The sequence below is a fragment of the Thamnophis elegans genome, chromosome Z, assembly GCF_009769535.1.
Source record: "Thamnophis elegans isolate rThaEle1 chromosome Z, rThaEle1.pri, whole genome shotgun sequence".
Taxonomy (NCBI): domain Eukaryota; kingdom Metazoa; phylum Chordata; class Lepidosauria; order Squamata; family Colubridae; genus Thamnophis; species Thamnophis elegans.
The window spans coordinates 115,223,879-115,295,514 of record NC_045558.1 but is presented as its reverse complement, the minus strand read 5'-3'; the positions used below and the strand labels follow the sequence as shown (position 1 = coordinate 115,295,514).

General features: G+C 42.3%; 3 protein-coding genes across 4 annotated transcripts; all 3 read right to left on the bottom strand.

Moving 5' to 3' along the window:
- Positions 1-16,234: 16,234 nt before the first annotated feature.
- Positions 16,235-26,256, bottom strand: ELOB (elongin B). 2 transcript variants are annotated; one of them, XM_032237014.1, is made up of 4 exons: positions 26,091-26,256; positions 21,710-21,844; positions 19,877-19,985; positions 16,235-16,585 (listed from the first exon to the last, which is right to left on the bottom strand). In XM_032237014.1, the coding sequence occupies exons 1-4, from the start codon at positions 26,244-26,246 to the stop codon at positions 16,476-16,478; spliced, it is 510 nt and encodes a 169-aa protein (XP_032092905.1). In that variant the 5' UTR covers positions 26,247-26,256; the 3' UTR covers positions 16,235-16,475. The 2 variants fall into 2 exon arrangements, with proteins under 2 accessions (XP_032092905.1, XP_032092904.1); XM_032237013.1 differs by having other exon boundaries at positions 16,235-16,588; positions 26,091-26,247.
- A 3,270-nt stretch (positions 26,257-29,526) lies between these two features.
- Positions 29,527-54,459, bottom strand: LOC116521591 (serine protease 27-like). The gene is made up of 6 exons (XM_032236248.1): positions 54,432-54,459; positions 42,297-42,317; positions 41,168-41,327; positions 38,651-38,916; positions 34,380-34,549; positions 29,527-29,754 (listed from the first exon to the last, which is right to left on the bottom strand). Exons 1-6 carry the CDS (start codon positions 54,457-54,459, stop codon positions 29,527-29,529), a joined length of 873 nt encoding a protein of 290 aa, XP_032092139.1.
- A 5,536-nt stretch (positions 54,460-59,995) lies between these two features.
- LOC116520547 (mucin-5AC-like) lies at positions 59,996-71,080 on the bottom strand. The gene is made up of 3 exons (XM_032234789.1): positions 71,043-71,080; positions 67,485-67,657; positions 59,996-62,914 (listed from the first exon to the last, which is right to left on the bottom strand). Exons 2-3 carry the CDS (start codon positions 67,527-67,529, stop codon positions 60,329-60,331), a joined length of 2,631 nt encoding a protein of 876 aa, XP_032090680.1. The 5' UTR covers positions 67,530-67,657; positions 71,043-71,080; the 3' UTR covers positions 59,996-60,328.
- Between the last annotated feature and the right edge of the window lie 556 nt (positions 71,081-71,636).

Here is a 71,636-nt window from a genome sequence, read left to right as displayed (position 1 = left end):
ACTGGAGAGACCAGTGGTCTGATTCAAAAAAATCTGTTGTTTATACGGCATTACTGAATCACCTTGTTCTGCTCTTATTTTTCTTCTTCTTTCATTTCCTTGGCTAGGAATATTCAGTTCAGTATTTGCAGCCAAGAAAAGGGGAGGAGGGGGGGAAACTACTGAGACCCGGCAAAGAAGATGAGGCAACCACATCCTGCCCAGAGCCTGAGAGCAAACTTGAAAGCCCTCATGAGTTTGTCTGCGTTTAGTTTGTTACTCCCTCCCTCCCTCTGGTTTGCAGCCTCCCTTGCTCAATTGGCCTCCCGCGCCCTTACTGCAAGAGCCAGAGGGGTGATGGTGGGGGAAACAGAAACAAAAAAAAGAGACATTGCTAGGAAGCTGGTAGACAAAGCAACAAGAATGTTCTAGAGAAGGCATTGTACCATACCCTTCCCCTCTGTGAATATGTGCCTCAAATTTGTGTTGATTCTTAGTGGCCATCTAGATACAATAGTGCTTGGCAACTCTTTTGAATTTCCAATATCTCTGCTGATCTGTTGTCCACACAGTCCTATAATCAAATAAAGACAACCCAATTAAACAAATGAGTAAAAAAAAATTAAACTTGTTCATTTATTTATTCAGGGAAAGGATCCAAGTTTACATATTTATATATGGCAAAAGGATATGAACCTTTAGGAGTATCAATTCATTTGAAGGGGAGATTAGAATTGGGTGTTTTAATCAATGGAATGATAATGCAATATGAGCCTCTGGGGGAGGTGGGTCCTGCCTTATTTAAAGAATACAATTCTGGGTATTCACCATCAAAGTCTGATCTTTATAACATAAGGGCGTGGAAGTGTGTCATGGCTGAAACAAAGGAGATTTCTGAGGACCTGTGAAAAAGAGTTGTTGACACTCACCAGGCTGGGAAGTATTACAAAACTATTTCCAAAGAGTTTACACTAATGCACAGTTAGGCAGATGGAGGCAATTCAGCACATTGTTACCCTCCTCAAAATGTTTGACCAATCATATCAAGAACAGGATGTGTAAGATTTCGGAAGATCTCAAAGAAGACCACAGTAATGTCTAAGGAACTAAAGACCCCTTCTGCTTTGACAATGCCAGTGTTCATGAGGCTACCACAAGGAGAACACTGAACAACAATGATGTGCATGGCAGGCTTATAAAAAGAAAAAGACCACTACTTTCCTTTGCTGCTCACCTACAGTTTGCAAAAGACCACATGGATAGGCCGGAAGGCTATCAAAAGAATGTTCTGTGGACTGATGAGTCCCAAATAGAACTTTTTGGCTTGAATGGAAAGCAATGCTTGGTGAGCGCCAAGCACTACATTCCACCTGAAGAACCTTATCCCATCTGTGAAACATGATGTCATAATTTGGACCAAGTTTGACTGCTTGCCATCATTGATGGAACTATGCAGGGATGGGCTTCAAAAATTTCAGCAATGGGCTCTCTGCCTGGTTGCTGATTGGCCGTGGCCATGGTGGGTATGGCCTAGTTGGCCTCCTGCACCACAGCATGCAGGCAATTTTCACCCTCCCCAGGCTACAGAGGCTTTTCTCAAGCCTCTGGGAGAGCGAAGACTGCCTTCCCCGGGCTCAGGAGCTTCTCCAGAGGCCAGAAACATTTCTGGGAGGCCCATTTCCCCCCTCCCTAAGCCTCTGTGTGGGCCCTGCACTTACCTCACATCCAAAATGGGCTGCGTGGAGACTCCTGGTTAGGGTGGGGTGGGCCAGTATGGGAAGGGTGGGTGGGGTGGGGTGGGGTGGGGCCAGCCTGGGGTGGGATTTGGAGGTTCTTCAAACCGGCCATAACATTAGTTATGGGTTCTCCCAAACCTGGGCGAACCTGTAGCAACCCATCCCTGGAACTAGGAATCCTGAATTGTATCAGAAAATCCCACAGTAAAATGTTAGTGTGTCTGTGCATGAACTGAAGAAATCGATTATGCAGTGACCCCAAAGCACACAAGTTATACAACCAAAGAATGGTAAAAGGAAAAGAAAGACAATATTTTGTAAAGGCCAAATCAAAGTCTCGGTCTTCATTCGATAGAAATGTTGTGGAAGGACTTAAAGCAGACAGTTTATGCAAGGAAGCCTACCAACATTCCTGAGCTGAACCTCATATGTAAAGGAGGAATGGGCTAAACCTTTTTCCAAACAGATGTGTAGGGCTGATCAACAATTATCAAATACATTTAGTTGCAGTTATTATGCTTAAGCGGTGCATACCAGTTACTGAAAGCAAAGGTTCACATGTTTTTACCACACACAAATGCATAGTTTTGGATCATTGTCCTCAATGAATAAATGAACAAGTAAAATGTTTTTCACTCATTTATTTAACAGGATTATCTTTATTTGGCTTTGGGAATTGTATGGAGATCAGATCATGTCTTGGCTCATATTTATGCAGCAATATTGACCATTCAAAAGGATTCACAAATCTTTTAAGCACCACTGTAGATTTCCTCCATGGCGCTCTGTTCCTTACCTGGTCTTTCAGGTCTTCTGATGGTGCACATGTATCACCATTGTAAATGAGTCCATCCAACTTGTTGCTGGTTGTGCTCTTTCCTTTCCTTCTACCTTTCTCAGAGTTATAGCATTGTTCAGAGAACTTTATATGTGTTTGCATATTCTGTCCAAAGTACTGTGAGATAATTTGAGCATGGCCATTTATGCCTCTAGTGAGAATTTTGGATTAATTTGTTCAATGATTTACTGAACAAGGAAAGGACCTTGGACAAATAAAAGAGCTCCAAGGTCCCTTCCAACTCTATTATTCTACTGTATGTTCTACTATTGTTTTCTTGGCTCTCTGTGGTATTCTCAGGATTCTTCTCAAACAGCTATATTCACCAGTGGCAATACTCTTCCTATCATATTTCTTTCACAGTTCAAATTTTGCATGGATAGAGTGTCAGGGAGAATACCATAACTTGAATGCCTATGGAGATTCCCAGTATCCAGGTCATGGTTGTCCCACAGGTGTTTTTTTCTTTTTCAAAAGGCAACTGGAGTTTTTGGTTTTTCTTTGAAGATGTTTCACTTCTTGGATGAGAAGAAAAACCAGACAGTCCAGTTGCCTTTTGAAAAACCCCCTTTGGGACATAACGTGCATGATTCTGCAGTTTAGATATAGACTTTCATAGCACCCAAATATCTCTCCCAGCCCTTCCTTTCTAATTCATAGTGTTTTAACAGGAGGGGACCTAAGTCCTTGAATGCAAAGGACTTCTGCTAATGGTGGGGTTGTTCCAAGCCAAATTAGATGTAATAACTCATTAGTCTTGCTGGCCTATTTGTGCTGTTGCCAAATCAGTCCACCAGAATCCACCAGAATGCATGGGTAGGAAATCTTTGGCCTCAGAATCTATTTTTTACCGAGACTCATTAATGCTACTCCTATTCAAATATACAATTGCCAACATTGCAGTTTCTACCTTGAAAAGGAAAGCATGAAAACAGTAATATAGATCCTAAAGTAGATTTTAACATACTAATTTTCTAAATTCCCCAAAGAACTAACTGACTAAATATTTAATATATATAAGTATGTATTTCAGAAATCATAGTTCTGTCTATTGCAGTTCCCAATAAGCCTTTAAAAGTAGCATCTCCTGCCAAAGGTTTTGCCAATCTGTTCAGGAAGACCATCTGAGGCCTCTTTGTTCAGAAATTCCTCATCTTTGAGACCAACCTCTTGTTTATTGTATGTCTGATCACTGAGCACACCCAATAAAATAATAAGTGTGCAAAGTGTGCCAGCCATGATTCCAGAAATGCAGGCACTTAACATTCAGTTTTCAACATTCAAAGTCTAAAATGTCTGTTAGAACAAAGGTATATTAGCCTGAAACTGGAAAATATCATATAAATGCAAGGTCCTGCAATTATGATCACATTTTCTCTTATAGCTATCTTAATTTACTCATTAACGGTATTTTCTCTTTATTTAGAAGACTGAAATTTTGGGGGGCTTTTTACATGAAAGTAAAATAAGCCTAATGATATTCACAAAGGTATTTTTCAAGAGGCAACTGGCCCTTTTGGTTTTTCTTTGAAGACATTTCACTTCTCATTCAAGAAGCTTGGATTCTTGGATGAGAAGAGAAATGTCTTCAGAGAAAAACCAAGAAAGCACCAGTTGCCTCTTGGAAAAAACACCTTTGGGATAACTGTCACCTGGATGACTGAGAACCTCCATAGACTTTAAGCCTAATGATCCTTTGTGACAAGCTACTATGAGTCTGTCATGGCTTAAGGTAGGGCAATTTCCTTTATTTGAAGAGGATTAGATGCATGCTCCATGGACAAATAGCTGGTTGCCTTGATCATTTTTTCTTCTAATGTAGAGGAGTGAATGCAATCCTAAATTGCATCAATAGAGGGATACAATCAAGATCAAGTAAGGTACTAATACCACTATAAAATCCTAGTAAGGCCACACCTAGAGTATTGCATCCAGTTTTGGTCACCACACTATAAAAAGATGTTGAGACTCTAGAAAAAGTGCAGAGAAAAGCAACCAGGATGATTAGTCTCCAGTCCCCTAAAACATATACAGAACAGTTACAGGAACTGGGCATGGCTAGTCTAGAAAACAATAGGACCAGGGGAGACATGATAGCAGTGTTCCAATACTTGAGGGGCTGTCACAGACGGGGGGGGGGGTCAAGTTATTTTCCAAACCACCTGAAGGCCAGACAAGGAATAATGGATGGAAACTGACAAAGAAGAGATTCAATCTAGAAGTAAGGAGGAACTTTCTAACCGTGGGAACAATCAACCAATTGAACAGAAGTTGCCTTCGGAAGCTGTGGGGGCCTCATCACTTGAGACTTTCAAGAAGAGATTGGACTGCCATTTGACAGAAATGGTGTAGGGTCTCCTGTTTGAGCAAAGGGTTGGACTAGGTGACCTATAAGGTCCCTTCTAACTCTGTTAATCTGAGTATCGCAATTTTGTTACTCTTGATACTCTAGAGGAATATCTCAACTTTGGCAACTTCAAGATGCATGGACTTCACTCCCAGAATTCCCCAAGCAGCATGTTCTAGCCAGTTCTTGACTGGAAAATTGTATTTCTCAAAAGGTTGGATTTGCTCTGGAGCAGTGACAGACCGGCAATTTCTCATCTCTGCTCTTTCTTCTTTTCAAGTGATGTTGTATAGGACTCTCTTCCAGGTAGTCCTCGTGGTACGACCACAATTGAACCCAACATTTCTTCTGCTAAGACAGATCTTTATTAAGTGAATTTTGCCCCAATTTACAACCTTTCATGCTACAGTTGTTAAGTGCATTATTGCAACTGTTAAGTTAGTAACACGGTTGTTAAGTGAGTCACAAAACATTACTCTAGAACATCATAAATACAAGTCAGTTGACAAGCACCTGAAGTTTGATCACATGGGGGTTGCCCATGGGGTTGGTCGTAAGTGTGAAAAACGGTGGCATCACTTTTTTCAGTGGTGGTGTAACTTTGAATGGTCACTAAGCAAACTGTTGTAAGTCGAGAATTATCTGTAGTCCCTTTAAATGCAGTGGGCCCCAGCATTATTTTCTTCTGGCTGTCACTTCCTTAGCATCTTGTCATCGTTCTTCCCTTAAAATAATGTCTATTTTTGTATCCACCACAAAACTCACAGAAATCACATGCCCCTTGTTACTCCCCTCTGCCATAGTATGAATCTCCCAGATGAATTTTCTCATTCCTTTTGTGTATTACGGTTTCTCTGGGACATGACTGGGAGATGCTCTTTCAGTTGGCCAGATACGTCCATCTTCTTTATGACTTCGGCTTCAAGCAAGAACTTACAGGTAGCCCAAGGAAGCACTAATGTGAGATCTGGAACTGTTGAATACAAAATAGAATTACAAGCTAAGTTTGAACAGCATGTTAGTGCTTTGTCTGCGGGCAGGCTCATCAATTTGTATATTTCCCCCATGGATTTTGACCTGTTCATGTACCCTTAAAGCATAGCACAGAATTTTACAGGTGAACATTTTCTTTACCTATATATGAAATGGTAGAAAAAGGTATCTCTGACTAACATGTAAGTTTGGGGAAAGAAATTGGCAATTATGGCCAGGGCTTTTGATCAGCTGTGGCAAACCTGTTTTAAACCTGCAATACTGGCTCAGATTGAGGCCATCTGGTTTTAAAAGTTGAACTGACATAGGAATTTCTACAGTACCCTTTTCCCCAAATAAATTGAAGCTGCCGTGTGATTAAACGAATGGGCCAAACTCATATTGATTTAATGGATTGAATTTGGGTAAGTTGGCATATGAATTAAACTCCCCCCCCCCACCCCCGAACACCGTGTACTTTGTGTGTGTGTACAGAGGAAATTATGTAGCTTATTATTGCAAGCGTTTCCTCTGTGGTGGTGAAGAGGAAGAAGTTGTTTGATAGGGATTTTTTATACAAATAATTAAGATTAAAACCAATCTTGTTACCAAAAATAATCGGGGCATTTAAAAAAATGATTAAAGGGCTGCACTGAAAGATACTAAATGGTTCGTTAGGGGCCTCCATACTTATGGGTTCAACACACAAACAACCAGGTGGAAGATACCATGTGTGTCTAAACCTCAGACTTTTAATTTCTACTTTTACTGATTGGGCTAAAAAAAGAACTAGTTAGTAGCTTCCCTTTCCCTCACCCAACAGCCCACCTGCTTCCTCTCCAATTATACTGTTCTCCTCACTTCCCCATTCTGGATGCATGTGTAATTATGGGGGAGAACAGAAATGGGTTTAAAACCTGTAAAACCTGTAAAAGTTAAGTCAACATTATTGGAAAGACCCTTATTCATTGTCCCCGTACAATTTATTCCTTGGCTCCTCACCAAGAGCTCATCTGCATTTCATGATTTTTCAGTGATATAGCATTTGGAGAAAAAAAAGAAAAGGAAAAAATTAAGGCCTTTTTTTAAATCTAGGTAATTTTTGAGACTGGAATGATGCAGGAAGGTACCATGTACAATGTTAATGAATATCGATCAACAGAGAACAGCATCTGGATTTAATTATCCATAGTGTAGGAGGTTGTTTAAAACCATTTGTATTTAGGTAAGAAAGGATTTGTTTGAGAGCCAATTGCTCTTAAGGATGAATCAATTACATTAATTTGAACATTTCTGCCTAACTCTGGAGTAAAACATCCAGGTTTCTTCTCTGCTATGGATACACGTGGTAGTATCGACCAGTCATTCTCAAGATTCACGTGTTGCACTAAACCATGATGTATAGACTGAACCTGTGAACTAGTTCCTGCTTATTCCTAAGCCATAAACTATGTTTTCTATATCTCCGTGGCTGGAGTTGCACATGAGTTAAGTGGAATCTAACAGAATTCATTAGTTAAGTATCCGATGTCAATATAGCTTCTGAAGCTTTAAGTAGCATAATTTTAAACAATCCCTATCTGTTTAGTTTAAAACAAACTTTATAAATGTCTGCGAGGCTTAATGTGCTACTTTCCCTTTTTTATATATATAAAAAAGCAGTGCCCTATGAATTATAGCATTTAAAGTCAATACACATTGAATTTTAAAAGACCTGTCTGCTTTCAATTATTTTTTAAAAAATAAAATAAAATATTTTATTTCTGATATTTAATGCTTTTTTAAAGGGGGGATTTGAGTGAAATATCAGTACTTGTTTCATCTCCTAAGAAGTGGAATTTCAGAAAGCCAGACACAGTGAATGAAAATGGCCAGTGAAACATTCCTTGGCCACCATTGAGATATAAGGAGTCTCTCCTTCAGAACTAGGGAAATAGATGTGCTTGAATGGGAAGAAATGTTCCTTAAGGTATTTTGGACCTAATGCATTTATAACTTAAAATATCACCATTGTTCTGAGATGGGTGTGAGAACAAACTGGCAATCACTGCAATCCTTGTAGTAAAAGGTAAAGGTTCCCCTCGCACATTTGTGCTAGTTGTTCCCAACTCTAGGGGGAGGTGCTCATCTCCATTTCAAAGATGAAGAGCCAACACTGTCCAAAGACGTCTCTGTGGCCATGTAGCCGGCATGACTAAACACCAAAGGTGCACGGAACTGTTACCTTCCCACCAAAGGTGGTTCCTATTTTTCTACTTGCATTTTTACATGCTTTCAAACTGCTAGGTTGGCAGAAGCTGGGACAAGTAACGGGAGCTCACTCCATTATGTGGTGCTAGGGATTCGAACCGCTGAACTGCCAACCTTCTGATCAAGCTCAGCATCTTACCCACTGAGTCACCATGTCCCTTCTTCATATTCTTGTAGAACTTGCTGCAAACGTCAATCCATGTTGTCACTGCATGTTGTTGTCTGTGAAGCCTCTTTACTTTAGTAACCCCTATCAGATATATAGTTCAGTATCTAATCTACATGTCACCCAGGCATGTGTTACTGTAGTCAGGTCTGATCTCATCAGAAGTGAATGTAGTTGGCAACCTGGCCCAAGTTACTCTTTGCTGTAGTCACCACCTGAGCTGAAATCTGAGCCACCAACAGACTGTTAACGTGATTCTTCAGTGAGGTTATCATGAGACTTCAGAACAAGCTTAATTTCTATTCCTGAATCTGTCTGCTTTCTAACCACAGGGTCCTGGTCTTGGTTAAAAGATTATCTTTCAATTCACTCACCCTACTCAACTTATTGTTGCCATCAGACATAGATTCTAAGCATCAATAAGTACCCTGGTACTAAATGAAAAGGAGAAATATAGTGCATATCTCACACACGTTGATAATAAGACCCTGCAAATCACTTGATAATATTTCCAGTAATTTCACATAAACACAGAATAATGCAGAGGACAAAATAAAACATGGGGTACTTGTGCCCAAAGGGCTGTCCATGAATCACCCAACATCTATGTATAATGTTACCTCCTAAGCTCACGCTGGAAGGCCAGTAGACATATACCCCCTGCCTTGCCTGGCATAGATAATCTATAAAGATAACTAATGTTATGTTGCTATTTAACCAGGCCTTCATTCAAATGGAGCTAGATGATATTTTTCATCAACAATTGAGTAGAACCAAGATGCTACAAGGCCTTTAAGCACCTCATGCAGGAATATTACGTTGGAGTTTGGAGCGAATTATCCAACTTGGTGCACCCCAGAGTGGACTTCTTCAGTAGAGGTTTCCCAAAGCCACCTTAAACAGTAGCTGGTCCCAGTGAAGCATTGACCAGTCTGGGTATCTGATCAACCAAACATCTGGTTATCTTAATCAGCCAGGAAGAATCAAGGATCAAACATGCATGTAGCTGGCCTAGTACCAAGAGTTTTATCTACTTGCATTGCTATCTGGGGTGGGGGAGGGAGGGTTAATAAAATCAATTTCTAGCGTAGTGCAGGATGTGAACCCCTTTAACTTTCAGCTTTAGTTTCTGTCCATTTGTAAAATGGGCTTAATTATGAAGCTAGTGAGGCTATTAAAAATAACTGCACAAAAAAAAACCCCTGAAGATATTCCCAAATAATTAGTTACAACCTAGCCTACCAAGTTTCAAAAGAAAAGCCCAATGAAGTATTGTTGCTTTATGGTAATTTGAGCATTTAGACCAGGGGTCTTCAACCTTGGCAACTTTAAGACTTGTGGACTTCAGCTTTGCTGGCTGAGGAATTCTGGGAGTTGAAGTCCACAAGTCTTAAAGTTGCCAAAGTTGGACACCCCTGCTTTAGACAATGTTTTCTGTTCTTGTACTAAATGAAATGTAAATGTACTAAGTGAGAACCTCATGCTAGATATGGAACAGGAAGGACCCCCCCCCCTTCTGTGTATGATGGAACCAGTGTTTCTGACACGATGAAGGACAGAAGGCAGGCAGGAGAGTCAGGTTTAGATATGAGCATCTGTTTGTGTGCAAAGGCAACAGACGTCTTGTGTCATTCACTTCCATCCAGTCCGTCACCATTTACAGATGTTTCTGCTTCTGGCTCTTGTACATAACCTTCAACACATCTAGTTCCTTCTTCTCTACACCCCATTCCTCTGCCCAAAGAACCTTGCTTCTCATGTCCTGACTCTATTTATCCCTCTCCAACTCCATGGTTGTTCTCCCCCCCCACCCCATAATGGCGAAGCTTTAAGCCCTAGTTTCCAGATCCCTTCCCTGTTCCTCATTGCAACCTGCTAGATGCTTCCTCTCCTCCCTTCGCTTGCTTACCCAGATTGGCGTATGTGTGACTGGGACTTCCTGCTTGGGTGCTGCACTTAGGCTTCGTGTGATTGGATGAGCGGTGAGCTATAGCGCGCATCGCCGATTGCCTTATATGGGCAGAAACTGCAGAGAAGAACCAGGCAAGGCTTTTGCCACCATTTTATGAGACAGGATGTGGTTGGCTTGCGGTTTCTGCTAGCAGAAAGACGTTTGCTTGTGTGCTTGGTGAGGGGGAAGGGGAATTGTCACCTGCGAATACTGAAGGCTCAGTGACCTGTTCTGAAACCTTCTTGGCATGTTTCCTGCTGTACATTTCCATTGCCCTCCTCCCTCCTGCTAGGTCCCGTGGCCTAATTATCAGCACCAAAATTACTCTCAAGAAAATTTGCAACCAGAATGCATATTTTTGTGACCATAGAAATTTGTTAATCGTTTGCTCAAAAAAACATGTAGTATACGGTCATGAGTCCTGATCATGTTATGAGAAATTGGCCCCAAGGAAACTGATAGCACCCAGCTGTGTTCTTGGAGCAGTCTTACCCAGAATATTAACTGAAGAGCTATAAAACTACAAATGGAAGAACACCTTGACGTTTGTACTGATTTTCATAGAAGTGTAATCATTTGCAACTAGTGCAGTATGTCTTGTCACGGGTGATAAATAGTTGCAAGTCTTCAATACCTAGAAGTTTGGTTTAAAATAATAATTTTTCATAGCTTGGCTTGTCACTAATATTGCTTTGGTTTTCCTGATCAATGATCTCTTATCAGGAAAGCGGGAAGATGACCTTGTGGATCCTTGATCAGTTAAGGACTTTCAATACTGCTGACAGAGATTTCTTAATAGACTTGGCCCTGTGGGTAAGAGGCAAAATGATATAGTGGTACTGCTCCTATCTGTGCAAAGTTTTGGGTGATGTTTATTCACCCTTTGGCAGTTGTGGCCCAGCTTATCTCCTGTGCTTTTTGTATATCTACGAAGCTGCAGGGTAGAAGCCAATGGAGACTTTAAGTGCTTCTGATGATCTTTGTTCTGCTTCTCCACATTATTCAAATTGATTGAAAGTGTACAAATGCCGAATTTGTATCTGGATCTAGTGATGGCTGTGATGGGTTACACTGAATTGAGTTTGAATGAGAGATAGATGGAAGCTTTGTAGACATGGTTCGTGCATCAAGTGATTGAATACAGTTGTTTAAAGCAGCTGCGGAAAGAACATCCTAAACCTGTATTTTTCTGATAGCAAAAAGCTAAGCAGGGCTGGGCCACATGAAAGATGACCAGGAAATAATAGGACTGTAGGTTAGACTGAAGAGGCAGAAAAAACAATTCTAAATAGGCAGTGACAAACAACTTCTGTAATGTTGCTGAGAAAACTAGAGGTGTCCGTGAAATCATCAGGAGTTGAGTTTTACCTTACTTCAATCTCCTTAATGGATTATTCTCAACACATTGGAGGTGAAGATGGCTCAGAGGTTTCCATTGTGGAATGGATTAGACTAAGGGAGAAGGAGAAATTGCATTAATAAAAATAATCCTACAGCTATAGCACATGAAGAACAATTGCAGGAACTGTGTATACTTGGCTTATTTACCAAAGCATCTGAAGGTAAGACAAGAAACAATGGATGGAAGCTAATCCAAGAAGGAAAGCAACCTGGAACTAAGGAGAAAAATTTGGAACAACCAATAAGTGAAGCAAATTGCCTTTGGAAATTGTGGGTGCCACATCACTGGAGGCTTTTAAGAAGAGACTGGACAGCAATTTGTCAAAAATAGTATAGCTCTCCTGCCTTGGGGTTGGACTAGATGACCTCCAAAGTCCCTTCCATCTCTGTTACCACTATAGCACTAATTGTTGAGTAGTGTCATTCTATCTTGCTAAAAATGTAACTGACAGCTTCTATTAGTGAGAATGGCAGTTTACACTCAAAGATTCCCAGTGTGGTGAAACTGGAGCCACTAAAAAAAAAGTGTCAATTTTTTGGGCAGGGAGGTACAACATTGTGTGATCTTGTCCTTAAAGAACTTATAAATGATCTATCCACATTCTCCAGATGCCATCATCGTCTGTTATCATTTTGCACTGAATGCGGCCCTAATGTGAGACCTTGCTCTGTCAAGATAAAGGTCAATCCGAATGTTTGTGTCCTAAAAGGTGAGGCTATATACATTTGCTTTTCAACTCCCTTTGTTAGGCCTACGAATACATGGATATTTGTTATAGGATACATTGAACAAACACCCCAGTCTGTCTGGATAGCATACATTTATATTTATGAATCTATGAAAAAGCATATGCTTTTCAAACCTTATTGGTACAGTTACCAGCACTTTATGAACCTCAACAGGTAAATAGATGATAAAATAATTTCTGCTGAAATGCAGAAACACTTTTCTATAGTTATGGGGTAGTTTCCATATTTGCTCGTCCTCATCATGCTTCCTTTCTATCTCACTTCAGTGGTTAAATGAAACTATACGGTATCAAAAAAATACAACTTTAGCTGTTTACAAAGATCCTCCGGTTTTTTTTTTTAAACCATGTAATACTTAGCTGGACATGACCCTGTATACAATGCAGCATTGGATGTTCTCGAGTTTGTGTGCTGGTTGGTAAAACACGTCTGTATTTTTCCATGCTACGTATATGGTAATCTGCACAAAAATACATAAATAGACAATTCTAGGCAAGGTTGTGGGCAATGGTAGATGCTAGTTGCACATGGCAGAGGATGTAATGTAACCTCATTATTTTGGGAGCTAAATGTTTTAAACAAATAAATAAAATAAAATAAAAACTACTTATAACTGATGGAAATTTTTATGGCTCAGACTTTAAATAGTATCATAACCATTACAATGGATCTTCACCATTAAATAAAATGGTTTCTTAAAAAAACAATTGCAACAAAGTCAAGCTTTCCAAATACAATTCTGCAGTCAGAGAATGATCTAGATTGAGAAACTGCCTGACTCAGTTCTACACATGCTAGACTAAATGTGAGAGAATGAGGTTTTCCTCTAAGGAAATAGGCATAGGCTGAGTTCACACAGCATGCTTAAGCCATTGGTTTGCTGACTTTGAGTTAATTGGCTTTTGTACTAAGCAAGTTGTGGTGCACTTAGTAAACCATGGTTTAAAGTAATGTGTGAACTGAGTCATATCCTAAAAAATAATTACATAACAATTTCAATTACTACTTGAACAAAATTTTACACAAATGATGGCAACATAGCTTAGATTCTTAAGCATGGGTCTCATTACATAGACAGAATTCATGATAATAAATTGTAACTATCCAATCAGATTTAGCTTTCCCATTTTAAGGCATGCCCCCCCCCCCCCCAATTGGATGGTATGCTGTAAAAGACTGTCAGCTCCAATATTATAGAAAATGTTGGGAGATACCAGCAGTCAACATTATAAAAATAAAACTGCAGGTAACTATATGAAAAATTGCCTTTATAGGTAGATATGGAATCAATTTCCTGAAGAGAAATAGGAAGTAAAACATATTTAAGGAAAAAAGTTCTGAGTCCTCTTTCGCTTTATAGTTCTCATCACGTTTATATGCTGAATGCATGTAAAGCGAGACAAGTCTAGTAAGTGGCCCAAGAGAAAACTGTATCCCCATTATAATTCTCACAAAATATCAGATTGTCTTTGGGTTTCAGTAGGTTGTTGCCTATGGACAACAGCAGAGTTGCTGCAATGTTCACCATGCACTTATATTGGACTAGTTTTTTAGGTAGATCAAGGGATTCAGGAATTGTAGTCCAACCCACTGGATGAATATCAGTTTAGAAAATTGGTTTATCGGGTATAAGAAATTGGAACACTCCAGGCTGGAGAACACAGAGATTATACAAATCGTGACCCGTCAAAAGCGCGAATGTCATAAGCGCGCCGACAACAGTGCGGCGCTAAAACCGCGATTTCAACAGTGCGCCGACAACAGCGTGCCGACAGAAGCGCGATTTCATTTAAGGTAAGATTTACAGTTAGGTTTAGGGTTAGGTTTAGGGTTAGGTTGAGGGTTAGGTTACAGCGCGCTTCTGTCGGCGCGCTTTTGGACTAATTAGTCGCTCATTCGTCGCGCGGTTTTGTCACCGCGCTTTAGACACCGCGGTGTAGTCATGCGTGCTTTTGCTGTGCGCGCATTTGTGGTGGAACCTATACAAATAGCCTTCAGCATAGTTTTAATTAAAATGCCATGGCAAAGATTTTATGAAGGGAGAGGAAACATGTGCTACTCTTTATAAAAATGGTAATCAGATTAAAAAAAAACAAACACCTAGAAGTGGCAGATTTAACAAGCATGACAATGCTTTTAATATTTCCCAATTTTGAAAGGGGCATTCCTTTTTCCTCAGGAAAAGAAGACACGAGGCCTTTACAGGGTTAAGTAGTTTTTTTTTTTAAAAGGTACGTTTCAACTTCCATATTCCGGATTACATTTTGTCTTTTCCCATTGGTCCTTGGCCCTTAATTTAAATGTGATAAACAGCAAGCCTGAGATTATCCTGCTTAAATCTTTTAACAAATCGGTGGAATGAGCTGAAATTAGTGGCTTTCTTGATCAGAGAGCTAGCATAAGATTACAGAGTAATCTTAAAAGTTTTCTCTTCCACACTTAGCCTTCCCAACTACACAGTAGGTTGTTTTTTTTAAAAAAACATTTAGTGCCCCTGGTGGCCAGCTGCTTACATTTATAGATTCCGTCCTTTTGCTTATGAAAATAAAGTGGACGTCAAAAATTCAGGAGCGTAAACCAGCCCATTGTGTCTTCATCTTTTCATTTTTGGCCCTGCTTTTTTTTTGCAGGACTCCTAGCAGCACATGGTATATGGATATTTTAAGCAACAGAGTTTCTTTCCTGTGTCAAATCTGATACCTATTTATCTTGCATCATCTCATGGATGTGGATACTTTTGTTTAAAAGCTAATCAGCATTTATAATTTTTTCACAAAGGCCTCGTTTGGCTGTCTTTTTTTTTTAAGAACCTAGATATCACAGCCAAAGGAAACTTGGATTTCTCCAAGCAATTTTAGGTGATGGTTTTTAAGTTTAAGAATGACAAAGACATGGCGGTATAAAAGGTTAAGGCTTTTGCTTTAATCATCCAGAAGAAATAGCTAGCTCCTACCTCACATGTAGGCAGTGACACTACAGGGAATTGCTGCTGTTGCCATCTTTTGGTAGAGTCATCAGCTTTGATGTCACAGACTAAGCTCTCAACTTGCAATCTAGATCCAACAATTAGTTAAAAAAAAAGTTGGGCCAGTGGGCAATACTACAGTGATAAAATAGGTGATAAATTGGATATCCTCTAAGTATTTTAATGTCAACTCCATCAGCTCCAACCACACCTGATGGGAAGGGATTGTGAGACTTTCAGCCCAAGACATGTGGAGGACACCAGGCTGCCTATCAAGAAGCAGAGGATTAATTGCATGGGCATTGCAGTGACATGTGATTACATATAGCAATTTCAAGGGGGCTAAGGTTACCTAAGATAGAGGAGTCTGTTTTAGCCTTGATGGGCAATAAAAAAAATTACATTTCCTAGTGAATTTTCTCATGGCTACAAAATTTAAATGATGGAATCCCAACACAATGGAAAGTTACAGGTGGCTGAAAGCTGCCTTAGAAGACTGATTCTCAATCATCCAGGTCATCATTGTTCCAAAGGTGCTTTCCCCCCATTTTTTTTCAAGGGGCAACTGAACTTTGTTTTTTCTTGAAGACGTTTCACTTCTTAAATGAGAAGCAAAACATCTTCAAGAAAAAAACAAAGGAAGTCCAGTTGCTTCTTGAAAAAGCACCTTTGGGGCTGGCTTAGGAGGTGTCAATAGCGTATTTAACTAGAGAGTAGCTGTCTTCATCTTTAAGACAGCAGGAAAGACAATTTGACATAAAGACACGAGCAGAATAACAGTTGCAGTAATGTTTATAGAATAATTGTCATATCATCATCTCCTCTTTGTCCTAAGGCCCTCTTTCCATTGCACTGAACAGGCATACAACGCACAACAAAAAGGGGAAAAAAACAGCTGACCTTTTTTATTATTTTCAAAAACAAAATGAAAACAGCTCTGTCAGATGAGTGAGGTTGGGCTTAGAAGGGCGACACGTAGCCTTGCTTAGAAGAGGAAGGCTAAAAGGGAAACCAAAATCGGAGACAAGGGATGACGCCATATCTTTCTCCGTGTCAGATGAGGCTGGGGGAAGGAGGATACCATGGGTTGTGCAGCAAACTCCACAAGCCTCCATTTTCTTCACTGCACTGCTTGCTCATTAGCGCTGCTGCCAGAGTCCTGGGGCTTCATCACGTCGGGGAGCTCTGGCGGGCTGGAGAAGGGATCGATGCGGAGGTTCTCAAAGACATCTTCTGAAGGGGGAGAAAGACATGTGTGACACCGTCATCTTGGAATGGTTCCATTTAATGTTACATCATTGGCTACTATAAATCTCAAACCAAAGGGAAATCCAAAGCAGTGGCAAACTAGTTGAGCGCATAAAACAGCTCACACCTATTTTTTTTCCCCAAATAGTGGCTGCTTAATCCTGCTTAATCCTTAACCACCACCAGCATATAAGCATTTTATTTCTATATCATTCACACCAATAAAGCCACATTTGGAATACTGTATCCAGTTCTGGTGACCAAGATGCTGAGGCCATAGAAAAGGTGCAGAGAAGAGCAACAAAGGTGATAAGGGGCCTGGAGGCTAAAGGAACTCAATATGTTAGGTGTCCTTTTTCAACTGAACTTTGTTTTTCTTTGAAGATATTTCGCTTCTCATCCAACTGACAGCTACGATCTGGGTGACTGAGAATCTCCACAGACATTTAGATATGTTAAGCTTAACACAGAGAAGTATTCCAATATTTGAAGGGCTTCTACAGGGAAGATATGCTTTCTCCGCAGCACCCGAGAGTAGGAGAAGCAGCAACAACGGGTAGAAGCTCATCAGAGGGAGATTGAACCTGGAAATAAGGAGGAATTTCCTGGCCGTGAGAATTGTTAAGCAATGGGATAAGCTTGCCTCCTGGATTTGTGGCTGATCCATCACTGGAGCTTTTAAAGAAAATATTGGACTACCATTTGCACAAGATTGTTTGAGGACTCCTGCCTTGGGCAGTAGGTTGGACAAGAAGACCTCCAAGGTCACTACCAGCTCTGATGATTCTATAATACTTGGGTGTAAATAAGGTTATTAATATATCTTTCTTTTGGTTTCCTGCAAACATAGGAAAAGTACCCTGTTTCCTCCAAAACAAGACGTCCCCTGACAATAAGCCCAATCAGGCTTTTGAGTCCATGCGCTAAAATAAGCCCTCCCCAAAAATATTGCAACACAGCAGCAGCCATGAGGTGATCACACTCGCCGCCTCCTGCACCTCAAAAATAATAAGACCTCACCAAAAAATGAGGCCAAGCGTTTATTCTCAGGGAAACATGGTAGTTGTTATTCCTGAGGCAACCCTATTTGCTTTCGTTCTCTATAACTCCATGATTTTTTAAAATCTCAGACTGTTTCCCATCTGAGATAAAATTTATTCCATCACTATATTTAAGCACATCTTTCTGCCAAAATCGACAGCCACACAGTTAAAAGTATGAATAAAACCAAATAGATGATCCAGGCCTTTGGTATGTTAAGTGGGTTTGGCTGTTCAGTTGATTCATTTCATGTTCAATAAGAGATGTTCCAGCCATTCAGAAATGTTCTGTGGCCAACAATAACCAATTTTGAGCTCAAAATAGTGATTTAAACTTCAAATAGAGTTAGTAGGCAATAAAATATAAGAAGAATATATGTTGGATCTATTCACTGCCTTTAGTTATTTGTAAAAATAATAAGGGGAGGATATAAACAATACATTTTCAAAATGATCCCAACAATAGATTTCAAACTCTTTAAAAACTGTTGAGTTCAAAACATTATTTATTCATTAATTCACCAAAGGCCTGTCAAAATGAACTTAGCAATATTGGGGGGGTGGGCATCATGATTTGACTTAATATTGTTTTATTGGCTACAACCATTCCTTCCAACTGATTTGGGGAGTGGGGAGACACACAGAGTGTTTTATAAAAATCTATCATCAATTGCGACTACAGTTAGCAGCTGGATTGTGGACCATCTCCAAATGCTTTACAAGAGCAACCCTGCAGAAGGCATTTTATAATTATTTATATTATTGTAGTTGAGCAGCTTACAATCCAGTGAGAGACTGAAGAAGCTTCTTGGATGAGAAATGAAAAATCTTCAAAGAAAAACTAGAAAGTCCAGCTGCCTTCTGAAAAAGCACCTTTGGGACAACTATGACCTGGATGACTGAGAACCTCCACAGAGAGTGAGAGACACAGGTTAAAATTTATCAAGTTGTTGTTTTGATGAAATCTCACTTTTGTGCTTAAAGGATTCTGGGTGTCTGGTCTGTTTTTGAGAATTTAAGCTTCTAAAACAGGACTAAACCACTGGGAGCTGCATTTTTTAATGAGGGGTAAAAGGGGTGCAGCTAATGAAGCAATTATGTAAAAATGGGCGGGATGATTCTTCTCTCTCACCCACCCACTCCTTTCTGGAAAGTACAGAGATTTTATAGGTAATTGTCAACTTACAATGATTCATTTAACAACTGTATGCAGTTACCACAGCACATAAAATGATTTAGGGTAGGTTTTTGTAGGGTCCATGAGATCACTTGATGAAAAAAATGGGTACTTGGCAACTAGCATTACTTTAGGATGGGGTCATGGGACCGCCATCTGCAACTTTTGTAGAAGGGATGAGCAAAGTCAATGGAGGAAGCGAGATTCACTTAACTACAATTCACTTAAAGGCCATAAATTCAGGTATGACTCACTTAATGACCATATCATTTAGTGATAGAAACCCTGTCCCAACTGTGACCATAAATTGAGGACTACCTGTACTTTAAAAAGCACCTTAAGCCTGTTTCAAGTCTTTCTACTGCAGTTTGTGTATATTTCTTGCCTCAAAGCAAAATGGAGGATTTCTATGCTGCATGATTACCGTGTTCTCCTGAAAATAAGACCTATCCTGAAAATAAGCCCTAGCTTGGTTTTTACATCTGCGCCTAATATAAATCCTACCCCCAAAATAAGCTGTAGTTAAGACCCCGCCCAGACATGGGGCAGAAGAAGTCGGGCAGCGGCATGACAGAGGTTGGGGCGTGAGAGGCTTGGTTGCGGTGGTCCTAAGGTAAACTGGTAAGACTTCCCCTGTAAATAAGACCTTGTTTTGGCGCCCAAAAGAAAATAAGGCTGGGCCTTATTTTTGGGGAACAATGGTAGTAGTCAGTGATCAGGGACTCCTGGACCAGATGGGCTCTAAGATGGTAGGTGCTAAAAGCTCTACATGGCTTGTGCTGCAGATACCCGATATATCTAGCTACACATTGACACCACCTTTGGAAGCCATCTCTTGGCTGGCTGCCATCTTATGTGTGGCATTACGGCATTACACCATTACAAGTGGGTCTTTTCAAAAGGGAACACGCCAGGCACAGAATATTTTTCTAAGGCAAATTTGGCCAACGCCCTTAGGTTATCAGTAAAAACCACTTCCTTAGGCTCTTAGTCTGAATCTTCAATGATAATGTTGTGTTTCTTTGGTTTCAAGAAGCATGCAACAACTTCACTCACCACTGGCTCTGAAGGCCAAGCCGACTGTTGCTGGAGCCTGGGGCCGTGCTGTCTGACTGGTGAACCCGCAGTCTCCAAGAGTTTTGCTATCCTCCAGCAACTGATCATCCTGGAAAATAGGGTAATTTGCACGGATGCAAGAAACTTCTCTTTAAAAAAAAGTCTGGTAATCATGAACCACTGTGTATAATTAAAATCAAGAAATTGGGCAACGAGAATGCAAACTCTGTTTAGGATATGGTTTAACTGTCCTCTGCACATCAAATTGCCATAGAGTTGGGGGCAAAGGATAGAATACAGTTAGTCCTCGACTTACAATAGTTCATTTAGCGACCGTTCAAAATTACAACAGCACTGAAAAAAATGACAGGACTATTCTTCGGTTGCGTCTTTTGCAGCATCTCCATGGTCACATGATCAAAATTCAGATGCTTGAAAACGAGTTCATGTTTATGACTGTTGCTTTGTCCCAAGGTCATATGACCACCTTTTGTGACCTTCTCACAAGTCAAGTCAATGGGGAAGCCAGATTCACTTAACAACCAGGTTACTAACTTAACAATTGCAGTGATTCACAACAATTGTGGTGAAAAAGGTCATAAAATGGGGCAATGCTCACTTAACAAATGCCTCACTTAATAACAGAAATTTTTGGACTTAATTGTAGCCTTAAGTTTGGAATACCTGTAGTAAGAAGTCTGTATTTTTTTCTTCTTCACTAAAACTGTTCTACTTGCAAACCAGTATGCACTGGAAACAATTTGTTACCTTCCTTACTTCTGATCTTACTAAAAAAATGAAGTATGAGGTTAGAGCTCTAATTCTAAGGATTCTTTAATCCCTAATTTTCTAGGGCACACAGAAAAATAGTTTCTTAGATGGGCAAAGGACTAAGTGGCTAGTGAACCAATTGCATTGGTATATCTGATACAATTCTGTGGGTTGTTAACTGCTTAATGTTTATATAGCTATTGTTTGATGGCTGGTTATTAATTTATTCCACTGAAGAGATACCTAGATGTCTACTGTATAGGATTTTAAAGCAATATATGAAGATCAGCATACTGAGAGTGCTACTTCCAACACTAAAGGTCAGGCCATAGTTGTAATTTCCAAACACTCAGTACCGAGATAAAGACCAGCAAAATCCAGAAGCCTAACAGCTATCCTCTTCCCTTAAACAGTGGGGATTCCAAAAGACTATCAGAATCCGCTAATGATTTATTCCCTACAATTCCCTGGCTGCAGACTAAGCAGTGGGGGAAAAAAGGCAGAGCTCCTGGAAATTCTAGTGTCTGAAAAATACAGCTGAGGCTGTGAGAGATTTCTGGGTGCTGGAAACTCAATATTTTATTTATTTACAGGACATACATGGCCACCTATCTTGTTTGGCAACAATCCATTAAAAAAAGCTAAAAACCAATTATTCTCTCAGCTCAACTACTATCCTAACTTAACACAAGGCTCAGGGCAGTGCTTCACAACCTTGGCTCACCTGAAGATGCGTGGACTTCAACTTCCAGAATTCCCCAGCCAGCTCTGCTGGCTGGGGGATTCTGGCAGTTGAAGTCCACGCATCTTCAGGTGGCTAAGGTTGAGAAACACTGGCTTAGGGGAAGAGCCAGGTGTTCATAGTCCTCTGGAAGGCTAACAGGGTAAGATCTCAGATGGAAATATATCCTAAGAGCAGCAATTCGGTTAAATTAAAAAAAAAATATAACCTATGAACTGATCAAGGAGAGCACTGATATACCATCTTAGTAAACAGCAGGTCTCAGTGTAATGCTATAATTTATTAAAAGAATGTATAGTTCTATAATAAGATCTCCATACCTTGTATAATCTCTGTTCTTCTGGAGGCCTCTTGAGAATCCCCTCCACAATTCTTTTCAGCTCATATACTGTACTGGACTCCTTGGCGTCTGTGAAGATAGTTGCCTTGTGACGTCGGATCATTAGAAAAACATCCTGTTGGACAACAGAGCGGTTCATAATATTAGGCGATCGTTAGCATTTGTAATTTTATCCAAACAAGCCATCACTATCAATGATGATGACGACGACATAGTTTTATACACTGGGAAAACCTCAATTTTGTATGTAGGATAGACAATTATTCTCCAAAATACAAAATACTTAAAACCTCAGTTTTATAGAGCAATTGAGAATTATTCCCATGTGCTTGCTACATCCACTTTTATGTAACATACATAAAATGCATCTATACTGTTCAGATTGATTTGCCAAGCAACAGACAAGTCCACTGTTTGAAAAAGCGGCCTAAATTCAGACATTGTTGTTGCTTCTGAGGTCTTCAAGGGGTCAGCCAATCGAGATTTGCTATGAACAGAACAGCAGTAGTTAACAATTGTATACTAAAATTAGCACTGCCATTAACAACCAGATTAACACCTCAGAATCTCGAAGTTGTAGTAGATGTAGTCCTCCTTCAGGTATTCCCAAGGATGAAGCCATCAAAGACCCTACTTTCACAATATACTACAATCCTATTTCTCATATTTGCCAATTAATAACCACGTGACTAGTTCTTATGGCCTACTTTAAGGCTCAGGTGAGTTTTTACAAGTATAGGTAGACTCTTTATTAAACTGCATACAGAATATTACAACTGTTTTCTCCAGACTGAACCCAGTACCACAAATGACTTTGCCAAGGTTGCTCCTCTCTACATAGATATGCAGCTGGGCATATTAGCTAAAACCACAGAAGGCACTCCAGGTAACCAATGCTACCAGACCCTCCATAGATACCAGACAGAATACATGACATATTAGATCTTGATCGGTAAGTATGTTATCAATTATATTTTGTTATACAAACCTTGGCTTAGTACAATTTGTGAATCTAACAAAAGACACCCTGGCAGAGGAATGACAGATGCTAGATCTTCCAGATTGAGTTAGTGAATTCGGGCTTCCTCAGTGTGGTACTCTTCAGATGTGTTGGCTGACAACACCCATCATTCACAGCCAGTAGGAATAACAACAAAATGGTAGGCACTGTAGTCCAGTATATCTAGATGGTACTAATTTGGAAAAGCTCTGGTAAAGTAATAGTTCAGTTTTCATCAGTGGTGGGATTCAAATAATTTAACAACTGGTTCTCTCCCCTAATGACCATCTGGGTAGGTGGGGCTCGGTGGTCATGTGACTAGGTGGGCGTGGCCAACTCAAGGTCACTCACGTCAATGGGCGTTTCACCTTAACTGTTACAATGTAATAAGGGTTAACCGGAGAGGCAGTTTCTGTAAGCAGGGCAATAAAGATTAGACTAGAAACAACACTAGAATGTTTCCTTCCTGCCTTCCTTACAGGATTAGCCCTGCAAAGTGGAAAAAAACAAAAGGAGATTTCTTCCAACAATCGGTTCTCTGAACTACTTAGAAAGTTATCAAACAGTTCTCCCGAATAGGTGCGAACTGGCTGAATCCCACCACTGGTTTTCATATATAACACAAACCTGTATTAACAACTCTTCACATTTGCAAGATTCCCCAAACTATTATTTTATGTTTTTGGTCCTATTTCAGAAGTTATCCAACGTTCTTTTACTTTGGTAAAAATCTGTTAGTTTAGATACTTGCCCATTTAGAATGCAAAATCTTGGCAACTTAACTTCTTTCCATCATAAAGCGTAACCTTTCATAGCTAATGTTTAAATCACCCTATTATACAGAAACCAAGTCTTTGATTCACCCCTGAGGTTTAGATGTTGAACGTGGACTGGAGAGAGTCAGATTCAATCCATCTTAAGCTAGGAAAGTGGTGTAGTTGATTTTGGTTTGTAAATATCTCTCAATTGATCTTATTCCACAGGCTTGTTGTAGGAGGAAAACCAGGTAGGATGTAGAGATGTGATGTAGAGAGCCACTTTAGTCTAATAGTTAGAAAGCATGAATTCTACTACCACCTTAGGCATGAAGGCCAGATGGGCGACTTTGGGCCAGTCACTTTTAGTCTAACTCACAAATTGTTGGAAGAAAATAGGAAGATAAAGAAGTATGAGATACATTAGCTGCCTTGAGTTATTTATAAAAATAATAAAGGAAAAAATTAATATAGTGAGGATAGGCAGGTTACAGATTGAATCAAATACAAGATCATGACATTAGGGTTTATGAACCAGGTAGGCCATGACAGAGCCCAAGTTCAAATTCCTCCTCAGACAGGATATTCATAGATAACTTATATATATATATATGAGACCCACCTAAAGTTATTTATGAATATCCTGTCTGAGGAGGAATTTGAACTTGGGCTCTGTCATGGCCTACCTGGTATATATATATACCAGGTATTTAAGTGTGTGTGTGTGTATATATATATATATATATATACTTAAAGTCACAACCCCTGGTATGCCCAAGTATGCACTCTCGGTCATTAGGCTCGTCACAAGAGACCATCCAGACAGAAACCCAATATTTTTTACTGTTGCCTTTTTTGTTACATTTGTTATATTTATGCTGATAAATAAATAAAGGGAGACTAGTATAGATCTATTTCAAGCTATTTAGCTCTCATCAGCTAGCCATACCCAAGTTTATATATAAAGACTGAAATTGAATTTTTATTTCTGTTCAATTGTGTTGGATTCTTAGAAACTGGACAAATCCCTGCAATTTAAATCCCTGCAATTTTCTTGGCAGTTTTTTCCAGAAATGGCTTGCCATTGCCCCTTTTCTAGGGCTGAGAGAATGATCGGCCCAAGGTCATCCAATTGGCTTAGTGACCAAGGTGGGACTGGAATACAGTCTCCCCGTTTCTAGTCTGATGCCTTAAGATCACACCACATTGGGTCTTGCAAGAAAATACTCTTTTAATAGCTTCCTCTTGAGTTGATAAGAAGCAGTAATAATGCTTTGACCATTTCAGGGTAGCATTGAACCCATCACTTGTCATTTTAAATATGTTTATTTACATTTTACCCAATGCCAGGGGCCAGGTCACCAAGGGTTAGCAATAGCAATAGCAGTGGACTTATATACCGCTTCATAGGCCTTTCAGGCCTCTCTAAGCGATTTACAGAGAGTCAGCATATTGCCCCCAACAATCTGGGTCCTCATTTTACCCACCTCGGAAGGATGGAAGGCTGAGTCAACCCTGAGCCGGTGAGATTTGAACCGCTGACCTGCTGATCTAGCAGTAGCCTGCAGTGCTGCATTTAACCACTGCGCCACCTTGGCTCTTAATGGGTTAATGGGAGTTGAAGTCCAAAGCTTCTGGAAAGCACCTTAAAGGAAGAATAAGGTAACAAATTCTTAGTCCAAAACTAAGAATTTTGCCAAGTTCAATGGTTAGAGGCGACTTCCAGTTTCATGTAGCCTTTTCATAGTGTGCCCTAGAGAGTAAAAGTACCTAGAAGTTTAGAGTTGTTATGTTTGCAACCTTTGTAAGAACCAATTTGGTGTAATAGGTAGTTTGGTATACTGGGCATTTTTACCCAGAAACAGGGAAGCTTTTTGCACATTCAAAGACTTTTTTTTAAATTTACTTTATTACTCCCCCCCCCCCCCCCCCAATACATACAAAGCAGCCTGGATGCCAAAAGCATCCAGAAGCTCCCTTAAACTTCCTTGGAGATCCAAGCCTTCCAAGATAAACTTATCGAAGTCTTTCTAACCGAGGTCTTTTCTGAGTGCCTTTTTAAAAAGCCATCAACGCTTTACCAAATAAATACTAGAGGAGTTGCGAGGGCGGCGTCTTGGAAGCCCCAAGATGGGAGCGTCAGACGGCTCAGCGCCACCCACAAGAACCAGGAAAAGCCTCTCCTTTGTCGAGTAAAAAATTCGGGCTGCCTTCTCTGCCCCATAACCCTTCTCGGAGCCTACCTGGCAGGGCTGTTGGGACGATAAAACGGGGACTGGGGGGGGCGAGGGCGGACCCAGAGGAAACCCGATTATAAGACCATCCCGGGGGGGGGACCCCCAAAAGGGAGTATACTAAACAGGAAGCCGCCTCCTTTCGGGGCGTCGGGAAAGACGATGCTCGAAACGGAGCCGGGGAAGAGATCGCGGAGGGGGACGAGACGACGAGGAGCATCCGACCGAAGGGCAGTGGAGACTCCCCGGGGAAAGAAAGGGAAGGGGGCGAGGACGCTGGTTCCTGGAGGGTCGCGGACGGCCTTACGTTCCCGCGGCTACTATTTCAGGACCGGCCCCGGCTCCCGCAGTCGGCTACCCTCCCGGACTCACCATCTCTGCAGATGCAGCCTCAGCCCAGACCCCCCAGAGAGGAAAAAGCAGCAAAACCCCCGGTTTCCCAACATGCACTGCAGTCGGTATATAACCCAACCCGGTGTGGGGGGGGGGGGGAGAGAGAGGGAGAACACCGTGGCGCATGCGCCTCATCCCAGGTTCGCCTTACGGAGAAAAAAAAAAAGACCATAGAAGCGCTCGCGGAAGCAGCCGCCGGAAGGACGGGTCGACTGAACGGAAGCGCTTGCTGGCCATTTTAAAAGAGGCACCTTTGAAGCTTCGCCCAGTTTGGAAAAGTCGTGGCGGCTAAAGCGCCGCCATCTTCCCAAGGGCTTTCTTTCGGGAGTCACTACTCTCTATGGTTGCTTCCGTTAAAGTGCGGAAGTTAAAGTTTGTCGTCGCCTGGTTTTTATTTTTAGAAAGAACTTTAATTTTTTTAAACATATACGCTTAACGAATCTTGGCGAGAATTCATTTCCTCATAAAGTGGGAGCTGTCTTAAAGAGATGATTTCGGTTTTACGCCTCTCCGAGCTAAAAGTGGTTCAAAAGTCAAGCGCTGGGCTCCTTATATGTAACTACGTAGGAAGGCGGCTGCCATTTTGAGAAGGGCATTTGTGGCTTGTAGAGAAGGACTCCATTTTGTAACATGGAGTTTCATGAGGCTGGGCTGCATACTCAGGATTTTGGCCTTTTCAGTGCTTTGCAGCAGCCAACCTCGAATCCAGTGCGAGAAAACTAAACCACACCCCCATCGTTTCCCCAGTTGTGTTGTATTACAAACCATTGAAGGATTTTTTTTTAAAAAAAGGGAATTAGAAATACCTAAAATAGGGGGTTCTTAAACTTTCTTTTTACACCTCCCTTAAATGTAATCTTAATGTATATTCCTCTCCCAAAAATTCAAACATCAAAATGAACCTGTGGGAAGCCCCCTCTCCCAGAAGAATGAAGTATTTTGAGTAATATTAAAAAGGCAAAATATTATATTTCCCTAAAGGAGAAATATGCTCTTAAAGAGGGAAAGCGGTCTTTCTTAATTTCTCCCAGCAGATATTTTGCACCCATTAAGTGTAGGAAGTTAGCTCCCACCCTTCTAGAAAAATGAAATATTTTAGGAAATATTAAAAGCAGAACATTATATTTCCCTGGATAAGATATGTTTTAAAGACAAAGCAGCTCTCTGCAGCTTCCTGCTCCCCCCTTTGTCAATGGGCCATTAAGGATTGAGCCACTCTATTCTACATAACAAAGATCTACCTACTTCAGGCAGAGCCATAATAGGAATTCCAAAACCCTTTCATTACATCATCACTCAGCAACAGCTCAACCAAGTTTGGGATTCAAAAAAACAGACAGTTTATGGACCCTGCCCCCAGGAGTCTGACCACCAATCAGAGTGCATTTCTTGTACCGGAACAGGAAGCTCTGGGATGGGGCCCAAAGAGGGCATAAAACCAGGGCACTCTCAGCACCTCTTCCCTTTTCCCCTAGGACCTCAAACCATGTGGTCCTGTCCACCATATTAAAAACCATATTTCCCAGCAGCCATCGTGTTTCCTGTGTCTTTCTCTACCCTAAGAACTGAACCCAGATGGACATTTCTTCCAACATAAGAAAGATTGGGCCAGCCTATTCAGAAACAAAAGACCTTCACCTCCAGTGATGGCCTTAAAAATTTACATTCTCCTCCACCCAAATTCTAAGAGCAGGACATGACCATTTAGGACATAATGAGATTAACCCACTACCATTTAGCAGAAGATACAGAGCTCACCACATTGCCCAATTTCCTAAGGGCATTTCAGACATTGCACAACCACCTCCCAGCAGCATTTCAGGATCTGTATAAAAATACTGACACTCATCTGGCTGCTCCAGAACCACAAACCCTGGTGGTTCTGTTTACCAGTAAACATAATCTTTCTTTCCAATCAGCCTCTTAGGTTATTTCCAGCCTCTTTTTCCCAGGTTGGAACTGAATTAGCTGGATTTCCTTTCCAACAAACCCAAAAGAACAATGAAAACACAATAATTAAACTTTTTAAAAGGTGGATTTATTGCAAATATGCAGCCAAAAGATTCCTCACACCTTCTTTGGACTCATATGCACTTTCCAAGGGAGGTATGCTTTATAGTTTGACACAATGCCATCTTGGGGTGGACTGCCACATCTTATATCATAACATTTTCTTTGCTGAAGAAAAAGCTGCATTTCTATGTGTATCTAATACATTCCCAGTCTGTAATTATAATGCACTAATGGTTTTGGGTTTTTTTTTTTTTTTTACTACCAGGCCATAATGCAAATTGGACCTTGTCATTTAACCCCTTTTGTGGGTGTTCCAGCTTTCATGGTGGGTGGTAAGGGTTTTGTCTGATACTGAAGCACTTTCCTTTTTTTAATTTAACTGACTTGTCTAGTTTATAAATCACCATTATTGTGGAACCGGTGGGCGGTTAGAAAATTTTACTACTAACAGAGATACGAAAGTGGGCGGTAGATATAAAAAGGTTGACTACCCCTGCTGTAGAGATTCAAAACTTTGGTTTCCTCATTTTCTGAGTAGCTCAGCAAGGTGAAAAAAGGACTTGAAAGTCCCCCCCCCCTTAGGTAAGTTTTCCAACATAAAAATATTATCATCTTCCCACAGTCAAATGTGATATAATTGATGCTATCCAATAGATCTTGTTGAACTTCACTGAAATAGAACATCAATAGAGATACTTGGACATTTGTCATCATCTTCAACTCTGTAGACAGTGATCAGTTTATGCTAAATCATAAACATTGTGTACAAAACACAATTGTTTGGATTCATAACATGTGCTAAGCAAAGCTCAAGCTTCACCATGCACCAATAGATTATATAGCCCCAGTTGATATTGATAATGAAAAGTACCATAAACATTATACAAAATACAATTGTTTACATTCACATCATGTGTTAAGTAAAACTCAAGCTACCAATAGGTTGTATGGGGCCCTTAATAATGGAAAAGTATATTGGACTGCCTAGAATTTCATGGAAGCTAGGTAAGGTTCAAATATTTTAAACAATTTTAAAACCCAGACCTAGATAGGCTACAATGAAAACAGTAAAAAATTCTTACATTTATATATTTCACCACCAGATGGCAGAATACACCATAGTGTCTTTGATCTTATTTGATAAATGAGATTTTCATCATTTCCCTCTCTTCCCTACCAAATTGGTCAGTATTTCTTAGTACTTTACTCTCATGGCACAGATGAAATACTGCTTTTCTTCAGCCTGTAGTGAACTTAAGCTACTACTTTGTGATAAAAATTTTGTTTCCCTAAAAGAATCTGACATAATCAATCCCTTGATCAACAGCTTGCTGAAAATGAAAGTAGATTCATAGTGTTGCTGGTACAGATTTCATGTCCGGAGTGATTGAGGGTCTGTATTTCATAGGAAGAGTGGTGCAAAAATCAGCAAAAGAAGAGTCACCCTGGGGAAGTTTGAAAGTCCACCATTATTTGCATTTATTTTGCTTTGGATCCAGTCTAGGTAGAAAGGCACTGATGTATAGACGCCAATTTGGTTGCGTTGAGCACAGCCTTCCCCCCAACTCACTACCCCAGCCAGTGTCCAGGCCCCATTGGATTTGCAAACTAAGGGTCCTCCGGAATCTCCCTGTGGAGAAAAAAGAGAACAAAGGAGGTAACTACATGAAAAGAAATATTCAGTGGAATAGGAATGAGGTTTTCAGAACATCTATTTCTTATAGTCCCTATTTCAATATAAGACTCATGACTTTTACCCCTTGGTTTCCTCTAGACTGTGCAACAGTGCAATAAAATTTGCATGCAGAAAGACCTAGATCGAATCCCTTCAATATCTGCATCAGATTAGGGGTTAGGCTCCCAATTTCTAAAGAAAGAAGTAAATCTGCCTTTTGGGTTTGCTTCAGGACTGGCATAGAAATTTCTTCCAGTTACTGGATGTGCTGGGGGATCTCTTTAGAAATAATGCAGAGTGATGCCTCTCAATGAGATACATAGCATTGATGCTGCACTTCAATGAAGGCAAATACGTTGTTTGTGTGGTGTTAAAGCACCTTTAGGCAAAATATGGCAATGTTTCCCAGGCTTAATGTTCATATCAAGGCTCTTGTTCATATCAGAAGTGCACTGGGGTAACACATGAATAAACCTTAGCTAAAGCCAAGCAAGTGACACACTGCGTGACCCGTCAAAACCGCGCTCAACTAAGCCACGCCCGATTAAACCGCATCGCTGACGCCATCAACAGGGTGACAATAGCCAGCGCGGAGAAAGAAGGGCGCTTTAAATAGCGCTTTGAAAGCAAGCCGATTCAACTTAAGGTAAGGGTTAGGGTTAGGGTTAGGGTTAGGTTTAGAGTTAGGTTTAGGGTTAGGTTAAGGGTTAGGGTTAGGTTTAGGGTTAGGTTAAGGGTTAGGATTAGGTTTAGGGTTAGGTTAAGTGTTAGGTTTAGGATTAGGTTTAGGGTTAGGTTAAGGGTTAGGATTAGGTTTAGGATTAGGTTTAGGGGGGTTAGATTTAGGTTTAGGGGTTAATTTTAGGTTTAGGGTTTACAGCGTGCTTCTGTCTCCGCGCTGTTGTCGCCCTGTTGATGACGTCAGCTACGCGGTTTAGTCGGACGCGGTTTAGTTGAGCGCGGTTTTGTGGTGGAACCGACACACTGGGCCATGTGTAAAGAAAGGGAATTAAATGGCATTATTCTGAGAGTTTCTCCAACTCTATCCACTTCATATGGACCTAAACCATGGAAAGAGCTGCTGTGCAAAACACCATGACATTTTCAAGTGTTTTTTTTTTTTTTTAGTTGCGGGTAGTCCTTGAAATTACAGTGGCAATTAGGACTGGAATTACTGTATGTTTGTAAAATGCGATGTCACAGGACTGAATCATTTAGTGATAGTAATCCAAGCAGTAACAGTTACTGACGTAACCCCAAGACATGCAGGTTAAGTGAAAAGTGGTGGGAGACCTATAAAGAACAATGGGAGGTAATGCCATGGGGGTGAGTGGGGGGTGAATAAGACTGGAAAAGGCCCTCAGAAGGCTGGCAGTACCCGCTTGTGAGTTGTGGAAGAGACTTGGAGATCTGCTGATTGTGCGGGAAGACTGGAGATGGATAGCACTGTGGGTGCCAATGCAGGAAGTCTTAGGGGACTTAACAAAGAGGCTTGCCATCTTCCCTGTGAAGGGAAGTTGCCAAAAAACTACCCATGAAGACAGGAGGCAAGATATAGCTTAATTTGAAGAATCTGAAGAATTTTTACTCACTTGAAACAAATCATGTTCTTTCTGTCCTAATTTCGCTGATGGTAGCTTACCAGTTTTAATTTTAAAATATTTTTTAAAAAACAACTATTTATCAACTTTGCTGATGGGAAATACCCTGTAAGATGATTACCTATATATATCATTGAAAGAGAACTTCAATTTCCTTAAAACTAGCAAGTTTTCTTCATTTGAAATATATATATATATATATATATATATATATATATATATATATATATATATATATATATATATATATATATATATATATATATATATATATATATATATATATAAAGAATTAGAGCAAAAATTTATATTCCACTGAGAAGGAAGTCCCAATGGATTTATTGACATTTACTATTTGTGGAATATTGCAATTTATAGGCATTTATTATACCTGGTAGATTTGTTTTTGTTCTCAGTGAAATTCCTGAAAACTGATTCATTAATAATTCCTCTTCCTGATTAGATTAGTAAACCCCATTGAAGAGGGCAAAGAGCATGGGTAAGTACATATAAAAACTTGATATCAATCAGCAATTTGATTTTTGATTTTATTAAACTTGTATGCCGCCCTATTCCCCGAGGGGACTCAGGGCGGCTAACAAACCAAATAGGGGAAGGGGGAATACAAAAGACAAAGAAGACAAAACAAATACAAAAACAAATTAAAAACACATCAACAGCCACAACCATTCGAGTGGGGTTGGGAACTCATCAGCCCCAGGCCTGCCGGAACAGCCAGGTTTTAACGGCTTTGCGGAAAGCCTGAAGGGTGGTGAGGGTCTGAATCTCCATGGGGAGATCGTTCCAGAGGGCCGGAGCAGCCACAGAGAAGGCTCTCCCCCGGGGGGTCGACAGTCAACACTGGCTAGTTGATGGAATCCGGAGGAGGCCTAATCTGTGGGATCTAATTGGTCGTAGGGAGGTGATTGGCAGAATTGATCTCCATTGTGCAGGAAGTGACCATGTGCATTTTCTGAATGTCAGAGGACTACACTTTTCATCTGTGTAAACCTTTAGAAGTCCACCCTCTGTTTACAGATGCTGTGAAAATATAATTGAAAAGTCTCAGCTCGTTTTGTAAAAGTGCATCTCAACAAGCAGCAATAAATTCCAAAGTCTGATAGTAAAAATGAATATTAAAATATTCACTTATGTAATAATTTCCCCATCTTCCCTCAACCTTGTTGCCAAAATTGACTGGGAGGTGGAGCGCGTCAGAGATAATACATATTGCTGTTCTTCAATTATGATGGGAATCTCTTGGCAAATACACATAGACAGAACTGTGAATTTAAATCCTCCCAAATGCTTTGGAACATGAAGGCCATGGACCTGGCCCATGTCTGCAATTTCTTAAAGTAGCTGTGTGAAGTGATGCAGTTGCTTTAAGAACAACTGCAGACCAAAACTACTTTCATCCTGTCTTCCTTGTGCAATAGCCCAGACAAGATGAATACCCAGAGGTGCTACCTCCAGGGGTGGGATTCTACTGGTCCAGACTGGTCCGGGCAAACCAGTGGCTCCGACTATCAGCTGGGAGTGGACTGGTTCGCTCTAACTTTTAGCTGGGCCCGCCCCCGTGCTATACTCACCTACTTCCCCTGTTTTGAAGCCCAGCTGATAGGCGCCTCAGCTGTTTTCCTGTGAAGTGTGCATGCACGTTCTCAGTGCACAGTCAGTTGTTAAAGCGGTAGGATCCCACCCCTGGCTACCTCTATTTTTATTGTATGGTTACATTAACAATCTTTCAAATCTGAAAGTACATCTCCTCTCCATGGTCCCTTCAGAGACACGTCATGCCCCATTCATTTGGAGGCCTCAGCTGCCTCTTATCTGATTATTGCTTAGTTCAGGTGTGTCAAACATGTGTCGTCACAGCGGCATCATGTGACATATCAGGACTTTTCTCCCCTTCGCTAAACCGGGCCAGCGCCTGATGCATCTGGCCCATGGGCCATGAGTTTGATAGCACTGGCCTAGTCTGTGGTTGTTCTTTCTGTCTCCTACATAAAATCACACTCCTACTGTGCTCTGAAGTCACTCTTGGCGTTGAGTTACAAGATCCTAATACTCCTAATACTTAAGCTTTTATAATAGTTTCCTAATTTCCTAATAATAAAACTTTTATTCTGACTGAATGTGGTTATGGCTTTGTATATTATGCTGATCCAGTTCCCTTGATGGTATGATTCAGTGTACTGGAAAAAAAAGATGATTTCTAAAGATATTTTTTGATTACAGCAGGAAGGCGTACTCGGAAATTAACACAAGTCCATTTAATAAAGCTTTTTTCTAGGCATTTGAAATTGAATGACTGACTGCCTGGAAACTTACAGGATTATTTGAGTATGATTCCCCCCCCCTTTTTTTTTAAACTGGTTGGAACCCTTTTTTTTCTTGCCCTTCCAGAGGGAAAAGAGAACTGATCATTGGGGGATGGCTTCTCTGAGATAGGGAAGACAGACTCCATGGCTGATTATGTCCATACCAGGACCTCATACGTTCCCTCAGGTTGAGGGTCACAGAAAGATTTCAAGGACCACTCTTGAAAAGTGTTTTAGGCTAAGCCTATTTTTGTTTTTCAAGATTGAAGCCATCCATTTTGTCCCAAGGCACCTGCTCCCTATAACCCCTCCTCCCCTCAACTTCCTACTCAAAAAGAAGGAGATTCTGATGGATCATATTACTTAATCATCACTTTGATTGTGATCATCTCTCTCTCTTCATGTTCAGGAAGATCCACACTCAAGAATAGATCACCAGTGGTGCCAAAAGGTAGTTCCTACCAGTTTCGAACGGTTTGGCCGAGTGGGTAATAACTTGGCTGCCCATGCCCCCAAACCGGTTTAACAAATGCCTGACACATTTAACTCCTTCCTAGGACAGTGAAGATACCTATAGAACTTTCTTTTAATTGCTCAATATTTATCTTTGCATATTATTTTGACTCTGTAAAGAATAGGTTTTAGAACATCCTACCTGGCAGGCATCCTTTCCACCTTCTTTGTACCCTGCACAGAACATATCAGCCTTGACAAGATCAGTTTGTAACTGATATCCTTTGCTTTCATTATAGAGATCATTGCAAGTCTTGCGATCTACGATTGGTACCTCCAGTTCCTGAAGGATTTGGGGTGATGGCAAGTTTCCTGTAGAAGAGAAAAATGAGTCAATTTTCATTCCCAGAATGCAAAGGCGACAGATTAATGCACTATATAGACCTCCAGATGTTGCTAAACCACAACTCCTAGCAGTTCCAACCAGGAAGATGAGTGATGAAAGATTCTGGGAATTCTAATGTATTTTAGCAATATCTGGGCAGGTTTATAATGTGTACTTATGCTGTATAATGCAACTTGCCACTTGTGTAATCTTGTTTCTTATTTTTATATTGTTGGGAGTCATGAAAAATGACACTCCCCGGATTTTTAAACAGCTGTATTTTAAAAAAGACTTCCATTAGTTTGCCCTCAATGATATCTCAAAGTATTTTTTTCCTGATCTTCCCAAACTAGTACTCTAACCATTTTCAGGTCAGTGCAAGCAATTCACCTGTACTATTCCGCCTACCTACCTACCTACCTTTCTATGTGTGCATGTGTGCACGCACGCGCACACATGCACACATACACACGTGAAACTTGAAAAATTAGAATAATGTGCAAAAGTTCATTTATTTCAGTAATGCAACTTAAAAGGTGAAACTAATATATGAGATAGACTCATTACATGCAAAGCAAGATAGTTCAAGCTGTGATTTGTCATAATTGTGACGATTATGGCTTACAGCTCATGAAAGTCTCTGTTGGGCCTTTCCAATCACCAGAGACGTGTTGTTTTTCCAGGTAAGATCTTGACTAATAAGCCCTCCCAAGAATTTAAAAGAGGAAACCCTTTCCACACAGTCCCTCTCGATATACAGTGGGGCAGGTTCCTCTCTGCGCTTCTGGAAATCTAGCACCATCTTCTTTATCTTACTAGTATTTAGATGTAAGTTGTTTTTTGAGCACCAAGCGGATACCTTCTGGACTTCTTCCCTGTATGCTGATTTGTCCCCTCCAGTTATGAGACCCAGCACTGTTGTTTCATCTACAAACTTTATTATGATGTTGGATGGATCAGAGGATATGCAGTCATGTGTATACAGCGAGTACAGGTAGGGGCTGAGCACACAGCCCTGAGGGGAGCCTGTGCTGAGCTTCAGCATGGAAGATGTAAAGGACCCAACCCTTACTGTTTGTGGACGATCCGTCAGGAAGTCTTTGATCCATTCACAAGTGAGGGGAGGGAAATTCAGGTCAGTCAACTTTTCAATGAGAATTCCTGGTAAGATGGTGTTAAAGGCCGAGCTATAGTCTATAAAAACCATTCTGACATAATTCCCAGATTTCTCAAGGTGGCTCAGTGCAATATGTAAAGCGTTGGTGATGGCGTCCCATGTCAAACTGTTGCTTCTATAAGCAAACTGGTGTTGATCAAAATTTGGTGGAAGGCAGGACCTGAGATATTGTAGGACCAGTCTCTCAAAGCACTTCATCACTATAGTCATCAGTGCAATGGGTCTATAGTCATTCAGGCTGTTTATGGCTGCTTTCTTCAGAACCGGGATGATTGTGGCTGCTTTCAAGCATGATGGGACTCTAGCCTGTTGCAGGGAGAGGTTAAAAATCATTGTCAGGACCCCTGTTAATTGGTCAGCACAGGTTTTTACCACTTTTCCCAACACCCCATCTGACCCTGCAGCTTTGTTGGGATTTACAGCCTTCAGCTTAGCTCTCACTTGATGTTCATCCAGGGTGAGTGGCTGGAGGTCAGAGGGCCTTTGGGCTAGAGCCACAGAGACTGGTCTTTTGACCTCAAGGCGGGTAAAGAAGCTATTTAGCTCCTCTACTAGCAGGGCATTAGCATTGGCTATTTTTTTCATATTGCCCTTATAGTTTGTTATGTGTTATAGCCCTGCCACACCTGTCTTGAGTTATTATTTTCCAGATGCTTCTCTATTTTTTGTTTGTATTTCTGTTTGGCCACCTTAATGCCTCTTCTCAGATTTGCCCTGGCTTCATTGTATTCACCGCTCTCAGAAGTGATTGTACCTCTGCTGACATTCAGGGTTTACGATTACTGTAAATTCTGATGTGCTTATTCACTGTTACATTGTCTGTGCATGTTTTAATGTAGGAGAGTACCAGCATCAGTGATTTCTTGCAGCTCCAAATGTTCAAATATGCTCCACTAAGTAGTCTCAAACAGTCCTGAAACTGGCAGATTGCTCCCTCCCGCCAGTTTTTGATAGTTTTCCTGACTGGCCTTCTCCTTTTCCTAAGGGAGATATACTTTGGGCACAGCAGCAGAGAGATGTGGTCAGACGTACCCAGATGGGAGAGGGGGATTGCTCTATATGCCTGTCTTAAGTTTGAGTACATATGGCTGGTGATACACTGCACATACTGCACTATCCTCCGCGAGCTGCACTGGCTGCCTGTTGGACTCTGGACGCGCTTCAAGGTGCTACTCGTTACTTTTAAAGTCCTACATGGTATCGGACTTGGGTACTTGAGAGACCGCCTCCTGCCAATTACCTCCCTACGACCAATTAGATCCCACAGATTAGGCCTCCTCCGAATACCATCAGCTAGCCAATGTCGACTTTCGACCCCTAGGGGGAGGACCTTCTCTCTGGCTGCTCTGGCCCTCTGGAACGATCTCCCCGTGGAGATTCGGACCCTCACCACCTTTCAGGCTTTCCACAAAGCCGTCAAGACCTGGCTGTTCTGGCAGGCCTGGGGCTGATGAGTTCCCAGCCACACTTGAATTGCTGTGATTGTTGTGTAGCTTTTAAGCTGTTTTTGTATCTTGTTTTTGTCTTGTTTGTTTTTTGTATCTCCCCCTTCCCCATGTGTTTGTTAGCCGCCCTGAGTCCCTTGGGAATAGGGTGGCATATAAGTATAATAAACATACAACATACATACATACTAACTTAGGGAGAACAGATTTTAGACAGGCTTGATTAAAATCCCCAGCTACGACAAAAGCACCTGCAGGGTAAATTTACTGCTGCTTTTTGAAGGTGTCATGTAACTTAGAGAGTCCTGTGCTAACAATTGCATCAGGTGGAATATAGACAGCGGTGATAACTATAAGAGAAATCTCTCTAGGTAAATAAAATGGCCAACAAATGACATTAAGAATTCCACATCTGGAGAACAGTGTGTATAAGTAACTCTACTGTTAGTACACCAGTCATTATGTGTGTGAATACAACATCCTCCACTTTTGCTTTTACCGGAGTTGCTGTTTCTGTCGAAGTGATGTGTGGTGCACCACTGTTGCATCCAGTACAAGTGGATGAAGCCAGGTCTCTGTGATGATCATCACACAGCAGTTGCGAATGAGCTTATTCACTGCCATCCATGGCTCTAGTTCATCAGTTTTGTGCCAAAGGATCTAGAGTTGGTTAGAAAAATGCTTGGTAATGCTGGTTTGTGAGGCTGCTTCCATAACCAAACTAGCAAACCAGCTCTGAATCCCCGTTTCTGCTTTCCCTCTCTTCACTGCCTCTTAGGCCCAACAACGATCCATGGAGAGCCTGGAAGTCTTATTATGCCACTTGGTATATTATGAGATTTCTGGAAGTCGCTGGTAATATCTAGTTGACTAGAAGATCCAATCTTTAATAACTCCCTGCGGGTATTCTAGCTTTTGCCTACATACTCCACTGTGACACCAGGGGCTCAAAGCCATACTCCACTGTGACACCAGGGGCTCAAAGCCATAGCGTGAATGCGACACCATCTTGGAACAAAATAGCACAGATTTACAGTATATACTGTTTCACAATACTTTACAGCCCTCTCCAAGTGGCTTACAGAATCAGCATATTTTCCCCCAAATCTCCTCACTTTACTGACCTTTGAAGGACGGACGGCTGAGCCTGTGAGAATCGAACTGCTGGCAGGTGGCAGAATTAGCCTGCAATACTGCATTCTAACCACTGCGCTACCATATTACTTTATTCCATGACAACTCCCATTAAGACTTTGCTGTCTATGATGCAACCAACATACATCAAGCCACATTGAGGAAGATTATGGAAAGCCTTTAAAACCCACATAGGAAAAGCACAGTTGGCAGCTTTCTTTTCTCAAATAAAGATATATGTAGCTGAGCAAGCAAGCAATCAAACAAGCAAACAAAAATCACACATAGTCTCTTTGAGAACAATTATTCATGTTTCCTCCAGTTTTCCTTACCTGATCCAATCTGTCCCCATCCAGTGACCCAGCATTTTGTATCTGCAGGAAACTCCGCAGAAGATGTTGGCAAGCAGACGGGAAGGATATAGTCATTGAAAGTTACTGGGGAATTCAGCTCCACTAAAGCAATGTCCCAGCTGGAGCCTTCCTCTTTCGTGTAGTCAGGATGAGAGATGATACGTTTAACCGTCGATGTCACCATATTAGGAGAAGGGTCCTGGAGTTTATAAGCACCCAACTGTATTTCGTAGGGTACTTCAGGGCTGAAAGTTAAGAATCAAAAGTGAAATATAAGTTTTTACAGGAGTGGTAAATACCTGGAATACTCTACATCAGTGGTCTCCAACCTTGGCAACTTTAAGACCTGTGGACTTCAACTCCCAGAGTTCCTCAGCCAGCAAAAGTTGCCAAGGTTGGAGACCACTGCTCTACATGACTCAGTTGTTACATCCTCAAACCCCCAAAGCTTCAGTCTCAAACTGTTTATCGTGGACCTTGCCCCATTCCTAAGAGGTCTGTGAGAGGGCATGCATAAGCGCAACAGCGTGCCTTCCATCCCTGTCCTGCTGTCCCCATTTATTTGTACTCCTTTGTTCATGTCCATGTTTATACTTATACCTGTACAAGTTCGATAAACCCAATAAACAAACAAACAAACAAACAAATACATGTTTGTAGAATGTAGTTAAAAAAAAAAACCAAGATAGTGACTGTGACAGTGCAACCAAAATTCAGCCCCCTTTTTATGCGCTTCCTGTATATGGTCCATATAAAAAATGAGAGGAGTTTTTAATACACTCTCAGAATTGCTATCTTGATTTTTTGTAAACCATATTTGTGAATAGCAATAGCAGACTTATATACCACTTTAGAGTGCTTTAAGCCCTCTCTAAGCGGTTTACAGAGTCAGTATATTTTCCCCAACAATATGGGTCCTCATTTTACCGACCTTGGAAGGAGGGAAGGCTGAGTCAACCTTGAGCCTGGTGTTATTTCAACTGCCAAATTGCAGGCAGCTAGCAAGCAGCAGAAGTAGCCTGCAGTACCGCACTCTAACCATTGCGCCACCGCGGCTCATATCCTTAGAGCTGAAAATTCATCAACTCTTTAGTTAAAATTACTATTGTACAGCTGTGTAAGATAGTGGATTAAATTTCCTCAATCCAATTGTGCCCATGGAATCTATTTCTCCTCCACTGCAAAGCCATGGATAGGTTATTGCTATTCAGGAAATAACTTTTCTTGTTCATCATTTAGACATCATTAGCGTCCCTCATCAATGTCCATGATATTCCATTATTTCTTGCAAAGAGTCAATAAGGTCCTTCCCTCCTTGGATTCAGGCTATGATGCTGAATCCTTGTACATGAAAAATTATTAAGGCCAATGTATTATTCTTTTATCTTCAACACAATGAAAGGAAAAGAGCTTTTCTGCTGAAAGAAGTGAAATATTGTATTTTAAAAGCTGCAATTATATTTGTTAATATGTTTTATTTTTTTTAAAAAAACAATAATATAATTGTTTGAATTTTTTTTCCTCTGGGATGTTTTCACTTTATTTATTTATTTATCAAATTTATTGTCTGCCTATCTTACAACAGGATAACTCTGGGAGACTTATAATATTAAAAGCTAAAGCTGTATAAATACAACTGTACAACAGATATACAAAATACTTTAGTTTTAACCAGTGTTTCTCAACTTTAACAACTTTAAGATGTGGGAACCTTAACTCCCAGATTTCTCCAGCTAGTGTCAAGTTGATGCCAAGGTTAAGAAACACTGATTTAAACACAAAGCATTGCATTTGGCTGGACTTTGCAAAGCCTGGCATTTTCTTAGGTTTAACAATGAAGAGAGATTATCTTCTTCTGCAACAGTTTACTTAGTGACTGTTCAAAGTTATGATATTACTAAAAAAGTGAGTTATGACCATTTTTCACAGTTTTGACCAGGGGTGGGTTCCGGCTGCTGCTACTGCCAGTTCTCTCAGGGCCATGCTATGCGCGCATGCACATTAATAAAAACAAGATGGCGTTATATATGGCACCGCCGAGAGAACTGGTTCAAGGGTGTGGTAGACCGAGTTATTACCTACTTCTCCAGACTGGCCCGAACTGGTAGGAACTCACCTCTGGTTTTGACTGTTGTAGCATCCCCATGATTATGTAATTTATATTCAGATGCTTGACAACTGACACACATTTATGATGGTTACAGTGTCCTGGGGTATGTGATCACCCTTTGCAACTTTCTGACAAGCAAAGTCAATGGGGAAACCAGATTCACTTAATAACCGTGTTACTAATTGCTTCATTAACAAATGTGGAAAGAAAAGTCAAAACTCACTTAACAAATTTCATACCCAACATTCTGCTTCTTCTGCCTTCCCTCTATTGTCTAACTGCACTTCCTGAGACCCACAACACCGATGACATAATCATTCAGCCTAATTTCCAGCTGCTACGGTAGCGGCTGCGTCGCAGTGTCTAATGTTCTAATGTCTACTCACAAATTGAAGCAGTGAGCTGCAGATACTACCCAGTTGGAGCTGAGGAGGGACCCTCCGCAAACCAGTCTGCTGCCTTGAAAAATGCTGGCTTGCCAGGGCCATTCCCCTTCCAAAGCGTTTAGCCCTCCAACGATCCGTGACGTCACAGGCTGCCCACAAGCTGGGAGGAGAGAAGATTTACAGCAAGTCCATGGGCAGAAATCTTGCTTGTTTCCAATTAATAATGTGATATAGTGTCAATGTGATGTGTTGGCCCTAGTTAAGATTTAGATAAGATTGTGATGGCAAACCTATGGCACGCATGCCACAGATGGCACACAGAGTCCTCTCTCTGGGCACATGACTGTCACCTCAGCTCAGCTCCACCACACATGTGTGCATGCCTTCCACCGTCCACCTGATTTTTGGGTTTTTGCCATGCATGAGTGGGGAGCTGGGCCACGAGGGAGACGTGTGTGCATGGGGCAAGGGGGTTTTCCATCTGCATGCACGGGATCACACATGCATGTGCAGAGGTGGGGGATGTTGTCCGTCCCCCCCCCAGCCCATTTTTGGTCCGAGGGCACTGCAGGGAGGCCTACTAGTTCCAAAATGGGGTGCAGGCAGTGCACATGCCGGGCGGGGGGGAGCAGGGGTTCTCATGCACATGCACAGGAGAGCAGGGTGCGAGGGCTGTTGCACACACATTGTATTATGGGTGCGGGGGCTGTCATGCATGTATTGCAATATTGGTGCAGAGGCGCGTGCACGCTGTCATGCATGCTTTTGGCATGCAACGAGAAAAAAGTTAGCCATCACCACACTAGGACATCCAATATTGTGAATTAGATTGGGAAGTTGAGAAAATGTCATGGAAGAAGTCAAAGACAAATCCATGTTTCCAAGAGAGAACCACATGGATGCATCTGTGATGTCATCAGCACTCAACCCTGGGTCATGAGAGTCTTTATATTGTATGTCAGCAGAATATCTGAGAAGAATAATTACTGCCATTAACAATTCTTGTTAAGAAGAATCGTATAGAAGAATGGTTGGATCTCTTAAGTCTGTATAATGCTTAATTTCTTATGCAATTTAATATCAATTTCTTCCTTTACATAAAGGTTTTCTACTGAAGCACAACACTTACCTGCTTCTACCTTGGTAGCATCTGAAAAAACAAAAACAAAAGACAGTTATTTCAAAGATAGGGGAAAAAAAGAGCTCTATATGGAAACTCAAAACAAGAGACTTTGATGGCAAACTCTTCCCAATGGCTTATAAAATTAAATATGTCTGGCAATCATATTGCAGGTTTATACTGTATTTGTAGTATCAATGTCAGAGTCCTTGCAATGCTGAATTTCAACTTGGGTGTGCCAGAACTTGATCTTTAGGTACTTGATTTTAATTTTGGAACATGACAGTAGGTGAGTGTCCATCTGGCGGTGCATCCCATGTTGGTTTTTTTCTGATCTAGGCTCTATAGGATTCCATGACTCTGGGAAAAGGAAATGTATTTAACTTTTGGACTGAAATAGTTTGTTGATGTTTGCATAAATGTGTATAGGTAGTTCTTGATTTATTCATTTAACAACAGTTCAAAGTTACAATGGCATTTGAAAAAGTGATGTACAACCTGTTCTTCAAGTTATGAGTGTTGCACCACCCCAGCAGTCACATGATCACAATTTATGTGCTTGGCATGTAGGTCACATTTACGACCCGTTGCAATATTCTGTGTTCACGTGGTCCCAATTTGCAACCTTCTCAGCTGGTTTGCAACAATATCAATGGTAGAAGCTGCATTTGCTTAACAGTTGCATGGTTTTCCTAATGTTCACATGATTCCCTTAATGACTATGGAAAAATGGGCATAACATTTGATTCAGTCTTGCGATGACTCACTTAAAGACTGCCTCACTTTGCAATCGAAATCCAGGTCCCAATTGTGGTCCTAAATCAAAGATCACCTGTACAAAATGTGTGTAATTGTGCCCACTGTATTACTTAGGTTCTTTTTGAAAATGCACTTTCTTCTTACATTAAAACAGCAGATGTTCATGTGTGAAATCTTGCAAGAATAAACTTCCCTGGAGGGGCAGTCGAGCATGTAAAAAATAACTCGGTTATTTTCATCCCCCGCTCTATTCTTTGTAAAAGGGGCCCCTTCTAAGACTGGCCTATTGAGATCCAGTGTTGAGCTGTACTTTCTGTTCTTTTTTTTTTTTTTTGCTTTTTTTTTGCTTTTTTCATAATTAGTAAAAAAGATACATCAAATTTGTAACACATTTTTTTTTAATGTGTGAATTTCAGGTCATAGAATTTCCCAGCCAAACTATCTGGGGATATTTGGAGTTGAAGTGCACACATCTTAAATTGCCAAGTTGAGAAATATGACTCTACCAGATGGGACTTGGCTTAACCCTTTCCAAACACTAAAAAAAGCAAGCATCAATGAAAAGGGGGTCCTTTTGTATACTGTACATTCTGTACACCTTTGTTGCTAACTAACGTGAAGAGTCCTTGATGCTCTCTGAGATTGGTTGTTTTTTTTTGCAGACATTTAATTACTCAGCACTGATGATGTTCCCTAGTTTAGATAATGAAACATCTGCAAGTCATTTTAGGTTTAGGTTTAGTGGATTTATATGCCACCCTTCTCCCAAGGACTCAGGGTGGCGTACAACATAAAAGAAAACACATATTACAAAAATTAAAAGGGACATTAAATAAAGTATCCAAAAAAACCACCAATTGATATTTGTAATAAAAATTTAAAAATTTAATTAAAATTAACAACCAAATTAATGCTATATTTTATTTTATCCAAGCCAGGCTGGCTTGCTGGAAAAGCCAACTGTTTAGGATGCGTTGGAAGGACCGGAGGTTGGGGATTATGTGAAGTTTCAGGGCCAGCTCATTCCAGAGGGAAGGTGCTCTCACAGAGAAAGCTCTCCCTCTGGGGGTTGCTAGCCGACACTGTCTGGCCAGCGGCACCCTGAGGAGGCCAACTGGGGATCGCACTGGACGGTGGAGGCTACTGGTGGCAGTAGGTGGTCTCACAGGTATCCTGGGCCTAAGTCATGGAGCGCTTTAAAGGTCATAATTAACACCTTGAATCACACCCGGAAGACAACAGGCAACCAGTGCAGGCCGCCTAAAAGGGGTGTAACATGGGAGCACCTAGGTACCCCCATGATAACCCGCGCAGCCGCATTCTGGACCATTTGAAGCCTCCGGGTGCTCTTCAAGGGCAGCCCCATGTAGAGAGCATTACAGTAGTCCAGGCAAGAAAGGACGAGGGCATGAGTGACTGTGCACAGAGCATCCCAATCCAGAAAGGGGTGCAACTGACATATCAGGTGAATCTGGTAAAAGCCCCCCCTGGTCACGGCCGTCAGGTGTTCTTCTAAACTAAGCCGTGTATCCAGGAGGACTCCCAGGTTGTGGGCCCTCTCTGAGGGAGGTAAAGTTTCTCCCCTATCATCAAAGACGGAACAAGATGCACAAATCGGGATGACGGAAACCACAGCCATTCAGTCTTGGAGGGATTGAGCTTGATCCTGTTCCTCCCCTCCAGATCCGCACAGCCTCCAGGCATTGGAACAGCACGTTGAGGGCATCGTTTGGGTGGTTTGGGGTGGAGATGAAAAGCTGGGTATCATCAGCATATTGATGATACCGTACCCCCAAACCATTCATGATCTCACCCAGTGGTTTCATATATATGTTGAACAGGAGGGGTGAGAGAACTGATCCCTGGGGCACTCCACAAGTGATGCGCCTCGGGGTCGATCCCTGTCCTCCAGTCAACACGAACTGTGACCGATCTGACAGATAGGAGGAGAACCACCACAAAACAGTGCCCCCCACTCACAACCCCCCTGAGTCATCGCAGTAGGATACCATGGTCGATGGTATCGAAAGCCGCCGAGAGATCTAATAGGACCAGGACAGAGGAGCAGCCCCTGTCCTGGGCCTGCCAGAGATCATCAACCAACACAACCAATGCCTTCTCTGTGCTGTATCCAGGCCTGAAACCCTACTGAAACGGATCCAGGTAGGCAGCTTCATCCAGGTACTGGGGAAGCTGACCTGCTACCACACTCTTGACAACCTTCGCTACAAAGCGAAGGTTGGAGACCAGACGATAGTTGGCTAAAGAGGCTGGGTCCAGGGAAGGCTTCTTAAGGAGGGGCCTCACCACCGCCTCCTTCAAGGTGGTGGGAAATAACCCCTCTCTCAATGAAGCGCTGGTAATCGCCTGGAGCCAGCCTCGTGTCACCTCCCAGGAAGCCGAGACTAACCAAGAGGGACACGGGTCCAGCACACAAGTGGCAGCACTGAGACTCCCCATAATCCTGTCCATGCCCTCAGGGGTCACAAGGTCAAATTTTACTTGCAGTTAAGTTCAGAGAACAATAAGGACCCCTCATTTCAACTCTGAATTGGAAATATTCTTTTTTATTAGCTAACTATGGTGCAGCACAAGCATCCCCACCCCCCATACACCCTAATGGCATTGCTTTCTTTTTATCCACATAAATGAGGTGGGCTTAAATCATCAGTAACAGTTCAAGTGTTAAAATGGGATCTCTCTCTCTCTCCCTCTTTCTCCCTCCCCCTCCTTGGGCTGTGACATCCTTATCTTATCAGGGAATCAGGAACAAGCATAGAAGAGCATACAGCAGAGGTGTTAGGATTACCAATATTGTAAAGTTTTGTTGATTTTAGCATGGGTGGAGAGCACTTCATCTCAGCAGTGGGAAAAGCCCTTGAAGTTCACTTCCTATTCACAGCTCAGCTCTTTTTTTCTAGCTTCAGAAGACCAAAACAAGCTAAGGCCTCTCAAAAACAAATTTTCTAAAATATATTTCCTGGCTGCTAAAAGATTTCTCCCCTTCTCAATGATTCTCCTGGTCCGAAGATGTTCAATATTGGGTATGAGAATACCATATTAAACAAGTCTTCAGTTCATGACTTCATAGGAAAAAGGCAGGATATGAAAACAGTAAAAGCAAATCTTCAGAATCTATGTTTCCCCTTCTCTGTTCTCTAATCTACCACAGACATGATTCACTCCTGAATATCACTGAGGTTGGGGTTTCAATGCAAAACTTCTGCTTTTTATTTTCCATGTCAATGAACTAAGAACTAAAGCAGGAACTAAGCCCAAATCCACACAGTTCTCAGTCACCATTTCTAAGCACCCAGATGGGATTTACATTGCCACAAATATGCAAGGGAACTTTTCCTGCCACTCTCTAAGATAACTTTTTTGCTAGCCCTAATAATGATTTGAGGCTTTGTTGGATTTTAATTCCCAAATCATCCCAAGCCTCATGGCCCTCCTAGATAAGGAATAATGGGAATTATAAACCAAAATTATCAAGATTTCAGCCTGGGGAAGACTGCTGTGCATAGCCCATTTCTTTTTACTCCCTTGTTTCCAGAATTTATCTTAGATTGTAGAGCGCCTACATTCCTACTGTTCTAAAATTACATTGAGTCAGCTCTCAAGGAATTTAGAATTAGGGGAAGGAGCCGCTGTTTTTTCTTCTTCTTTGAAACATTAATCCCTGTTCTTTAGCATGGATGAAAGAGGCCTCAGCTTTACACCAACTAGACATTATAGATCTGTTTTTTTTTCTTGGAGTCAAGACAAAAGACCCCTACTTCCCCTTCTCGCATCCCACCCACCATGACCCCATCAGTCACCTTGTAGCACCAACATCAGCAGCAGCCAAAGAACCAGAGAAGGGGGAATTTGTGCCATAGTCCTTTCCCCGCTCATGTATTTCCCTCCGGAAGTAACCTATGAATTGTTCTCCTTCAGGGAAAGCTGCTTTATTTCAGTTCCTGCTACCTGTGCCATAAAGGTAACTATAAAGGTGAAAGTGTAACGGCAGAAACATTTCCTTCTCCTCCTACATTGTCCTTTGTTCCTACACATTTTGAATAAAGAGGAGAGAAAGAGAAAAAAAGAGAAGAAAAATGCCCACAGAAACATAATTACCTGACGTAAATATATATAGTTAATATATAAAATCAATGTACTAGATCTTGCATGTATACACAGAAAGAGACATTTTATTTATTTAAAAAATTCAAATCTAAATTGATTTATTTAACACAGATAGAATAGACAGATAGACAGGATTCTTTATTGGCCAACTGTGATTGGAGCCACAAGGAATTTGTCTTTGGTGCATATGCTCTCAGTGTACATGAGAATAAAATGCATTCATCAAGAATGAAAATATACAACACTTAGTGATAGCCAAGGTTAGGGTTAGGGTTAGTGATGGCATTTGGGGAAAAAAACTGTTCTTGTGTCTAGTTGTTCTGGTGTGCAGTGCCCTAGGATAGAAGTTTATAGGATAGAAGTTGAAACGATGCAGGTACGTTCAGGATGTCTGTATAATATCAAAGTTGGGAGGGACTTTGGAGGTCTCTTAGTCCAATCCCCTGCTCAAGCAGGAGACCTTATACAATTTCAAACAAGTGGCTGTCCAATCTCTTCTTAAAAGCCTTCAATGATGGAGCAGCTGTGTCTTTTGAAGACAAACTGTTCCACTGATTGATTGGATCACACTGATTCTCACTATTAGGAAATGTCTCTTTAGTTCTAGGTTGCTTCTCTCCTTGGCTTCTCTCCATTGCTACTTGTCTTGCCTTCAGCTGCAAGACAATGGCCAGCTCATGAGGTAGCACGTAGCTAACCTTGGTAGATCTTTGAAAAGCTAAACCAGATCAAACCTGGGGAGTATGTCTATGGGAGACTACTTAGAATTCCAAGGACTATAGTCATGGACATACACAAAGACAAAAACACCCCACAATGTTTCACAATAAGGCAAAAGCAAGCCATGTCTTTATCCCTGCCAGCGAAAAAATATGGAATTAGCAATATTATATTAGCAATATGGAATTTTGTCTATGGAATTAACAGCCATAAAACTCTACTCAAGATAAGTTTTTGTTTATCTTACTTCACAATCGAATAAAATGAACTTAAATATATGAATACATCAAGGCCATATGTCCACCCATCCTGAAAATGGGGTACAAGTATAGAATGAAGGATGATGGACATTGCATAACTGATGCAGAAGTTGTGTCTTGTCAATCTCACACTATCATTTTAAAAGAAATGTGATGTATAGATGTCCAAATAATGTTTCATTGATAGCCATGTATAATTCCTTGTCTCTTGCCTCCCATAATTCTTGAATATTTAATTATTCTAATTAATCTGTATAGATGGATACTGGAATTATTAGCTTACTGCTTTGTACAGAACATTCCAAATTCTATGTATTCCTCCACACTCAAGTTGAAAATGAAACCAAGAAGTTCTTGTTTTTTTTTAATTGAGTTCCCATGTTCCCCCTGGAAATCTTCTGGGTCTCTTCTTCTCTGTTTCCTTTCTAATTTAATTCTTAGATCACTAAAGCAGGTATACAAAGGGCAAAAATTCAAAGCATTTAGCTTTTTCACATCCAGTAATGAAAAGCATAGAAACCAGAGCTGTCTGTCAAATAACTTTAGGTGCTGAATGCACATTTCCCCTGCTTCTCGACTTTCTCATCCTCCTATGTGGGCAGATCTTCTTTCCTTTAACTCTCCCAAATGTTTGCACATACAGATATCTTGATCCCACCTCCTTTCCCATATATTCTCTTTTAACATGTGTGCACATACTTCTTTATCATTTTTCTGTCGTCATTGCCCTGGTGTTACAAAAGTCAACCCAAAGAAGAACAGTTTGCTTGTTCTTTATTTCTAGATTTCATTCTAGATCTGTAAAAACTTTGGGGAAGGAAGAATGGATGGTTCCTTCATAAGAACAAACTAGCATTTTTTTTTTGCAACACTAGTTTTATTCCAAGATACTGAGTCTGCATCTTGAAGATCATGTAGAGAGGATGGGAGGAAAGGGAAGAGACAGAAAACTTTTGCAGTCCTTTGGGTATGTGGTTGGGTGGGTAATCAAAGAGACCAGCTTTACAAAGCCTGAGCCAAAACCTCTTGGAGAGATAATGAGGGTTGAATGAATTGATGAAAATCTAGTGGGGAAAAGCTATGAGGAATGTTCCTCAGCTTAATGGACCATAGTTGAGTCAGTTGAAAATAGAGAAATAACAGCTGCTGACTAATGGAAAATATTGGAGGCTGGCATTTGGGGATGAAATGGACATAAAAGGCAGAGGACAGTTGCTGGAGGAGAGAAGATAATGTCAGGTGCTAAAGCCAATCATGTCTGGAAGACAGGACTGCAGATCAACTATGAAGGAGGGCTTACGATAGTTTAGAACAGCAGGTAGGAGTCTTGAAGCCAAATAAACGCAAACTGGGGAGGGTGGGTAGATAGCAGTGATGGCTAATCTTTTCCCCATCATGTGCCAAAAGTGGGGGGAGTGCAGGGGGAGTCATACATGGGCATGCCCCACACCCATAATTCTATGTGCGTGACTTCCACATGCATGCATGCACAACCTCCCACTTTTGGCACATGATGGACTTGTTTTTCGAGTATTTCTAGGAGCCTGGGGGGAGGGGGGCAAAAATGGCCTCCCCCATCCCCGGAGGCCCTCCGGAGGCTTTTCTCCAGAGGGAGAAAAATGGCCCTATGAGCAACCCGGAAGTTCATCATCACGGGTATATAATATGTATGAATAGTAGGGAACAGATGGAGGATGATGTCGTCATTCCTAAATTCCAGAAGTGTGCGTGTTGGAGGTAGGCCCTACTATTAATAGGTGAGCAGAAAATGTGGATCTGCCTCATGTCTAATATTCCCAGCAAGGACAACACAATTACAAGATTTCTATCTCCTTCCCCTGCTTAAAAATCAAAGTGACAACTCTTTAAAAAAAAAACAGCCAGGAAATCTAAGATATAATCTAACGTTGAGTAAAAATTTGGACAATTCATATCTAGTTCCCTTTTGACTTGGTCTGCCTATTTTTCAAATTCTTGCCTTTCTTTTGAAATGATGAGTCTCATGCAAAAACAAAACAACAACCTGTAGTTAAAGGAAACAATCCTTGAACTATGCCAGATGACAGGTTACAATAACACACCAGGGTTAAAGTTCTGTTTTATGTGACATCACCATGAGAGAAGGATTTACGTTTATGAGAATATAGAGAACCTGAGACTGATGGGTGGGGCAGAAAGTTCAAAAAACATCAAGAGGGCAGCTACAAGTGTGTAATCTTTTATGAAACTTGCAAAAGGGCAAAGGTTCAGATTTACATGGTTATAGCTGAAGTCTACTTCTAGCAATGTTGTGAGGTGGTGATAACAGCAGGATAAACAAGGATTGCATAATGGTTCAGCAAGGTATTTGAAAATGTTGGCCTTAGCAGTAATGGTGGTGATCTACCCTTTTGTTCTCTTATCCTGTCAAGCACAATATTTTGGACCAGGTGTGCATAGTATACATCAAACACGATCCTCCAACCTTAATGAATACGTCTGAAATTTTGAGAATGTGTTATGAGTAGCTCATCAAACGGTTACCATCCAGAATATTTAACCAAATGTTTTATTAAAAAATCCATTTATCAGAAGGCAAAAAAATAAAAAATAAAAATCTGCAGCCTTCCAGAATATTTTTTTAAGGCTATTTCTGGGGTCTGTGTGAGGTCCAGAGCTCTGAAACATGCCAGATTGCCATTCTCCTTTTAAAATCTAAAAAAAATCTAAAGCAACAACTCTAGCAAAGGACAAAGAGCTTGTCAGACACATGTTTTTCTGGGAATCGCACAGCTTAAAGCCAGTCAACATACGTTACCAACAATCATTTGGATATCTTTGTGGTTGCCAACTACAGCCATTTGCAACATCTACTGATCGTTCACGTCAAAACCTGAAAAGGAAATAAACAGGCACAAAATAGAAATGCTTTCCCCTCCCAGAAAAAAAAAGAGAAGGAAACACAAACTCTCCCTAGAGACGAAGTAAGTTAAAGGTCTTCTAACTCAAGCTGTTCTAAGTGCTGTATGTTACTTCCGTCTTACAGTTAAGAAGAGTCTGTAATTTTATAACAGACTTGATTAGCCTCATTGTTTATTCTTTCTCTTCATGAAATATTACTCACTTCTCTGCAACTTTGCCTGACTTTCTGTTCTCTTTTCATTGCTAGCCATTATGCTTCCTATCTGAGCTTTTCTGGATGCACATAAAGTTTGACCATCATGAAAAGAAGTTGGTCCCAGGAAAAAAGAAAAGATGAATAAAACCTACTTTCTATTAAAAAAAACGACAACCACACAGCTTTATTGCTAAAGGGCCCTTTCATTTTAGCACTCAGAATCAACTCATTCATTTCCTGGTTTGAATGAAGGGACATTATCTTTTTCTGTTTCCCCATAAAGGAGAATGACGCACATTCCATTGCAGACCATTTTTCTTTATCCCCTCCAAAGGTAAATGCTTTGATCAAATATTAGTCCCCAAACACCTTCTGGGGGAAATTTAACGTGCAGATAATCAAGTTACTACAATATACTGAACTGCCTCTTCCTTGCTTCAATTCATAAGGTAAGTTCATCCTTACCAGTATGGAAAAATCCTCAGATTCAATATCTGATGATACTCAATCTGGTCATGTACTGCCTCCTAGTGGTCAATAGAACATCATCACCTACTGTTTCAAAGAGCCACCCCCTTCTGTCCAAAAGAGAGCAGTCTTCCCTGCCAACTTGCTTTCTCCCCATGCTTCTCACTTTCCCCTTCATAGTTTTCCTTGATTTCATGTGTTTCACATAAAATCTTCACCAATATTTGCAGGGAAAGTTACATAATATATTTCCAGAAACATCTATTAAATACTTACAAATCAGAGGTGGGTTGATCCCGGTTCGTCCCGGATCGGGCAAAGCAATAATGGTGGTGGTGGGAGGCTCCACCCACCCGGCCAGGTACTTCTGCACATACACAGAAGCTTTGCATGAGTGCACGTGTGCAAGCACAAGTGAACTGGTAGCGCCGGGATTTGCAACCCACTTCTGTTACAGATTATTACTGAAACAGTGAGCAGCTGACATGATGCACATTAAGTTTATGAGAGAATCTCCACAATCATGATCACCATCTTTTGAAATATTGACTTGCCAGATCTACTTTTAATAGTTTAATAGAAAGAAGGACTAGGGAAGACATGATAGCAGTGTTGCAATATCTCAGGGGTTGCCACGAAGAAGAGGGAGTCAAACTATTCTCCAAGGGACCTGAGGGTAGAACAAGAAGCAATGGGTGGAAACTAATCAAGGAGAGAAGCAACTGAGAACCGAGGAGAAACTTCCTGACAGTTAGAACAATTAACCAGTGGAACAGCTTGCTTCCAGAAGTTGTGAATGCCCCAACACTGCAAGTCTTTAAGAAGATGTTGGATAGCATTTCTCTGAAATGGTATAGGATTTCTTACCTAGGCAGGGGGTTGAATAGAAGACCTCCAAGGTTCCTTCCAACTCTGCTATTGTATTGTATTATACTTTGCTTCATGGGCATTTTGCCCTCCAACAGATTGTACCCACCCCTCTCCTAGAAAAATGAAATGTTTTAGGAGATATTAAAAGGACAGAATATTTCCCCTAAAAGGGAGGCAGAAACTCAGCCCCATTTTTGTCAATGGGTCATTAAGGCCTGAGCCAGTCTACTCTACACAACAAAGATCTACCTCCTTCAGGCAGAGCCATAGTAGGAATTGCCCAATCCCATTCATTACATCATCACCCAGCAAGGCTGAACCAAACCTGGGATTCAGGACAACCTACAGAGTTTCCCTTGCATGGCCCCATGGGAGTGTGACAACCAATCAGAATACAAGCTCAAATTCAAAAGCCCAGAGAGGGCATAAAGCCAGCATCTCTTCCCTTCCCCCCCCCAGCAAGGACCTTAAACCATGTGGTCTTGTCCACCATCAATAAACCTTATTTCCAAGCAACTTCCATGAATCCAGTGTCTTTCCCCCCACTTGGAACTGAACCCAGATGGACATTTCTTCCAACAAGTTCTTGAAAATATTTGCTACTGGTTGTGAAGGAAAAGAAGGAAAGAAGAGGGTGGTGTATGATGTAGTCTACTGATAGAAGCTAAAAAAAGTATCTGATTAAGCATGGTATTAAGCTTTGAAGCCATAGAGAAAATGTCCATAATAACATATTTTAATGAAATTGGCATCTTGTTCAACCAAGAGGAAGAAATCCATGATAAAATCATGGATAGCAGGACAAATAACATGATATTTTATGGCGAATCATATTCCATGATGCTACCAGGATGGTTACAAGATCTATCAGAAAGAAAGAAAGAGAAAGAAAGAAAGAGAAAGAAAGAAAGAAAAGTTGGACAAGATCAACAAAAGAAAAGTCTGGATATTGACAGCTCAAGTTGAACTCACTTCACATGTTTATCAATGTGACTGGGATGCCCAAATGGTCCACGATGCTGCTGTGTCCTTCACAATTCCTGCTAATAACCCACCAAGATTCACTCCTTTTGTTTTAAATAAATCCATCCAGCACAGAAGATGGATTTATTGAAGACCTTTGGCAGCAAGCCTTCAACTGTGTATTTAAAACTTCAGTGAATGGAGATATCTGCAGTGGGAAAATAAAACTAGAAGATCTTCCTGGAACATTTTAAAAAATGAACATGATTGGTCATAGCCATAGCATCTATAATTCTGTCTATGCCATTGTCCATTTACAGGCTATGACTTCATCCAAATTTAGACAAAGATCAACAGCAGAAGCAGGAAGAATGAACCTTAAGAATCTAAATTCATGGCAGGTGATTGCCTCAATGTCTTTTGGAAGATCATTATTTTTGAGACTAAAAGATTCATCCTATATCTCCATAATTCATGCTCTTTATATTTCCTTCCCAGGCCTTCATTTCTTTTGACTATGTTTTTATCAGCCCATGATGTCCATTGAGCCCAGTCTTATCCTTTTCCTTAAAAAAATGCATATAATTCTTCTTTTTCTAATCTCTCTCTCTGTCTCTCCCCACCCACATAGCTACATCATTTCTTAAAAGGTGTTTCGTTTAACAACAGTGCTGAGGACAAAGTGTCACTTGATCAAAATGGAAAATTACTAACAGGATAGCTAACAATTTCTCCCCCGTTCCCAGACACTGACATGGATTCAGAAGTGGAAGAAATTATACTGCAGTGCAACCAAGGCTCTGTGACTATGTTCTACAGTGTCCTAAGCTATTTGGGCTTCTTGGCTGTTATTGGTTGCCTTCATGGCCAGGAAATTACCTGATACTTTCAATGAAGCCAAGTTCATGACTTTCAGCATGTTGGTCTTCTGCAGTGTCTGGATACCCTTTGTTCCAAACCATTTGAGCACTAAAGGAAAATACATAGTGGCAGTGGAGATATTTTCCATCTTGGCCTCTAGTGCTGGTTTGCTGAGCTTCATCTTTCTTCCCAAATGTTATACAATTGTTTTAAGGCCTGACTTGAACAGCAGGGAAAATTTAATGAAGACAAAACAATCCTGATTTTGATTCATAATTTCCTTTACTGTAGTTTATAATTATGAAAACAATATCATCTTTCTCCAGAGTCATAAGGCTGCTTTATCAACTGCTGCATTCCTGCTTTACATGAGCAGGTATCGCTGCTTCAGTTCTCTATGAGAAATTGGAGCAAAATGGTTGTGCATTCATAAGAGGAGAGCAGAGAAAGCCCTCATAGAGACATGCAAGGCTAAAGATAAACTTGATTTGATTTTATTAAACTTGTATGCCGCCCTATTCCCCGAGGGGACTCAGGGCGGCTAACAAACCAAATAGGGAAAGGGGGAGTACAAAAGACACAAGACAAAACAAATACAAAAAAATATATATTTAAAAACAGATTAAAACTCATCAACAGCCACAACCATTCGAGTGGGGTTGGGAACTCATCAGCCCCAGGCCTGCAGGAACAGCCAGGTTTTAACAGCTTTGCGTAAGATGACCAGATTTTCAGATTGGAAAAGAGGGACACCCTTGACCGGGGGGGGGGGGGGGGGGGGGCTCGATTAAAAAAATTTTTTTTTGTCAAAAGGTCACCCCAGGACACTGAAACCAGCATAAATACGAATCTGTTGCCAAACAAAATTTTGATCACGTGACCATGAGGATGCTGCAATGGTCGCTAAGTGTGAAAAATGGTCGCAACGGTCGCTAAGTGTGAAAAATGGTCATCAGTCACTTTTTTCAATGCCATTGTAACTTTGGTCACTAAATGTTTTCCCCCTCCTCGAGACTCCTCACTTAGCGACCATCAGAAATACGAATCTGTTGCCAAACATCAACATTTTGATCGCGTAACCATGAGGATGCCACAACGGTCGCTAAGTGTGAAAATGGTCGCTAAGTGTGAAAAATGGTCATCAGTCACTTTTTTCAATGCCATTGTATCTTCCTGATTATTAAAAGTGCAAATTCACTCAGTGTCAATCATGACTCCTGAGTCCATTTCAAAGTATTGTGCATAGAAATTTTTAAAATGGCTTGTTTCAATTTATTTTGGATAGAATCTTTTTTTAAATAGTCTAAGACAATTTAAAAAAAGAATCAACACAGAATACCACTATTTAAAAAAATCATATGCACAATAAATAAAATATTATTTTAAAATACATTGAGCCTATACTCCTTACAGTAAATGACTCATCTGGAAACAAGCCAATAGCAGTTTTGTGCTTTAAAATTTACAGATTTTCCAAAATCAGCTTAAAGTCCAAATATTTAAAGACCACCCCCCTCAAAGCTATCTTACCAGAGCTTTAAATATCTTCTGGGGAGGCCCTGCTAGTAATCCCATTCATGACAAAGGTAGGGCTTTCTCAGGAGGAAGGTCTCAGCTGGTGCCCATCCTTTGGAAACCTCCTCCAGAGCAGGGAGCCCTAACCTGCTGTCCATTCAGGAAGGCTGTACAAATTATTCTGTCTTCTAGAATCTAGAGCCATTGGGATTTAATATGGTTTTATCACTGGATTTTCTTTTTATTGTTTTTGTGGAATTGTTACAATGATTTTATAATAATATAATTTTATTTGGCATTTTTGTTGCTGTAAACTGCTGAAAGCCCCTGATAGAATACAAATTATTTAATAATAAATTAGGAAATGTGTAGCTGTTTTCTACACATTGGTTTGTTTGAACAGCTGAAATCAAGCCTGTTCACCCAAGGCAATTCTAGAGTAACATGTGCTTCAGGACAACCTCCCTCTTAGACTGCTTTTTAAAAATGAATTATGCCTTGCTTTTCTATATTATCTTCACTGACACTGTTAGTTTTATTGTTTTCTTGAAGAGATATTTTATTATTCTTTTGTAAATCCTTTTGGATTTTTTCATGAAGAATTCCAGTATAAAAATAAAAAAACAACACCATAGAGTAAGCTATCTTTTTCAAATACACTTGCAGTGGCAACCTATTACATATTACCTGGCAAAAGAAATCAGTGTTTCTTAAAATCTCTCCTTGGAGTCCAGAGGGTCAGACCCAATCAAGGGTACTCAAAATTCAAATTTGCCAGCCTATGTTGAAATCCCATCAAACAATTGTGAGAATCCACAGTAGCAGTGAATACTTAGATTTCAATATTTAATGCAATACATATTGATAAATATAACCCATACAAACAAATACCATTTTGGGATCCTGAGAGAAATTTTTTAAAACAAAGACAGTAATATATATTCAGGCGGCTAACACATACAACTGTAATGTTTTGAACATATTTTTCTCTCTACACTATACAGCCTTCTGATGCATGAAATGAAACTCTTACTCTTAACTCTATAGGCACACAATCTTTCCAGTAGTTCACATACTAGTTGGTAACATCTTAATTTGAGGCTTGATTGGAACATTATACAGTTATTGAAAGACAGTAAAATGGACATCAACAGTCTCACACCCTGCTCAAAGTTGTGACAGCAAGTTTAAATTTTTGACCTTAACTATCAAGAAAAAAAACAATTTTAAAACTGGCATGTCAGTGACTTCTTAAAAGTCAGGATGCCTGGTCAAGATTAAATTGCAGGTAGATTTCTTATCACTTTCTAAAAAGAGAAAAATTCAGAACATAACAAATAAAAGGTTGTGAATTTCACAGATGAGACAGAAAACCACAAATGGGCAAATATGACCTACAAAGGCATGAATCTCCCATATTATGGGAATCCCATAAACCCTGCAGATGTTCATAATGAAATTATATTTAACTATTTGGGACAGAAATACAACACAGACTATTTTTTTAAAAAATTCACCAATATCACACCATAAGATTCTTTATCTTTTCTTTGCAACAATTCCTAATGGCACAAGAAATCTCCATCAATATCTATCCCCAAGAAGAAAACTCTTCTTTAACAGCAAAATAATGTAGAAAAATTACAAACAATAACTCTTTTCAGCTTTATGCACCACCCCAGTAAACACAAATGTTTGATCAGAAAAAATATGTCCAAGATAGGAGCAATAAGCTATACACCATGATTTAGGAGTTTGATTTTTTTCAAAAATAAATGCTAAAATACTAAACTGTATATATGCACATTTAGGTAAATAGTGTTCTGTATACCCTCTCGGAGGCGGCGATGGATCCCAATCACGAACGGACGCCGCCAGCAGATAACTTCCACGCGATTCAGGGGCTTTTGCCAGGCGGCGGGACCCCCGAAAACGAGAGGAAATTGTCTGCGGGCGGCTGGCAGCGCCCCAACCTCTCCTCCTGCCGCGCGGATCCATTTTGATTCACGAACGGATTCCGCGGCGGTTCAGGGGCTTATGCCGGGCGGCGGGACCCCCGGAAGTGAGAGAGGAAGTTCCGGAAGCGAGAGGCTGCCCCGGCGATCGATCCCAATCACGAACGGACGGCGCCCGCAGATAACTTTCCATAACTTTCCGGGCGGCGGGACCCCCGGAAGCGAGAGGATGTTCTGTGCGGGCGGCAGCCGCTGCGCCCATGCTCTCGGAGGCGGCGATCCCATTCACGAAGAGGCAGCTCCTCGTGGGAGCAGCGGCTGCCGCCCGCACAGAGTGAATTCAATTGGGATCGCCTGCGGCCGCGAGGACCCCTGCACAAATGGATTCCTCGCGGCCACAGGCGATCCCAATTCACTCAGCCGGGGCGGGCAATTTCTGCACGAACGGACTACTCCTCGCGGCCGCAGGAGGAGAGGGAGGAGGAGGGGGCAGCCGAGCCGCCGGCACAGAGTGAATTCAATTGGGATCGCCTGCGGCCGCGAGGACTCCTGCATGAACGGAGTATTCCTCGCGGCTGCAGGCGATCCCAATTCACTTAGCCAGGGCGGGCAATTTCTGCACGAATTGCCCGCCCTGGCTGAGTGAATTGGGATCGCCTGCGGCCACGAGGAATAGTCCGTTCGTGCAGAAATTGCCCGCCCCGGCTGAGTGAATTGGGATCGCCTGCGGCCACGAGGAGTAATCCGTTCGTGCAGAAATTGCCCGCCCTGGCTGAGTGAATTCAATTGGGATCGCCTGCGGCCGCGAGGACTCCTCACAGCCGCAGGCGATCCCAATTCACTCAGCCGGGGCGGGCAATTTCTGCACGAACGGACTACTCCTCGCGGCCGCAGGAGGACAGGGAGGAGGAGGGGGCAGCCGCCCACCCGTGGTTCAGGGGCTTCTGCCGGGCGGCGGGAGCCCCTGAACTGGCCGCGGGCGGCTGCAGCTGCCCCCACCCTCTCCTCCTGCCGCGGCGAGCGGAAAATTCGATTAGAATTAGATTACTCACCAGTCAGCGCAGCTGCAACCTCTTTCGTCTTTTGTAGAAAGGAAATGGAAACTCGCGCAAGCGTGCTGAAAATTTCCCATCCCAGCCAGCTCACTGATTGGCTGGAGTCCAGGCCAATCCAATCAGTGAGCGGGAGACTGGGCTGGCTTAAATTTGTAGGTAGTAGGTAAAAGGCTAAAAGCACGCTTTTTTTGGCGCTCTCAGCTCCCGCCCATCAGCTGCTAGCTTGCTGGGCTGGCTCATCTGGTAGGATAGAGAACAGAACGATGAGCCAGCCCAGCAAGCTAGCAGCTGATGGGCGGGAGCTGCGAGCGCCAAAAAAAGTGTGCCTTTTAAAAAGGCGGGCGGGACGCGGGAAAATGCATTGGAAAGCGGGTGTGTCCCGCCAAAAGCGGGACGTCTGGTCACCTTAGCTTTGCGGAAAGCCTGAAGGGTGGTGAGGGTCCGAATCTCCACGGGGAGATCGTTCCAGAGGGCCGGAGCAGCCACAGAGAAGGCTCTCCCCCGGGGGGTCGACAGTCGACACTGGCTAGTTGATGGAATCTGGAGGAGGCCTAATCTGTGGGATCTAATTGGTTGTAGGGAGGTAATTGGCAGAAGGCGGTCTCTCAAGTACCCAGGTCCGATACCTTAATAAGTCCGAAAATTTAATAGCAATAGCCATAGCAGTTAGACTTATATATTATTTCACGGTATTTTACAGTTTACAGAGTCAGCCTATTGCCTCCAACAATCTGGGCCTTCATTTTACCAACCTTGGAAGGATGGAAGGCTCAGTCAACTTTGAGCTGGTGAGAACCGAACTGCTGGACTTCTGGCAATTGGCATTCTAACCACCGCGCCACCATGGCTCTTAATAAGTGGAATAATTGGAAAAAGAAGTTCAAAATATGTCACCCAAAATATTTGCATAGGCATATTGTAACTATTTGCAATATAATTTTTATTTGTTTGTTAAATTAGAGACATCATTTTTTGTACTACGTACAATATTATTAAGAATGTGGTGAAACATAAAATTTGAATTGAATTGAATATTTTATTTGGAAAAGTGTGATTACAAACACAAGGAATTTGTATAGAGAAAAACAGAGAAAAATAAAACATACAGAGAAATGTGGGTATAAAATTTCCCAGGGAATAATTATAAAACAGAATTTTGAAAGAAAATTGTGTATAAAGCAACTTTATTTCACTTTTTAGTGCTTTCAAACTCAGTAATTAGTTTTTTTATGAATCAATCTTGATTTTCACTAGCAAACATAGCCTAGAAAAGTGTTTTGTAAATCCTTGTTTCTTTAGATTTGTGATTTTTTTCTTTTTATGTATACATATACATAAAAGTCTAAAGTTGGGAAATTCTATTAATTGAAAAGCTGAATGCAAAGAGATATCAAAGAACAGATAGTCCAATGGACAATAAAAGGACTACTAGCGTGGGTACTACTAAGTTGGATACATTTTGATTGGGTAAATTTAGACAGGGTGCTATTGGAATGGGTACACTTTGAGTGGTTATTACTAGATTGGATACATTTTGAGAGGACAATCCTATATTGGATGCATTTTGAATGGACACTACTAGAGTGGATAAATTTTGAGTGGGTACCACTAGAGTGGATGCATTTTGAGTGGGTGCTGGTAGATTGGGTGCATTTTGAGAGGGTACTGGTACCACTAGAGTGGAAACATTTTGAGTGGGTGTTGGTAGATTGGGTGCATTTTGAGAGGGTACTGGTACCACTAGAGTGGAAGCATTTTGACTGGGTGCTGGTAGAGTGGATGCATTTTGAGTGGGTACCACTAGAGTGGAAACATTTTGAGTGGGTGCTGCTAGATTGGGTGCATTTTGAGTGGGTACTGGTATCACTAGAGTGGAAACATTTTGAGTGGGTGCTGATAGAGTGGATGCATTTTGAGTGGGTACTGGTATCACTAGAGTGGAAACATTTTGAGTGGGTGCTGATAGAGTGGATGCATTTTGAGTGGGTGCTGGTAGATTGGGTGCATTTTGAATGGGTACCACTAGAGTGGATACATTTGGAATGGGTACTACTAGAGTGGATGCATTTTGAGTGGGTACCACTAGAATAGAAACATTTTGAGTGGGTGCTGGTAGATTGGGTGCATTTTGAGAGGGTACTGGTACCACTAGAGTGGATGCATTTTGACTGGGTACCACTAGAATAGAAACATTTTGAGTGGGTGCTGGTACCACTAGAGTGGATGCATTTTGAGTGGGTGCTGGTAGATTGGGTGCATTTTGAGTGGGTACTGGTACCACTAGAGTGGAAACATTTTGAGTGGGTGTTGGTAGATTGGGTGCATTTTGAGAGGGTACTGGTACCACTAGAGTGGAAGCATTTTGAGTGGGTGCTGGTACCACTAAAGTGGAAGAATTTTGACTGGATGCTGGTAGAGTGGATGCATTTTGAGTGGGTACCACTAGAATAGAAACATTTTGAGTGGGTGCTGGTACCACTAGAGTGGAAGCATTTTGACTGGATGCTGGTAGAGTGGATGCATTTTGAATGGGTACCACTAGAGTGGAAACATTTTGAGTGGGTGCTGGTAGATTGGGTGCATTTTGAGTGGGTGCTGGTACCACTAGAGTGGAAACATTTTGACTGGATGCTGGTAGAGTGGATGCATTTTGAATGGGTACCACTAGAATGGAAACATTTTGAGTGGGTGCTGGTAGAGTGGATGCATTTTGAATGGGTACCACTAGAGTGGAAACATTTTGAGTGGGTGCTGGAAGATTGGGTGCATTTTGAGTGGGTGCTGGTAGATTGGGTGCATTTTGAGTGGGTGCTGGTACCACTAGAGTGGAAACATTTTGACTGGATGCTGGTAGAGTGGATGCATTTTGAATGGGTACCACTAGAGTGGAAGCATTTTGACTGGATGCTGGTAGAGTGGATGCATTTTGAATGGGTACCACTAGAGTGGAAACATTTTGAGTGGGTGCTGGTAGATTGGGTGCATTGTGAGTGGGTGCTGGTAGATTGGGTGCATTTTGAGTGGGTGCTGGTACCACTAGAGTGGAAACATTTTGACTGGATGCTGGTAGAGTGGATGCATTTTGAATGGGTACCACTAGGGTGGAAACATTTTGAGTGGGTGCTGGTAGATTGGGTGCATTTTGAGTGGGTGCTGGTAAATTGGGTGCATTTTGAGTGGGTGCTGGTACCACTAGAGTGGAAACATTTTGACTGGATGCTGGTAGAGTGGATGCATTTTGAATGGGTACCACTAGAGTGGAAACATTTTGACTGGATGCTGGTAGAGTGGATGCATTTTGAATGGGTACCACTAGAGTGGAAACATTTTGAGTGGGTGCTGGTAGAGTGGATGCATTTTGAATGGGTACCACTAGAGTGGAAACATTTTGACTGGATGCTGGTAGAGTGGATGCATTTTGAATGGGTACCACTAGAGTGGAAACATTTTGACTGGATGCTGGTAGAGTGGATGCATTTTGAATGGGTACCACTAGAGTGGAAACATTTTGAGTGGGTGCTGGTAGAGTGGATGCATTTTGAATGGGTACCACTAGAGTGGAAACATTTTGACTGGGTGCTGGTAGAGTGGATGCATTTTGAATGGGTACCACTAGAGTGGAAACATTTTGACTGGATGCTGGTAGAGTGGATGCATTTTGAATGGGTACCACTAGAGTGGAAACATTTTGACTGGATGCTGGTAGAGTGGATGCATTTTGAATGGGTACCACTAGAGTGGAAACATTTTGACTGGATGCTGGTAGAGTGGATGCATTTTGTGCAGGTACATTGCTGGAGTTGGATTTGTTTTTCATGTTCTCCTCCATTACATCTTTGATCCAGTCAGAATAGTAAGATACCGAAGTGTAGACGCCAGGGTATATTTTACTGGCACATCCAATTCTCCAGCTCACAATCCCAGCCTGAGTCCATCTTCCTTCGACTAGGCATGCCAAGGGGCCTCCTGAGTCACACTGTGGAAGAAAGATATAACAGAGAGGGAGGGCATTAGTATGCAAGTGAACGAACTGAAACGGGATCGACTTCATTCCCATCCCCATCCACTTATCTCTCTTGCTAATCACATTTTCACTAATTTTAGCTTTTACAATTAGTCCTCATTTAGTAATTGCCTGATTTAGCAACCATTTGCAGTTACATGGTTGAGGAAGAAATAACTTTGGGACCAATGCCCCACCTTAGCAGCATTTCTTTCTCAGTCACATGTTTGCCATTACAATTAGTTAGATTGCTTTTGTCCTGTGCAAAATTGAAAGGACAATCGAGCTCTCATGATCTTCATTTAGTGACTGCTTTGCTTAACAACTGAATTGTTGGCTCCAATTGCAATTACTAAGAAAGGACAAACCTGCATCTGCAATAATGGGGAAAACCCTTTACGTTTGTTTTATTTAAAGTTATTGTAATTTTGACTGTGGAGGGCTCTTGTAAATTTCTAATAACAGTACACGGGCATAGACACTCCTGCACTAGACCAAATTTGTCTAGTGTAGGGGTGTCAAAATGAATTTCTTTGGGGGCTGAATCAGCATTGTAGTTCTCTTCCATGGGCTGGCGGAGGGGATGCCTCTTGTAGCACCTCGCTGGCCAAAACGCCCCCCCCCACAGCCCCCTTTGCCCCATTTTCAGTCTGAATGGCTTCCCGTAGTATGTTACCAGCCAAAATGGGGCACATGCACCCCCACACCTCATTTTGCCCTCCTTGGTCTTCTGTAGCACTCAGCCAAAAATGGGCTCCAGCAGCCCTGTGGACTGGTCCTTTGATATTTCCAGGCTGACCCTGCTGGCCAGATTTAAGCACCAAATCTAACCCATGGGCCTTGAGTTTGCACCCCTGGTCCAGTGGGTTAAAAAACCAGGACAGAAATAAGGAATCTGAATTCTAGTCTCACCTTCCTCATGAAAAACAGACTGGGTGACCTTGGGCCAATCACTGTTTCTCAGGCCAACCCATCTCATATAGTTGTTATTATGAGGAAAATAGGAGGAGGAAGGAGAATTCAATATGTTTCCCTCCTTGAGTTATTGACAAATAAAAAATAAAGGCAGGATATAATTAAACAAACAAATAAAATAAATAGAATTCCATTTATTGAATTCTACGAGGAATGGATTATCAGAATAATTCATAAATTGTATTATAGTCTGCTCTGTTTTATCATTTGTTTTATTGTTACTTTCTCTTCCCCCCTCTCTTTCTTGCACTCTACATGGGGCAGCCCTTGAAGAGCATTCGGAGACTTCAACTTGTCTAGAATGCAGCCGTGCGAGCGATCGTGGGTGCACCTCGGTACACCCACGTTACACCTATCCTCCACGAGCTGCACTGGTTACCGATCGGTCTCCGGATACGCTTCAAGGTGCTAGTCGTCACTTATAAAGCTCTTCATGGTATTGGACCTGGGTACTTGAGAGACCGCCTGCTGCCAATTACCTCCCAGAGACCCATTAGATCACACAGGGCTGGCCTCCTCCGGGTTCCGTCTACCAGCCAATGCCATCTGGCTACCACCCGGGGGAGGGCCTTCTCTGTGGCAGCTTCGGCCCTTTGGAACGAACTCCCTGCAGAGATTCGGACCCTCACCTCTCTCCAGGCCTTCCGAAAAGCCGTTAAAACCTGGCTGTGTTGGCAGGCCTGGGGTTAATGAGTTCCCTTCCCCTCTCGATCTGTGTGGCTGTTGGCTATTTTTAAATGCTTGTATTTGTACTTTTTGTGTTTCCCTTTCCCCCTTGGGTTTGTTCGCCGCCCTGAGTCCCGCTGGGAATAGGGCGGCATATAAATAAAACGAAACCTGAAACCTGAAACCTGAAACCTTTCTTTTCCCCAAAAGAAAAATAAATAACTAAAAACAATTGAATGAGCAAATTCTTTGTAACAATCTTAGACTGGAATGCAAGTAAACATTCATAGCTAAAGTGCTGATAAAATTATAGCAGTATCAGAAATAAAGTAATAAGGAATCAATTTATGAAGTCTCTAAAAAACTTAAATAAGGAATTACATCAATGTAGTTGGATTTACAAGAATGCAGTGGCAATGAAAGAAAATATCTGTAACTTGAGTCAATTTTTGGATGGGCAAAACCTTTGAAAGATGGTCTACTTTCCAATAAGGAAAGTAGGAACGCTGAATTGAATTTTGGAAAATCTGTAACAATAATTGAGACCAATTAGTGAGAATAGCTAAACTGCCAGAAAGAATTTGTGGAAGTCTCTGAAAAGCCAAGAAGACTGTTTAGCTCCAGTTAGCTGCTTGATGATTGCTACTATTCTTCATTATTATGAATACCTATTCAGGTGAGAAGCCACTAGAGAACAATTAATTTATAGTGCCCTTCTCTTGCTTTGACCCATTATTGTCATGTTATGTGAATGGTGGATGGGGAAGAAATGGAGGTAGTGACAGATTTTATTTTCCTGGGCTCCAAGATCACCGCAGATGGGGACTGCAGCCAAGAAAATTAAAAGATGCTTGCTCCTAGGGAGGAAAGCTATGGCAAATCTAGACAGCATACTAAAAAGCAGAGACATTACACTGCCAACGAAAGTGCATGTAATCAAGGCTATGGCTTTCCCAGTTGCGATGTATGGCTGTGAGATCTGGATCATAAGAAAGGCTGAGCACCAAAGAATTAAGGCCTTTGAACTATGGTGCTGGAGAAAACTCCCGCAAGTCCCTTGGACTGCAAGGTGATCTAACCGGTCAGTCCTAGAGGAGATCAACCCTGACTGCTCTTTAGAAGGCCAGATCCTGAAGATGAAACTCAGAAACTTTGGTCACCTAATGAGAAGGAAGGACTCATTGGAGAAGAGCCTAATGCTGGGAACGATTGAGGGCAAAAGAAGAAGGGGACGGCAGAGAATGAGGTGGCTAGATGGAGACACTGAAGCAGTAGGTGTGAGCTTAAATGGACTCCAGAGGATGGTAGAGAACAGGAAGGCCTGAAGGAACATTGTCCATGGGGTTGCGATGGGTCAGACACAACTTCGCAACTAACAACAACATATGAATGACAGTAGCCCAGTTGGAGCTAAGTCACCCTTTATCCAAAATGTAAAGAGACAATTAAAACCAAATATTGAACACTCAGCTGAACCTCTCTACAGATCAATCTATTAGGAAAGACAGTGTTAATGCAGCCAATAGATGGAAATCTGATTTGAACAAAAGTGGCTTATAAAAGATGCTTTTCGGACTTTTTGAAAAGTGGGCGAAGATGTTAGGACCTTCATTTCAAACGCATAGAACTTGGATGCCAACAGCCTATCAGTACCAATTTGCTAAAATAGAAACTTATAACAATGATAAGTGAACCATCTCAAATATTGCAATGAGAAAAGAGCAGAATGATCTCTCAGTAGTATCTATCATTCATAGTGTTAATTTCTAGTCTTAAACCATACTAAAAAGTACAACTGTTATGACATAATAATGTGTTTTCCATACATCCTCATGTTACAGAACAAAAGAGGTACCATATTTTTGTGGTATAAGATGCACTCCCCCCCTAAAAGAGGATGAAAATTTGGCTGCGTGTTATACACTGAATGTTGCCCTGCTCACCCACCAGCCCCCGCCCTTTGGCCTCTACCTCCCAGCAATTTGCCTCCTTGAAGCAAACAGCAAAAAGCCAGTTTCAGCTTCAGCATAGCCTGATTAGCACCAGCTATTATCCATTGGATTGGCCTCCCGACCACCAGCTGCTTCAGGTTGCAATCCCTGCAGCCTGAAACAGCTGATCGTCAGGAGGCCCATGCTGAAATTGAAAATGTTTGCTGCAAGGGAGCAAATTGCTGGCAGAGGAAGATTCCCCCCCCCCTTGTGCTAATCAGGCGAAACTGAAACAAGCTCTTGCTGCAAAGAGGTAAGTCAATAATTATTATAAATACCTATAGAATGTTCAAATTATTAGATTTAATTTTTAAAGACTGCTTTATTATTGTTCTAGACAACTTAACAAAATGAAGAAGCTTTTTAAAATAAATGCTTGATCTGAAGAGGCCCAGTGCTATTGTATCTTCTTTTAAATAGCAGAGAATAACGTATACTTCCAGAAAGCCACATCAATTTTAACAGCATCTTTACAAGTATAGTTTGAAATATAACAGTGTCCTGTTGTAGAATTAAGATAAGGCAGCCGAGTTATACACTGACTTAGTCATGTTTGGAGTAGATCTATTTAAATAATTGTGAGGAGTTTGTGTGACTACATTTAAGAAAACTTTCTGGCGTTAATATACTGCTGTAATGTACATTTCTCCAATTCTTTGCTATTTCTATGGTTCAGGCACATATGCACAGATATGCACCACAAACAGTGTATATCATCTGTGCTGTTTGTTGCAAGGAGGCAAATTGCTGGCAGGCAGAGGCAGATTTCCCCCTCCCACCCTTGTTTTCCTCTCCAAAAGCTAGGTACACCTTATACTTAGGAGCCTCTTATACTCCAAAAATACAGTAATTGAATTTAACCCCCTGGATGTAAGAAATTTTAAAAAAAAGCCCCATATGGAACATCATACATGGCAGGAAAGCTTTCTACTGTTTGGATAACCTGCGCAAATCATATCATCCTTGATAGCATCCTTTGCAAGGCCAATAACTTTAAAGTTGTTGTAGATCCGCTTGCAGTTCTTCTGGTTTATGAGAGACAGTTTCACTTCCTGGAGGGTTAGTGGAGGTTTCAAGAAGGGTACTGTGGGAGAGAGGAAGGGGTTACAGCAATGAACAAAAAGGCAGTTTGAAATCATCCTAGTTAGATATGCCTCATTTTATCAATCGATGTACCATGTAACTTAAGGTGACCAGACGTCCCACTTTTGGCGGGACACCCCCGCTTTTTAATGCATTTTCCCGCATCCCACACGCTTTTTTAAAAAGCACGCTTTTTTTGGTGCTCGCAGCTCCCGCCCATCAGCTGCTAGCTTGCTGGGCTGGCTCATCATTCTGTTCTCTATCCTACCTACCTACAAATTTAAGCCAGCCCAGCCTGCCGCTCACTGATTGGATTGGCCTGGACTCCAGCCAATCAGTGAGCTGGCTGGGATGGAAAACGCAGCGTGCTTAAAGTTTTCCATCCCAGCCAGCTCACTGATTGGCTGGAGTCCGCTTAGCATGCCGCATGACTCCCCCGCCCATCCGTTGCCGTTCGCATGGGCGGGGTAGCGTAGCGAGTGAGCGGGGAGTGAGCTCGCCTTTCCAGCTCCACTTCCAGACAAGCTGTGGGAAAACCTCTGCGAAAAGTGCTACCTGGGGCCGCCGCTTCTTCTCCGAACTCAGAGTAAGTGACAGGCAGGGCGAGTGAGGGGGGGGGTGGCGGGATCGCCGCCCGCTGCACTGCAGCTGACTCACCCCGGGCCGGGCGGGCTGGGAGGCTCTGGGCGTCCAGGCGGGAAGAGCGCAGAGAAAGGCAGAGCGGCGCTCGACGTGACTCTGCTATTTCTGCTGGAGGAGTCCCTAGATAGGGAAGGCGGGTGGCGAGGCAGAGCAAGGGAGCGCAAACGGCGGATCCCGGGCTCATATGCAGAGGGAGCTCTCCAGGCACAGGAGCGCTGGAAAAGTGCTCCGCTCATGCACCCACCGGGACGGAGCACGCTCGCTCGCTCGCTCCAGCCCTGCCTGCCGGTACGACTTTGAAGTGTTGGCTTGCCGCTTGCCTTCCACGTCGGCCCGCGCGGAAGGCAATCCAGCCCTTTCAAAGTCATGCCGGCAGTTTAGAACTCGCCCGCCATTCAGCGAAACATCTTTCGCTGAATGGCGGCCGAGGGGCACGCTAAAGTGCCAGCATGAGTTTGAAGGGCTGGCTTGCCGCTTGCCTTCCACGTCGGCCCACGCGGAAGGCAATCCAGCCCTTTCAAAGTCATGCTGGCAGTTTAGAACTCGCCCGCCATTCAGCGAAACATCTTTCGCTGAATGGCGGCCGAGGGGCACGCTAAAGTGCCGGCATGAGTTTGAAGGGCTGGCTTGCCGCTTGCCTTCCACGTCGGCCCGCGCGGAAGGCAATCCAGCCCTTTCAAAGTCATGCTGGCAGTTTAGAACTCGCCCGCCATTCAGCGAAACATCTTTCGCTGAATGGCGGCCGAGGGGCACGCTAAAGTGCCGGCATGAGTTTGAAGGGCTGGCTTGCCGCTTGCCTTCCACGTCGGCCCGCGCGGAAGGCAATCCAGCCCTTTCAAAGTCATGCCGGCAGTTTAGAACTCGCCCGCCATTCAGCGAAACATCTTTCGCTGAATGGCGGCCGAGGGGCACGCTAAAGTGCCGGCATGAGTTTGAAGGGCTGGCTTGCCTTCCATGTCGGCCCGCGTGGAAGGCAAGCCGCACTTCAAAGTCATGCCGGCAGTGGGAAGCCTTTGCCGGCCCGATACCAGCTCTGAAGTTGCTTTCCTTTCTACTAAAGCCCCTGCTCAGCAAAGCAAGTCCGGGGAAGTCCTTTGAGCCGGCTAGAAAAGGTCTGCCGTGAACTGGGAAGCTGACGCACCCCCCTCCTCTCTGCCCCCCTCTGCAACCCCGGATACCCTCTGCCGCTGTGCCTGAAGCATGGGAGCGCTCACCAGCTGGCAGAACGCCGGAGTGGAAGAGGTGGATGTCCCGTCCAATTCCCTCTACAGATACCCCCCAAAATCTGGTAAGACGGAGCAAGCGGGGGGGGGGGGAAAAATGCGAGAGGTTTGCGGGGAGTCCCGCATGGCAGGGTTTTGCGCGCGCTCCGTACTCTGAGTTGAGGGAATGGCGAGCAGCGGCTGCAACCCCAGAGTTCAGCTAGGCGAGAACTTTAAGGCGAGCGGCGGGACGGACCCTTGCTGTCAATCTCCCCCCCCTTGTGCCTTTTCGCAGCCGTCCCATCGTTCTCCCACCAGTGGGGCTGCTCCTGTGATGGGGCCCCCCCCCCCCGTGGCTGCGAAGGAGTTTCCCAAGAGTTTTAGAGGGTCAGGAGTACGACCCTCATTGCAACGTCGCCATTTGCAAGCTCCGGCTGCTTGGGAGGGTGGTTATTTATTTATTTTTTTCTTCTTGCTTCCGCTTTCTTGCCGGCTTGCAAGGATTGTGGTGGCAGCTTGGATGGAAATAGTGACATTCGTGGCATCGCGCTTGGGGTTAAAAACTGCTTTTCGTTCGTGCAGCAACTGCTCTTTGAGAATTCTTGCTTGAAAAAACAGGACTCCCTCACGCGGTCCTGAATTGAGGTCCATCTCCCTCCACCCCTAATTAAAAAGCCCCTGGTAAATTCTTGCCTGTCCTGTGCCACTTGGCATGCCTGCCTGTTTAGTTGTTACTGCGCTGATTGAATTCTAAAATACCCCATCAATCTTCCGATGTAACATTTAACCATCCCCGCTGCTAATGAGAGTTCGCCCCTTCGCCCGCTGAGTTGAGTCGGCGATGGGATGCGCGGGGTCGGTCGGTGGCTCTCTCGCTCGCTCCTCCCGCCGTGGCGCCAGCAGCAATGGGATATGCTTGGGGAAGGGACAGCCAGAACCACCTGCCTGGATTTGTGCTCCAGCCGTCACCACCGCTTCTGCTGCTGCTGCAGCAGCCACCAGAGACTCCTTCCCCTCCGCCGCCCGCATGGAGTGGGGAGTGAGCACGCGAAAGGAGAAAAAAGGAAAGGGCGACGGCTCCAGGACACAGCGACCTGTGGGAGCGCCGGAGGAACCGGCGGATGTTATAGCTGCTTTTCGCTTCTCCGCCTCTTCCTGGGGATCGTGGAAGAATCTTGGTTTGGCATCATTGAGCAGAACCTGCCGCGCGCCTATTTCGAGGCTCATCACTAGCAAATACCCACCGCTAGAAGATGGGGAGGGTAGCCTGGGTCTTCTCGGGCCAGGATCGGACCTTCCTGGCTGCCTTTGCCACTGCTGCCGCCGCCACTGCTTGGCAGGTTCTCCTCAATGATGCCAGACCAAGCTTCCTCCACAATCCCCAGGAAGAGGTGGAGAAGCAGGGCGGAGAGAGGAAAGGAAGCTGCAGCCGAAGGGAGAGACGCTCGCCCCCGTGTTCAGCAAAGCAAGCCCGCTGGCGGCGCCTGTGCTGTGGTGGGAAGCAAACTGCGGGTCCCCCCCTGCTGCCGCCGCCTTCTTTACCTCTGCCTCTTCCAGAGCCCGGGGTGGCTGTCAGGGCGCTGACGGTGGAGCGGACGCGGCCAGTTTGTTACTGCTTCCAGGGATCGAGACGGATGAGGGAAGCGGCGGTGGCAGACATCGGACGTCGGCAGCGACTGTAACGACCGCTCGGGCGAGGTGCAGAGGAAGAACGGAAGGTCCCTCCTGCCCGCGACGATGGCTCCAGCCATGGACGAGCAGGCTGGCCCCAACAACAACAACGCGCTGCTCTTGCCACCACCTCCGGGTGGGAAGCAACCACGCCTGTGTGGCGCCTGTGTTGCGGAGGGAAGCGAGTCCGTGAGGCATGGTTGCTTCCCACCCGGAGGTGGCAGCAAGAGCAGCGCATTGTTGTTGTTGTTGAAGAAGACGCCGGGGCCAGCCTGCTCGTCCATGGCTGGAGCCTTCGTCGTGGGCGGGAGGGACCTTCCGTTCTTCCTCCGCACCTCGCCTGTGTGGTTGTTACAGTCGCTGCCAACATCCGACGTCTGCCACCGCCGCTTCCCTCGTCTGTCTCGATCCCTGGAAGCAGTAACAAACTGGGTGCGTCCGCTCCGCCGTCAGTGCCCTGACAGC

Bases quoted from the DNA above. Each gene is read 5' to 3' on its own strand.
- ELOB (XM_032237013.1), bottom strand. From the start codon at position 26,246: ATGAGGCGCATGCGCCACGGTGTTCTCCCTCTCTCTCCCCCCCCCCCC. The intron at 21,845-26,090 runs GTGAGTCCGGGA...GTTGTCCAACAG, and splicing joins AGGCTGCATCTGCAGAGATG to GATGTTTTTCTAATGATCCG. The intron at 16,589-19,876 runs GTGAGTGAAGTT...CTCCCCCTTCAG, and splicing joins CTTGGCCTTCAGAGCCAGTG to AAGATGTCTTTGAGAACCTC.
- LOC116521591 (XM_032236248.1), bottom strand. From the start codon at position 54,459: ATGAACTTGGCTTCATTGAAAGTATCAG. The intron at 41,328-42,296 runs GTAAGTGTTGTG...CTCTCCTCCCAG, and splicing joins TGCTACCAAGGTAGAAGCAG to CTTGTGGGCAGCCTGTGACG. The intron at 38,917-41,167 runs GTGAGTAGACAT...CTTAACTTTCAG, and splicing joins GCAGCTCACTGCTTCAATTT to CCCTGAAGTACCCTACGAAA.
- LOC116520547 (XM_032234789.1), bottom strand. From the start codon at position 67,529: ATGATTTGCGCAGGTTATCCAAACAGTAGAAAGCTTTCCTGCCAT. The intron at 62,915-67,484 runs GTATGATGTTCC...TTTCTTCCACAG, and splicing joins GTAGAAAGCTTTCCTGCCAT to TGTGACTCAGGAGGCCCCTT.